General features: G+C 35.1%; 1 protein-coding gene across 4 annotated transcripts; it reads right to left on the bottom strand.

Annotated features, from left to right (window-relative positions):
- Positions 1-885: 885 nt before the first annotated feature.
- On the bottom strand, positions 886-30,284 carry FBXO30 (F-box protein 30). Of its 4 annotated transcripts, none has more exons than XM_074187774.1 (3): positions 30,182-30,284; positions 14,648-16,691; positions 886-11,463 (listed from the first exon to the last, which is right to left on the bottom strand). In XM_074187774.1, exons 2-3 carry the CDS (start codon positions 16,676-16,678, stop codon positions 11,260-11,262), a joined length of 2,235 nt encoding a protein of 744 aa, XP_074043875.1. In that variant the 5' UTR covers positions 16,679-16,691; positions 30,182-30,284; the 3' UTR covers positions 886-11,259. The 4 variants fall into 4 exon arrangements, with proteins under 4 accessions (XP_074043875.1, XP_074043877.1, XP_074043876.1 ...); XM_074187776.1 differs by lacking the exon at positions 30,182-30,284 and adding an exon at positions 29,616-29,634; XM_074187775.1 differs by lacking the exon at positions 30,182-30,284 and adding an exon at positions 28,884-29,603.
- Between the last annotated feature and the right edge of the window lie 41,805 nt (positions 30,285-72,089).

Below are 72,089 nucleotides of genomic sequence, written 5' to 3' on the forward strand. Positions count from 1 at the left end.
TCATAAGTAACCAAACTCCTTAGCACTGTCAAATAGTTCAACAGAACTAAAAAATGGTTCAATGGGAACAGGTAGATTTTTTTCAGTGGAAATGATAAAGAAGAGGCCTTAGCATTTGCTTTAATGTTATGCCCTTTCTGTCTTTCCTTCTGCCTGATTTGCAGATAAAATCTTCCAAATGTACTACCTCTTCAATTATAAACTCCTTGAGAGTATAAAATAATATTCCTATTTGTTTACTCAGCACTTAGTACAATGCTTTGCATAGTCACCTTTTAATAGATGTTTCCTTCATTCTTTCATTCTCTCTACTTTCACAGCTACCATCCTAGTTTAAGCCTTCACTCAATATTTCTCTCTTGGACTACTTTAATAGCCTCCTGATTGATTTCCCCTCATCTTTCCCCCTCTCCAATCCAAACCCCAATTTGACATTTCTAATGTAACAATCTGACCATTTTATGTCTTCCACCTTCCACATCTTCAAAGACTCTTCATTTCTTCTGATGTTTAATGCCCTCAACAATCTGGCTCCAACTAATCTTTTCTCTTATTTCAAAATATTCCCTGTAACAAATTGTGTCCCAATTGAACTGGCTTGTAGTTGTTCTCTGTACATGACATTGAGTCTCTTGCCTCCATAAATTTGCAGGGATGTTCTACCATGACTGAAACACACTCACTTCCACTTCCTGGAATTTCTAGTGTCCTTCAAGATACAATTCAGGTCCTGACTCTTATTTGTTTTCTTTCTGATATCCCCCTCACCACCCCCTGCCCCAACCCCTAGATAATGTTCTCTTTCTCTCCTGATATTATTTTATACACTGTATTTTCTTATTTGTATACCTTGAGTTAAAATGTAGGCTTTGAGAGGTAAGGGTCTGTTTTGTTTTGTCTAGTTCTTTTAGTTGTTTGTAAGTTATATTAAATAAATATAATGAAATATTGTTGTGCTGTAATAAATAAAAAATGAGGAAACATGAGAAAACTTGCATAAAGCGATGCATAGGAAGAAAACACAGAACAAAGGAGAACAAAATACACAGTGACGTTAATAGCTTAGATGAAAACAAAAACAAAGCAGCTGAATTTAGATGAACTAAAATGACCAATCTTGTTTCCAAAGAATACAGGAAAAATACATATTTCTTCTCTTGGTGGAGAGGCAAATATCTCTGTACCCACACTGTGGGGTATGATGCCAGACACAGTATGGCTTTATTTACATTTTTCTTTATTTTAATGGAGTTTGAATAAAATCACTTTTTTCAAAGTCCCAATAAAAATGACATTTTTTTAAGTGGGAGTGAGAAGTAAAGAGGTTAACAGTCTGAGGATAAAGGGAAAGATTGGTGGATAAGAGTAGAAAACCCGCTCACATTCCAAGGAAAAAGAATCAACACAAAAGGAGAAATGGAAACTACATAAAAAAGAATGACTGATGAAACTAGGTAAGCCTCTCCTTATGTCCTTAATCTATAAACCAATATTTATTAGTCATTTACAAATGTGTCTTGCTCTTTGTCTAATTTTACTGGTTTTTGTCTCCCTATTCTTTCCTGATGCCAACAAAAGCACTCAGGTCTCTTACATCCTTAAAAAAAAAATTCCTTCACTAATCATACTATCCTGAACTATATTTCACTTTCTTTACACATCCAAATTCCTCTAAGAAGTCATCTACACTAGTTGGCTATTCTGTCTTCCTACTTAGTTTCCAACTTTACCATTCAACTGAAACTTTCTCAGATTGTCAATCATCTTGATTGCTTAATTTGATGGTCTCTTAGTCATTGTTCTTGACCTCTATGCACTATCCTATACTATTAATCACTGTCTCCTCCCTACTGTCCCATGACACTACTCTGGTCCTTTTACCTGCTTGACTCTGCCTTGTCAGTCTAAATTGGCTGGAGTTAGTCCTCTTCTCTCTACATTTTCTCTTGATGATAATTGAATTCATTGGACCTGATAAGATCATCTATTTCCATACAGTCCTAATTGCTCCCTTGAGCTCTAGTGTCAAATCAAACAGACTGATGGACATTTCCAAATGGATGTCCAATCATAGACCTTTGTCTCAAACATAATTTGTTTGAAAGAGAACTCACTGATCATCTCCAGTCCTTCATCCTCATCCAATTAATTACACTTCCCTACCCCTTTCCCATATGTTAAGGACAATATCAATCTCCTAATTCCCTAGAATCATGCCTTATCATCCTAAAATCGTAAGTCTGAACCTTCCCTCTCTCTCATCCAACCATACTCAATTTCTTGATAAGTCTTACTGTTTCATTCTTTATCTTCCATGTCCATCCCCTTTTCTCCATTCATATAGTCACCAATCTAGTTCAGTCCCTCCTTCTTTCTCTTGTGCTAAACATTCTCCTAAATGGACACCTGCCTATTAATATTTCTTCTCACCTTCTTTATACAGCTATAGAAATAATCTCCCTAATGCCCTAGTCAGACAAAACACATCACTTGCCTATTCAATAGACATCAATGGCTTCTTATTGCCTCTAAGATAAAAGTATCACTCACCTTGGCTTTAAAGATTTACACAACCTGGTTCTGTATCATCTAAGAGCTAAATTAGTTTACTTTTGAATTCTCTCTAACTTTTCCCTCACAGCTTTGAACAGATGGATGTACTGCAGGAATGTAGTTGCCTCTCAACTGTCTCCACAATCCTGAGTTTCCCTCAACGTTCTGTTCATGTGTCACTTCCAATGGAAAGTTTTTCCTGATCCTCAGTTAATATTTTCTCTCTCCTCAAATGATTTTACATATATATATATATATATCTGTAAGTGCATGTATAAATGTATATTTATATATACATATATAAATATATACACATATCTGCTTATATGTTTTATCCTTCCAATGTTTCCTGAGGTTTGCTTACCACCACCCTGCATTTTGTTTGCAGTGATGTGCAAGTAACAAGAGTTTTCTAAATTTTTACTTGGAATGGCAAGGCAAAAAACCAATAGCCAAAAAAGACATGAGAATAGGGAAAAATTGATAAAAGGGGAAGAGGCTAAATTAAGGGAATGACAAGTTGAATAAAATGCTTGGGAAAAGTTGGAAAAATGGAAAGATAGGAGATAGTAAGTAGATGGAAGCAAATTTCAGACTTCAAGTTCTTGGGTGTGGTCTAAAATGTGATATCCCTGAGGGCTAGATGAAGTTGAGCAGAGGTAGAATACCATAAGAACCAAGAATAAGGATTAAATTACATAAGATACTAAAGTCTGAAGGTAAGAACATGGAATGGCATGGAGAACAAACAAGAGAAAGTACTAGGGTACTAACTAGTAGGAGGATGTCCAATAGTCAAAGACAACAGCAAGGATTCAGAGGAAAGATGACATCATGAATTTCAAAAATGAGAGGCTAAGTGATGATGACAATATACAAAAGTACCATTTGTTAATTTTGGAGGTGACATGGTGAACCAGGTTTAATTATTGCTGAAGCTGTTTAGACACCTTAACAATTTGCACTTCCAGATTGTCCTTTAGGCTGGAGAGAATGGGAACTAGTTAGCTAAGTGATTGCCTAATTATGAAATCTCAAACTGCTAATCTGGAAACTTTCTCATTCAAATTAATTTCCTCCTGGTCAATCTAGTTGTCTCCTATCAAGTCCAAATTAAGAGGATGAGGAGAAAGTAGAAAAAAAGACTGTCAAAAGACTCATGTTAAGACTTCAAGTCTCAAAATGTCTGGAGATAGTATGAGTAAAAAAATTGAAGATGAGGGGAAATGGTAGGAGGTAGGAAGAGTAGATCAAACAAACTATGTATAAATGGGTTATCTCCAGTCTCCTGGTTCAGGAATATTCCTATTCATCTAAGGAATTTCTCAGGGAAAGGTGGGTTTTGGTGGGAAAATATGTATCTTATTTCCTTTAGGAAATATATCCATTTTTCATCAATTAGTAACATTGCCAAGTAATAGAGCAAGTATATCTTTCAACCAGAATTCCTAAAAATTTTGTCTTACTCAGAGACTGAGAATCCAGAACAATTATAATCAATTCTTTTCATATCAGTAGGCAACCTTTTCCATTTTTTTCTCCATTCCCTCTCTTTCTGAAATCAGAAGAGATGAGGTTGAAGTTGATAGTTTCTGAATAAGGGATCTTATTACCTGTATGTACCTGAGTGTTCTCATGACTCTAATTTGGATTACTTTCCTAGTCACTCTACTTTGTGAAAGGCCTCATGCTTTTTTTCAGATTCTCATTTCAAAAGTGAATTGTTCAATTCAGATTAGACCCAAAGCTCCAGAATGATGATTTTTTGCTTCACTGTATGGTGACTATAATTGCCCCTTCTAATTAGAATGACAAACACTACTCTTGGGTTTTCTTTGGGTTTGTAGCTCTTAGCACCATGCCAGCCCCATAGTAAATGCTTAACAAAAATGTGATTAATATTTATTTTGTATTCATAAGGCATAATAAATGTTCCTGGAAAGTTTTTATTGTTGATGGACAAATAGTTTGCATATATGCAAGATATTCAAAAAATACAAAAGGAAAAAGGGTATACATCAAAGTCAATTTATTAAATTGTTCCTAATCAATAACACCTGATTTTGCTACTTTAAAAAGAACTCAAAAGTACAAAACTGTAAAACTCTGAAAAATTACATTTTTTTAAAAAAAGCATTTTAGAAAACCAGTTCTTTGTTTGGTTGAGAGAAGTGGCATAAGAAAAAGTTAACATGCAAAAAAACATGGAAAATGAGCACTCTTAAAAACAAGTTATTCTCAATCAACTAAATGAAATGCAGAGCTGTGAATTCTCTCATAATTAATGCTATCAGCAATATTTTTATGGAATATTAGAACTCAAAGAAAAAGTATGTATGCATAATTATACATATGTATACATAAAATCAATTTGTCAAGTTAATAAGTATCTAAATAAATTCTAAATTTTAACTTGAATACATTTTAAGCTCAATTAATTTTTTTAAATAACCAGGAATATTGCACCTTTGACTTTAGGGGAAAAGGCAAGCTATCATTTCATATCAAATGAAAAGATGAATAAATGCACTGTAATTACCTTTATTGAACTCAAACAATTCAAATACTGATTAGTTTTCTAACCATCTTGTCATATAACTTCAACAAATTTTGAATCTACAAATAAAACCATGAGTTAATTTTCAAATTCTTAACCACTTACGTATACAGCATATGTGACTATACCATTACTAACAAAACTGTGGGCACCTTGTAGAATTACATTCTTTCTTTAGCTTTCCCATTGCCTCTTCCATATCATGAAATTAATAATTATTGAGCACCTCATTTGGCAGTTCTGAATGTCAAAAGAAATCTGCTTATTCTTAGTGTCTAATCTGATTTACATAATAAACTGATGACTTTTCAACATCTGGCAAATGTTTTCTCAGATTATTCTGGTGAAGCATTGTTACAACAACTTTTCTAAGTTTACCGTAAAGTTTGTTTTTTAATGGACCTGTATGAATTCTAATTTAAGAGGATATAAAGATGACTTGAGAAAAAGTAAAACTGAATCAGTGCCAACTAACTAGGCTCTTGAGAACTCTTTGCAGAGTCTGAAATTTCTGCCCTATTATACTGCTAAAGATAGAAATTTCAGTCTGGCCAGCATTAGAAAACTAGGCCTGAGAGAGCTTTAATTGGCAAAGTTCCTTGCTACTATCATGTTAAGTCCTTGATCATATCATCAGATAGTTGAAAGGTATAAGAGATGACACAGAAAGAGGTGAAGAAATATGGAAAAGCCTATCAGATTAGTAATTAAATTGAGTGATATCAGAAAGAAATAATTGCTAAGAGTTCAAAATTCACATTTCTGTAAATTATAAATTCCTATATGACCCAAATTATTTGCTCGAGATGGTAAGCGCATTCTAAATCCAAATCCTCTGAGATCTGAAGATCAGAAGTTCCATAAATGACTTGTTTTTAAGGACTTCTAGAAAAAGATTTCAGAGACTTATTTAAGCATACGATAAAACCTCATATTATGCTGTCTCCGGTGGGGCTGGCTCAGTTCAACATTGCAAAACATTTGAGTTATGGAACTCAAGTCATAAAATGATATTTTTCTCTAATTACAAACAGAACTACAACCCTGTTTTAGATCATTTTTGGTATAATAAACATGGAAGAATAATTTTCAACTATCACATTCATTGTTTATAAGTACATACTACTACTAAAGCAGATTCTACATTTTTCCTCCTTTACATCCTTAGTAATTTTTATAGAAAACATTTTCTCCCTAATTAGTGCAAAAACAAAATGCCTCCATCTAGTATGTAGAAAATATATTCCAATTTCATGAGGTTTTACTGTCCACATAAAATAAATATATACTAGCTCCCCCTAGTAACCTATTTCTTGGTTCTTTACTACTTAATGAAACATCATCTTCCATAGCAAGGACATATAAAACAACACAAATGCTTATTCACTTTGAAACATCTCAGTATCTAATGATGTAGAATTTTCCTTAAACTTTTTTTATATTAAAAGGGTAAAAGGGTTAGGTAAAGAGGGACAAAAAACATAATCTTACAATTTGTTTTACATACTTAGAAGGGTAAGTGAACATGGAAACAAAGGAAGAAATCTGTAACAGGAATAAACAAATTAAGTTTGCATGTTCCAGTCTTGACCCACACAATATGAAGTCATACATCTAAAGTTTACAAAGTTTTTCACAATTACATTTAGAATATATAAAAGTGACTAAAAAGAAAACTGCCAAATGCCCAATAGCTTATAAGAAGTACATAAGAAGTTCAGCAAACACTACATTACACTTACCATAAACCATCTTTTCTTCTTTCTGACAATAAGAAAATGTTTTCTTAATTTTCTTCCCTACTACTGGTGATGAAACTAAATTGAAAGCAAAACATTCCCAGCAATTTTCTCACACTTGTAGTAACTGGTTATCCCCAAGGTCTACCTATACCATAAAACAGAATTGAGTCACAAATGAGGTTGAATGTTACTTTCAAATCTGTTCAACACTCATTTCCCAACAACATTTGGGCACCTATTCTCAAATCTATAATTGGAGTGTTGTGAAGTCTATAAACTATTTGGAGTTTCTAAATACCTGGTTGTCACTATAAGCAACTAACTGAATGAATGGTGACTCAAAAAAGGGAAATTATCTTTATGTATATAGCTCATTTTAAACTAATCAATTATTCTGTTTGTCTTTACGTATCAGCCTGCATTTATGTTTAAATCAAATTGTAAACATGTAAGACATTGTAAGAAGCAACTACAGTCATTAAATTGCATATGATAATTTTTCTAATATGCTATAACATATTCATATTTGAGTAATAGTTAAAAAGTAAACCTGATTAGTTAAAATTCTACTGTTTTCTAGGTTAGATAAGTGGTAAAAAGTAGAGATTATCTTCAGAGAGCAGCATCCAAGGGTAGTCACAATTATACTTGAGTTTTATACCACAGGACATTAGAATTTTCATTTAATTTTAGTCATGAATAATTCTATCATAGGGATAAAGAAATAGGTAGTTTTATTTCTCTTTGCTTCCTTATACTTTGTTTTCAATCACCAAATTCCCGTACGAAATAAAAGAAACTTGTAGGTAATTTAAGCAATTTGAAATCCTTACACAGCTAATTTTGAATTTCATAAAAAAAAAACAACTTTCCAGATTAAGGGTCAAATCTAGATGAGACTGCCTAAATAATGCAATTATTTGGTTTGCTCATTTTGATTTGTATCCTCATACCTTAATCAAATATACTTTGTGTATTACATTCATGTAAATAAAATACTTGACATTTGAAAATTAGTAACTTCTTCTGGTTTCAGTTTTAAATAGCAGATTAAAATAGAAGAAAAAGAGAATCAAGGAAAGGCCAAAGATATAGAATCTATTTTAGAAAAAGTCAAGTCTTATTGTTTATCAAAAAAAGTCCTTCTCATAAGATACTGAGAATCTTTTCCAACAGTCATTTTTACTCCTTTTTAGAGTTAATTCAATCTCTTACTATCTTTAACAGTTCTTCTTAATGCTACAATCTTGAGAGATGGAATCCCCCAAATAGCATGTAAAATTTTAGTTGTAAAGTGAATGGTGTTAACACCATTCACGTAGCATAAACAAATAAAGAAAATTATACAGCAATTTACTTTCTCCAAAAGACATTAATAAATACAGTACATACCCAAATCAAAATATCTCTTAATTTGAGTTGTGAAAATAATTTCATTTTAAATAAAGCTATTAACTACAAAAAATGCACAGGAACATAATTCATTGTCACATGGACTGAAACTGCTGAGACAATTACAAAGTGCTATTTTGCACTGTACTGTTAGTTGCTTTCTTGATTCCAATAAACCCGAACATATTAACTTGCATCTATCTATGCTAACAGAAAAAAATATTAACAGTAATATTGCAAAATTGTGGATATTCAGATCCAAATTTTTCACTGAATCTCTTAGGTCATAATAAATAGTAAAAGATAAGACAAAATGAAGCAATCTTTAAAATAATGCTGATAATGCTAAATTCTGACTTTATGCCACCCTTTTGATAAAGTTTCTTTTAAATGACCACTTTTTCTTTTTTGCAAGGCAATGGAATTAAATGGCTTGCCCAAGGCCACACAGCTAGGTAATTATTAAGTGTCTGAGGCCGGATTTGAACTCAGGTACTCCTGACTCCAGGGCCGGTGCTCTATCCACTGCGCCAACTAGCTACCCCAAATGACCACTTTTTAATCCTACTTATGCCATTCATCAAAATAAAAAGATAGGCATTCCAATAAACAACGTCTTACCAAAAGGTTTTGCATAGATTAATACTAGGTCCCTTATATCATGAGAAAAGTTTAGAAAATAATCATGCTATTACCTCTCTACCCCCCCACTTCGTACCTGTGTCTATGAACAATGAAAAGAAAACAAAAAAGGCTTTTCATAGACCAGTTTTAGGAAGTATGGGAGAGTGAAAGTGATCAGCATGCAGATGATGTACACCAGACATAAGAGTTAACAGTATTTGATGTTTAATTTTGAAACATTCCAAATTGCTTCAAATAACATAAATCCTATTGTTCAGATATTTGAAGTTATTGAGCCACATAAAGGAGAAACAAACATTTTATTAGAATTTGAACAGGCAATATACAAAACCAAATTATAACATGGAAATATGGTATATCACACAAACAAAAAAATGTTACTAAAGATATGTGACAACAGATGTAATGAGACAGAAAAATGTACCTTGGGAATCTACATCAACATAAGAGTTTTATGACCATAAATTAAGTAGTCTAAACTCGTACCATAAAAAATCAAAAGGAAATGAACACTTCTGTTATCCTGACTATACATACACACTTTCTTTTCCACATCTGCAATATTTTACATGGCAGAATTTTATTATCTATTACTTTCATTTCTAATTTCTCAAGAAAAAAATATTTGCTTCTGCAACTTGGCATCTCACATATGACAAATCAGGTATAGGCACCAAGAAATTACTGTAGTTATACCACTTAAAATGACTGGCAAAGAAAGAGCTGATTGTTCTTCGGTTGTATATTTTCAACTGCAATAAGGGCTCAATTCAGCAAAAAAACAATTCTTACTGTTGCAGAACTCCTTTCCAGTGGCCAAGGAATGCTTCTGCCTAGCCTGATTGCCATATATGGAAATAAAGAACTTAGTAATAATATAGCATACTCAAGATTTGACATGGGAAAGGAGATGAAAAAAGACACACTAGCATTTCACAATTTATATGTATAAAGATGGCAAATCACTGCTCCTGCAAGGTACAAAGTGCCAGAAATTATTTGTGTCTCCCCCACCCCCCACAATTTAGAATGTCACCACCTTTCCAGTTTAATATTCTCAATGCTGATACATTCATTCTCATTCTAAATAGTGGCATTAGTCATCAACCATATCAGGTCAATAGCAGTCTACAGAAAGCTGAAAACTATAAGGAAATACTCCAAGTGTGAAGTTTCCATCCAAAAATTTTATACTCATTTCCTATTATGGAAGACAATATGGAAACTATTTGATAGTGTTTTCAAAGGTGGGTGAGAATGGCTTAAAATGCATTTATGAAGTTAATGGGCTCTCATCTTATGTAGACAATATCCTATTTAACTGATATTTTAAGATGCCCCTTAGAACATACAGTAGCATTTTTCTGAACAAAGTAAAAAAACAGAATGCTATAGTAAGGCCTATGAAATATGTATTGAGTTAAGCCCTTTGAATATTTAAAATTTGTGCATCTGATATTCCTAATTCACAAACATAAAATGAGGTATATGTTCCCCACCTCTCTTCACTTGATCTTAACCCAAACAGGCTAAGAAGCAATATACTCACCTCTCTTAAAACCCTATTAAACATCTAGCAAAATAATTTATATCATGAACAGATCTGAGTTAAAGTAAATGCATATGCAAAGATTTTAAAGCATTTATCTTTTATGATTTTACTTTAACTTGTAACTTTAACATACTTCCATAAAGTTTGGTGTTAGCTACAACAAAAATAGGTAGAAATAGCTTTGCTTTCTGTGCAACATACAAATACACAAAAGTAATTAGTCTTTGTGTATTTTAAAGAAACAATAAATGTTTCAACCACACTGCTTAACATCTTTCCAAATTATACATTCTAGGTCACCTAAGTGTCAACAATTGTAAAAGGAAAGTACTAAGAACAAGAATGCCGCAGTTTTTATGGCAGTACTAAAATAGTTTAGTTATTTTAAAATCTAAACTATATATTGCAAACTTAATTTGCAGTTTTTGTTTGCAAAGGGTCATACCTTGCAGAAAACCAGTACAAAATCATTTGGTCAGGATCTTATTAGAATATTAAACTCAAAAAAATTTGTGATCTGAAATGTGCACACATTAAAAATACTAATTCTAAATATCTATTCAACAGAATATGACCAACATAAGTTAGAAAAAAAACTATCCTGTCCAGCAAGTTCCAAAAGTTTCAAACATTAAGGCAAATTGTTTCTTCCAACTAAATTGTACTTATTTTATAAAAAATAAATGTCACTTCAAAACATTATATACATAGTGACAGAAGATTTTGCTAGACATTATCTTTAGTACATTAATAAAGTGTCACATATTACATAGAGGTGATAGTAAGTGTGATTGTATGTGCGCAAAAGTAGCTATCATTTAAAGAACAGGTTTCAAGACTGAGCGTAGTGATCGTCCTTCTTTAGTGAGTTCCCGTGTCACACACATACATGGTAATGGAATAGCTTCTTCCCTTCTCTCTACAATATTGTAACTGCATTTCTTCAAGTGGTCGGCCATGCTAAGGATGTCAGCAAATTTCCACTCATTCACAGAACAAAATGCAGTACTGAATCGCCATACCTGAAAGAAAACTGGACTTCAGATTCATTTTGATTATAAGACATAATAAATTTACTACCCTAACTACACACATTTCTACTTTGATGGAGAAATCATTAAAGACCTTGACATCAACGTACTCCCTAAAACAAAAACAAAACAGGTTTGTCTTTTGAATTTTATTCACTCTTACTACTAATTTACAATTACTGCTATAACTCTACTAGAATGCAAACTTCAGTGGTTGTCTTACATAAACTTTTTATATCCCCAAGCAACTGAAAGCACATTAACACTAATAAAACTAAGCAGAAACTAGCTGCTTGATAAGTATTTATGGTATTAGATAACTTAGTATGCTGTATCATTTCTTGCCTAGAAATAAAGACCAGATAACTCAAAAGCTGAACCATGCCAATATAATTTCTCAGTAGGGAGAAAACTGAGTTTGAATCCCATCTCTGACACAGTAACTATGTAATGCTGGGTATGGCACTTAACAACTTTTAAGTCTGTAAAATGGAAATACTATCTATAAATATTTACCTCCTAACATGTTATAATGATCAAATGTGTGTGTATACACATACATATATGTAAAAAAGGCTTTGTAAATCTTAAAAAAAATTGCTATATGATGTCAGCAAGGTGGTTTTTTTCCTTTTTAGTTATTTATTATACTACTATTTTCTTTCCAATTAATAATACCTCTTTAAATATGCTAGTTTGTTTTTTCCCCCAGGTTTCCTCCTAACCCCCCCCCTTCCTTAAGCAGCATAAATTCACTCATCCTATAGTGATATCTCATCATAAAACCCGAGCTCTCACACTCTATCAGCAAAGCTCTGGTATGTTCAAAACTAGAAAATCTTCCAAGTATGATTCCACAAAGACTTCTACATCTATTGACTAAGAAATTAAGGTAAAAGGAGCTCATCATTAAAAAAAAAAAAAACAACTTATTGCCAAATGATGACATGAAGATAAAAGAAATTCATCACTAAACAATTACTGTCAAGTGATGAAATGATTTGGTCACTGCAACTTATGTTAAATTATTTCATAATTATTTTAATTCATTAAATTATTTCATAAAAGATTATATTCTAAATGGGCAGAGTTCTCAAATGATGGAAATCGAGCTCTTTCAAAAATAAAGCATGTGATACTCATATCATACTTAAAAATGTTAACCTATGGAAGATATTTTTCCTACATATAGTTTAAAACAAGAGGAAATAATAAAAATTTACTATTCAATGTATCTCCAGATGCACAAGTAGCTATTTACGTAAGTGTTGTGTTCCTAGAAACTTTCAGGACAAAGGGTTGCTTTATTAAAATTAATTCCACATCAACCCCACCCTCACTTTCCATTATAAAACTAGATATATTTTTATACAAGAAACACTCATTTGATATCACTGTCCATTTGTTTCCCAAGTGGATACACAACATGAACAGTATCAAAGTGTTGCTTCTCGAGCACCACCATCTACCCCAACTCCTATCTTAACTCAAATATTCTTGCCAAGTCAGAAAGTCTAAATATTACACTCTTCTGACTGTTAAGAAATGACCATATCTTCTTTTCCATGACTCAAAACCATGCTTCTTTGGAGATGTGAAATTGAGGCATAATTGGAGGCACAGAGAAGTATCTATAACCAAGAGTTTGACATTTGAGTTTACCAAGTGTGGAATTAGGGCTGAGGTTGAACTATAGCCAATTATCTAATAGCTAACAGTGTATGCTCAATAAACTATTATCAAGTAATGGCAGCTCTGATGGTAGTACCCAAATTTACTACTATCTATCAAAAGTAGACTGGGGAAAAATAATGATATCTGTTATTGTTCTAGAGAAGTCTAGGGTCCCATTACTTTCTCTTGGAAAAGCAGACATTCTTTGTTGCTATGGATAGTAATTCTTTCTCTGCTTAAATAAAACTAGGTATAGAAAATCCTCTGGGATGTAACTATATTGCTATACATGGTACCACTTCCCAGTAAAGCTTTAGGAATATTTTAGGGCCTTTAGATTATTTCTATCCTCCCAAAATGAGCAAAAGGTATACTATATTATCAATAACAACTTCTTTGATATATATTCATCAACTAACTGCATAGGATTCTGTACAGTAATCTCCTTTGGTAAATCCAATTTAGCTGGGTTAAATCATGAAAAAATAAAATATTTTTGATTGCTACTAAGCAATGACAGAACTAGGAAGACCCACATAGAGGTTAGAGCGGGAAGAAGGAAATAGAGCTGGGGAAGCTATCAAAACTGGAACCATAAGCAAGAGACCTTCTGAAGTCGTTTGAAAAGAAGTTTTCCTTCTACTGTGATTTCTTATTTATGAAAATTGAGTAAAAGCAGACATACTTCTTGTATGTTCATTTATTTTTTTACAAGTAATCAGGCAATTCCTATACTGATATGAAATTTTAAAAATGGTAAATTGCACTTTGACTTTCTATGAAAAGTAGAAAATGATTTCTTTTATTTACATATAGTTAAGAGTAAGAGAATATTAAAATTCCAAATGAAATTCCACTAATATTTCAAGGCACAATATTATCCCACTCTTACTTTAATCTTTTACACCAAACCTAAGTTTTAGTTGCCATGTACTTACAAGGCAACAATCTAAAAGAGTCTTACGTACCTTTCTTTCACTCCAAGTCCAAACCTACATTTTTATGATAATTTAATTAGAAGGAATACCTAGATTACTGTGAAAAGCAATATTTCTGTATATCTTCCTTCTCCTATCCAGGCTACATCTTAATTAACCAAGGTTAACATATGGAAGCCTATTTTTTTAAGTGGAAGAAATTTTTCATCTAGTCTCCTAAAAATACCAAATCATGGCTACATTGATTTAAATGAAACTAAAACTAAAGAAAGTGATATGGTCATGATCATACAAGGTTATGACAAAGTAATGAAGAGGTATGGAAGTGTTCACAGAGATTGTAAACTGTTTTAAGAAATCTGATATAAATCTGTGATTGCAGAAAATAACCACTTCCATAAATTCATCTTTTCTAATTGTCATATTTGTTATTTCAAAGAAATTCTATTGTGCTTTTACCATTAATAGGTATGAATGAATAGTCATCCTGGATGAAAACATTAACCTTATTGAAGGAAAAGGATGGGAAGAAAAGTCAAATTTAAGTAATGAATATAACTAACCTTTTCTCGTATCTGCCATGATGAACGTCCATCAGAATATTTCCTTTTTTCCCACAGAAGTATGACCATTCCACGGGACTGAAGCAGACTGCCACACACATCCCTCATCAGCCGTGATACACATGAAAACTGACATAAACTAAAACCATCTAAAAACCCAGCAATATGTTGTAGGACCTCAAAAGGAAGGCTACTCAGATGGTCACTATGTAAGCTGAGTAAGCAGTTTCTAGTGGGCTCTACTAATACTGTAGATACACATGGCTGAACCCCAAATGACCTCAAATGGCGATCATGTATAATCTTTGCCCCTTGTGTTGAAGGGCAAAACCTACGCTGAGAATATGTACACCCATAATAAGCTAAAGGACACCTCTGTTCCATCCAGCCATTGAGTCCAGCATGAATGTCACCATGAACATTCTTAAAATGAGAAGAAAATTCTTTTCTTCTAAATAATTGTCCACAAACAAATGTAAACATTGAACGTTGCTTGAGTTGGTATCTTGCCACACATTCCAATACTAAATCCAGTCCAAGTGTCTGAAAAGGACTTGGATTTGAAAGTTGTGGGTTGGCATGATCACAAGCTGAAGCAGAAGCTATTTCCCCAACCATTGTATTTGTGGCTAAAATTGCAGAAGGAAGTGAAAAAGTTTGAGTCCCAAAGTCAACATGACAGACATCAACAAAACGACTATCAGATATACCTCTTCCACCAGGAGAATCTCCTAGACAAAACAGCAAAGCAGCTGTGATTAGATCTATTCCCTGAAGACCCATGGGGTCCTCAGTAACTTCCAAGTCTGCAGTATCTACTGCTTTATCTTCCTTTGCTTTGTACCAACAAGAATTAGAAAAGAATTTAAATGACTGGGGTCGAATTAAACAGAAGACATCCAAATTCCTCAATTCTTCTTGTTCAGTTTTATTTTCTAATATTTCCCTTCCATTGGAGTCATCTGGTAAGAGAACATGCTGAACTGTTCCATTCGGTAAAGTACTAGATTGTATTCCTTCTCCAAGTTGTGCTGCTGTAGGCAAAGCTTCATCAGAAGGTACACATTCACCATTTGTTAAATTACATAGATCTGATTCACTACTAAAATCCTCATTATGGTCCATCACTTCTGTATGCATATTATCCAAATGAAAGCCATTACAGAAAGCAGAAGTACTATCAAAACTATCATTCAAGTCACAGCAGAGATCATTTGAGCCATTTTGTTCTGACTGAGGATTCTGACCAGAGACATTCTGGTTAAATCCACCAACTGCTCCTATCTCATCTTCATTTGGATAGTCACAGTCTTTTGAGTTCTTCATCTTTAAGCTTTCTGTAGAATTTTGTTCTTCATCCATTTCACTTGAAGAAGCACACAATCTTGTATTTAACATACTAATGTCTCGTGTAGCAGTGTTCAGGATATCTAATGCAGCAGCCAAACTTCTAGTTGTTTCTACAGTAGCTTGATAGAGTGCACCATAAGATTCTCCATCAACTGATACCAAACCATTAGGATGTGGTACATCAGGGACACTTGATTTAACTGGAATTTGTTCTTTGGATTCTGATATTTTATCAGTTGCTTTTGACATCATAGTGGCAACTTTGAGAGATTCCAAAAGCATCCTTTGGTCCTGAAGGGCCAATGCCATGTCTAGTTGTTCAACTTCATCAACGTCTCTGCTTAGATTTTCATAAGATTTTCGGTCTGCATAACTAACTGGCCATCTATTCCATTCCATAGTACAGCACACCACACTTGCAGGACAAATTTCTAGATGCTCAGCAATTTTACTTCGAGTGATTGTAAAAGGACACCCAAAGCCACTATTTAAACAAGGCACTCGTTCAAGTGGACACAGCACTCGATGTTCATCAGCTTTGCATGAGTGGAAAACTGCTCCACAAACCAATGGACAGCCAATCAAATCACAGGAAATCCCAGTTTCTGGTCTAGCCATGCATCGTCTACTGACACAATTCACACAGTGTGAATGTTGCTTTTGCTGCTCCTCTTCCATCATGGCAAGTCAGGCTCTATTTGTAAAAATGAATCAAGAAGATAAAAAATAAAGTCACTGGTTAGTTTATGAATATTTTAAAAGCTTTATGAAACTGTTTGTTATCCAAATTATAAACTTTTTGCAGATGAAATATATTAGCATGTATGAAAATAAAACATTATAAGGAAACATATGACAGAAACAAATAATCAACACATCCAGGCCCTAATTACAGCAATAATGAATAGTATGAATAATAAATCCCTGAAATGGTTGTATTATTTAAATTTGGATTGTATATTTCCATTGAACTGGAATCATTAATATATTTTACAAAATTATAATATCAAATAACACAAATTCAAACCACTTTAGGGATTGCATCTCGAATCAGGATCTAGACACATTTTTTAAAAGCATTTGGGATTCTGAGTCATAGTCTCAAAGAATATTAGAGATGGCAGTGACCTTAAGAATCATTTATAGTTCAAAAGTAATTAGTGCTCTCATGCTGCCCTAATTGGATTGCTAAGTTACCATAATCAATTTAACATTTCTTTCCCTTCTCACTCATCATAGTTAGAACTATTACCTTGAATACTGACAATAGTTAAGATTTTTCAGCTAAAATAATTTATTATGAGGAATGAATGAACTGCCAATAATATACTTTCATTTTAAAGTTGGGTAACCCAAATTTCAAGATATTTTAAAGAAAGTGGACTTCATAGCTTCCATTTTCCTCCTAGAGTGGTTTCAATTCTCTTTACTTAGTCTGAAAGGAAGTAAAATGCATGCTCTGCATTAGTTTCAACTAAAAAAGCTGGGGTTCTTAATTTGAAGTCCATAAACTTAAAAAAAAAGTCTTGATGACTCTATTTTAATTTGGTACATTTGTTATCATATGTATTTTAACTACATTTAGAAACACTACAACAGTATATTTTGAAGTGGGTCTCCAGACTTCATCATACTGTCACAAAAAAGGTTAAAACCCTTGCCCTATAGATTAATTTCTCTCTGATCCTTCTACCCAACCTCAGAAACCAAGAATTCTGAATCCCCAAATGAAGTTTGCTTTCCTCTAAATATAAAACTAAATCCAATCTACAGTAGAAAACATGGAATGATTAAATATGCAACATTAAAAAATGATTTCTGAAACAGCACTCTGAATGAAATCTAAATGCAATTTTATTTACCAAAGTAAGCCATACCACTCTATACAATCTAATGCATGCAATTTATGCAATCCAATACCTGCACCTATATAAACACTTTTTGTTTACTGTTCTTCAAAATCTATCTATAATCATTCCACCATAATAAAATAAAATAAAGTTTAGTCAAAAATAAAAGCAATGACAATTCTAGACTATGGCCTTCAATGAAGTCATAAGATAATTGAAGACATGTAAAGACCACATTGTATCCAACAGACACTTAAGAGATTTGCCAGTGCATCACTTGCCAGCTGGACTAACATTCTATCCTTTAAAGACCATTTATACAAAATAACTAGGATTGTCTAAGCCAGGTGACAGCACACTATGCACAAAACTTTATTTAAAAAATGTAAAAACCATTCTTTAGCTCTTAGGTCTAAAAAAATTAGATTGGCCCATAGTCTGTGTTTGCCAATCCTTTGGTCTAAATTTACTACAACTCTCAATTGAGGAAATTTGCCCTCAGCATCCATGTTCATGATAAAAAATATTTTATATGTGCTGAATATGAAATCCAGTGAAGATTATACCCTCCCTCCATGTACCTTTATCATCTATGTGCCTATAATGAAAGAATTTCTAATAAAATGATAAATCTTTCTTAGGTTATTTGAAAATGAATGAACACTCAGATACAACGAATATTCATTCATTTATCAACACTCTACTTGGATACTAAACAGATCAAGAATTAAAAAATAAACAAGTTCTATATCATTAATAAATGACTGAAGATAAAGTTAAAAGAATCAACATTTCAATCAAGATAGCCTATCTCAACCAGTCCTAATAGAGTGGACAGAAGACTGAAATGAGAATTAGGTGACTTGGGTTCTAATTTCATTTCTAACTAGCAAGCTATATAAACTATAATAAACTAGCAAGCTATATAAACTAAATTATTTTTTCTCTAGTTTTGAGTTTATCCATCAAATTAGATGATAATAGCATTTAATCCTGAGATAAACCTGTAAAGCTCAACTAATTCAAACCCTTAATTTTACAAATGAAGAAACTTAGGTCAAGTGAATTGCCTTGACAAAGTACAAAACAAAGTCAAATTTGAGGCTTAGGTCTCTCATTTCAGATTCAGTGCCCTTTTTAGTATATCAATCTGCTTCTCTAGATCACATCTAAGTTCTTTCCAGCTGCAAATGCTAAGTAAATAAAATTGTAAAGAAAAATATGTGGTTAGTAACTTAAGCTATTTAACAGTTAGTGAAGTGATCAGCCAGCTAATAATTATATGTTATTCAATATCCGGAGAGGAAATGAGACTATATCATCAGTGTTCAATCATTTTAGTCAAATTCAACTCTTTGTGACCTTACATGGGATTTTCTTGGCAAAGATACTAGATTGGTTTTTCCAACACATTTTACAAAAGAGGAAACTGAGACAAACAGGTTCAAGTGACTTGCCCAGGGTCACACAGCTGGAAAGGGTCTGAGGGCCAGATTTGAACTCAGGAAGATGAGTCTTCCTGACTCCAAGCCAAGAACTCTATCCACTACACAAAAGTGCTTTACAAACCTTCACAATACACAATACACAAACATAAGTTATTAATGCTTTTATTCTGTGCTTCTTGAGGCCTGGGATCACAAGTGTATTGTTTTTCAGAATCCTGTACATCAGCAGTATATGATTTTTTCCTAAGTAGTAGTAGTAGTAGTAGTAGTAGTAGTAGTAGTAGTAGTAGTAAATTATAATAAATCACAATTAAACAATAAATTATACTGTAGGGGCAGCTAAGTGGTACAGTGGATAGAGCACCAAACCTGGAGTCAGGAGGATCTGAGATCAAATCCAGCCTCAGACACTTAATAATTACCTAGCTGTGTGACTTTGGGCAAGTCACTTAACCCTATTGCCTTGCCAAAAAAAACCCAAAACAAATAAATGATACTGTAGCAGTAAATGCAATAACTCTCAAGCTTCCGGACAAAGTTATTTCTCCCTTTTAGGTGGTTCAATGGATAGAGCCCTGAGACTGGAAGATCTGGCACACAGAAGGCACTTAATACTGGTTCCCTTCTGCTTGCTTCTCCCCTCCCTTTTTAGACCTGGTGTACATAAAACATTCAATTCTCCCACACCTCTGTTATCAAAGATCTTTTCAGGTCTGAGTAGCAGGCTAAAACTACTCAGATCAATGCATTTTTGTCTTATGATTGTTTATAATATACTTTATCACCTTTGAGCCCAACAACAACCATTCTGTGACATAAGTACAAGTATTAGAATTTCCTTTTACTTCTGAGAAAAGTAAGGCTCAGAAAATAAAAGGGGGTCACGCTCCTAGTGAATATCAGAACAGGATTTGAACTCAGGTAATGGCTGAAAATATTATTTCCTTATATTACCTTTAAATTGTTATTTGATGCCTAATTATTAGTAAATATTAGATTTTTCTCATGCAAAAATTTTCATCTAAAATATAACTGGCACAGCTTTGCTTGGTTCAGTAGTACAGTTCTCAGATGATATTTATGGTATTTAATGGTGCCAGGGAAATGACAGAGCTTAAATTGAACATTAAACTAATATTAAAGAACTTGAATAAGTAAATTGTAGTAGGAAGACTATGTAAATGCAATTTGATTAATTAAGCTCAGTAAGCTAGGAAAAAAAGTAGTTTTATATAAATTATAACTAAAGATGTTTTGAAAACTTCAAAGATAATAAACATGTATATGTATGAGAATGCTGAATTAAAGATTATAAAAAAGCTAACAATAATCAAACATCTTCGGCTTTAAGATAACTTAAATAAAAACTTCAGTTTAAAAAAAAAAGAAAAAACTACATGAGGACACCAGGAAAAACAGCTGTAAGTGTTCTTGTTTTAAAATGTCAACAAGGCTGAGTTCATTTGACATGCTGAAGTTTTATAAGCTTACTGTTACTAAGAGAGAAACCTAAAAATACATTCAGTTCCATTGCTCCTAGAATTTGGAGGGACATTTGATGTTATTGTACACACACTTGTCAGCTAACCAAGCTAGCCAGAACACAACATAAAGATTAAACAAAATTCTAAAGGTTCAAAATTAGTATCTATTCCAAACAATCTTGTGCCTTACAGTGAATAGGTCTCAAACTTCCACAAATCAAAAATTGCAATATTTAATTTTCCCCTTTGAAAAATACTAAAGATATTAAGAAGCAATAATTACTGTTACAATACATAGTAAAAAAATTGACAGTATTAATTATTTCTTTACTTTAGCACAAAAGTTTACCTATAAATGACTTTACAAAGTTAAGAAGTCATGAGTTAACTAATTATCCAATTTTTAAGATTGCTAGGAAATTTCTGTAATCTGTTCCAATGTTTAATCACCTCTACAGTAAAAAATATTCATTTGGATATGTACTGGCTGGAACTTGAAAGATCTTAATTCACATGCAGTCTCAGACACTTATTAGCCCAGTGTGACCCTGGGGTAAGTCACTTAACCTCGGTCTCCTCATTTGTGAAATGAGATAATAAATAATAACCATCCATCTCTTCCCCAAGGTTGCTGGAAAATTAAAAAAAAACAATTGTAAAGTACAAATCTTAAAGCAGATGTTATTAATCAAACAAATAATACTGTAAAACAATTTATGTTCATTTATAATCTTTCCTAAGAATCTAAAAGATTTAAGAAATTGACATTTCCTAATTTTCAGAAAAGTTAAACACAATAGATACTAAGTTTTAACTGCATTTGATAATTGAAAATACTAAGGAAGAAGGAGGCAAAAAAAATGACAGAAAATACCTGCTTAGAAACAGCCTCCCAAATTCCATCCCTGAATCATTCTCCCTTTGGGCAAGGCTGATGTTATCAAATTAACATATATTTCTAATAAAAATAAACTGTACAACCACTTGCAAGTCATGTAAAACAAGATTAAAGGCTAATTACTGATTTAATATATAGTGAGTACACAAACTAAAACAGAAGTTCCTTTCAACTTAACAAAAATTCATCAGTATCAATCTTAAAATTCCAAGTTTCTTCTTGGGCTAGTATATTATGCAAAGTTGAGCTATGAAAATGTTTTAGAGCAAAACACACCTATAAAGACTTTAAAACTTTTATAAATTTCAATCTACTCTAGCAAAAAACTCTGCTCTTTAATACTGAGACTGAAAAGCACTGTAAAAAACAGTTCTAAGTTAAGACATCCTGAGACTCCTATGCATTTCTAATTTTCATCCTTTTAACACTGGCACTATTATATCAACTCCAAACTTAACAAGCTATCAATAACATATCAAATTATTTTAAAAGTATGTGAAAAGAGAAAAATCTGTCATTAGTGACATCAACCATAAAAATCTGCCCTATTATGTAACATGTCCAAGTCATTTCAGCCATGACTGATTTCAGTGAAGCCATCTTTACTATTTGCCTTGTAAAGGACCAGTGTAATTATGAAATGCATATTCAAATAATGATCATTTCTTATCTAGGTCCCCTAATCAGCCTAGTACTACACAAAATTTTTAAATTTAAACAATCTTAAATGATTACTTAAAGATAAATTAGCAATCTAAACAAGGTTCAAGGATGTCTGCCTTCGCACAGGCTGTGGGTTGAATGGAATGCATTCCTCCCTCTCCTTCATTGCTTAGGATCCTTGTTTCCTTTAAAGAACACAACCCAAGTACCACTTTATAAGTGAGGTCTTTGCTGACAGTATTTTGGGGTTTTTGAGTGGTTTTTTTTGGTTTTTTTGCAAGGCAATGGGGTTAAAGTGACTTACCCTTACTACAACTAGGCAATTATTAAGAGTCTGAGATTGGATTTGAACTTTGGTCCTCCTGACTCTAGGGCCAGTGCTCTAATCACTGTGCCACCTAGTTGCCCCCTAATTTGGGAGTTTTCTTGGCAAAGACACTAGAGTGATTTGTCATCTCTTTCTCCAGCTCATTTTACAGTGAGGAAACTGAGACAAACAGGATTTAAGTGCCCAGGGTCACACAGCTAAAAAGTGCCTAAAGTCACACTAGAATTCAGGAAGATCAGTTTCCCTGACTCCAGGCATCTCTATCCACTGTGCCACCTAGCTGCCCCCAAAATTTTCCCTACATGCTACCAACAATTACTTTTAAGTATTTAAAGAGGAAAAAGGTTTTGCAAAAAGATGGAAATTATATGTTACCAAATTTGTAATCAGGCACCATTTTTCTGTTCCAGTGCATCTTTGAATTTATTCTTCATACTAGCTTTAATAAACCTGATTGAATGAACAAAAATACGAGACTGGCTACTTGAATCAAAAGTGAACCTAAAAAAGTGGAAAAAAAAACATTTTCAACTTTTCATTGTTGCCAAATCACTCACATACAGATTATAAAAACAAAGTATAAATGTACAATTATACTTATCATACTAATGCTAACTTAAAATTCCAGATGGTCAACCACCACTTTGAAATCCAGATGCAAATTCTGTTAAAGATTCAGCATCATCATTAGTACAAAACATTTCTATCTAAAGAAACATCAAGGGAAATCTGTCATACATTCTTTATTCTTGCTATTCTTTCAAAGAGAATCCAAATCTATTCTAACTCTATCACCATTAGGAACTATTACATATAACAAATTTGCCTAAGCTGTTCAACCACAGAAATGACATTCTAAGCACTGTCACTGAAATCAAGTAAACTAATAGTGAAATTTCAGTGAAGCCATCTTTATTGTTTGCCTTGTAAAGGAACAGTGTAATTATGAAATGCATATTCAAATAATGATCATTTCTTATCTAGGTCCCGTAGTCAGCTCAGTACTACACAAAATTTTAAAATTTAAACAATCTTAAATGATTACTTAATAAATTAGCAATCTAAACAAGGTTCAAAGATGTCTGCCTTTGCATAGGCTGTGGGTTGACTGGAATGCATTCCTCCCTCTCCTTCATTGCTTAGGATCCTTGTTTCCTTTAAAGAACACAACCTAAGTACCACTTTATAAGTGAGGTCTTTGCTGATCTCCTTCCCTAATTGTTTGTAGTGCTTTCACTCCTTGAAATTATTTTGTTTTAAAATCATCTTCCTTTTATTTCTTTGGTATGTTACCATATACCAATAACCATCAACAGACACCCATAAAGTCAGGCATCTGACTTACAAAGGCAAAAATGAAAGTCTGCCCTTAAGGAACTTATAGTCTATTCTGCAATGGAGGAGTTTCTTAAACTACATGGGAGTACATGGACTCTGGGAAGGGTTGGGGGAGTTTAGCTATGACTTCAGAATTTATTATTTTTGACAACTTTTGCTGTATGATTGGTTTCCTTTAAAATCCTTTATATTTTATTTTATGAATTTAAAAATATTCTCAAAAAGAGTTTAGTCTTTATCAGTCTGCTAAAAGGGAAATGGTGTTCATCACATGAAAAAGGTTAAAACTTTTTAAAAATTTAAGTTGAAAGTAAAAAATTAAATATTACTAATTTAACATGTATAAACCAGTTCATTAGATTAAGTAATTTTATTAAAGAGATTAAGTGAATGTCATATACAACTTCATTCTAAAACTCAGTATTATTTGTGCCCAGTTTTTTAAAAGTAAAACATTGAAGTCTTTAGAGAAACTTATGGTAGGTTATTTTTTGTGGTAAAATGACCAGTTTAGCAAGATAGAAGGAATACAAGAAAGTGCAGTTTTAGTCATAACTGAATGTGAGAAAATCTTGGAGCCAACTGCGTGAGCTCTAATAAGCAGTTGGTGATAAAGGACTGAATCTTAGGAGAACAACTAAGGTTGGATATATAGATATTTTGGTTATCTACAGAGATAATTAAATTCACAGGAATTGATGAGGGCAGCATGAAAGAGTGTTCTGGACCACCCACAGTTATAAAGTTAAATGTGAATGATGTAAAGTTTTTTTAATAATAATAACAATAATGATTCTAATAATAATGTTGATGTGTCAGGCTGTGTGCTTAGTACTTTATAATTATTACATCATTTGATGTAATAACCTTGAGTAGCAGGTACTATTATCATTCCCATTTTGCAGATGAGGAAACTGAGGTAAATAAAAGTTAAATGACTTGTCCAGCATCACACAGCTTATCAAGTGCCTGGGATGAGATTTAAACTTAGGTCTTCCTGACTGCACTTCTAGCACTCTATCTACTACTCCACCTAGCTGCCCAAAGGACATACAGTTCAAAATGATGTAGGAATAGATCTCAGGAAAGGAGTTATTTAGATATGAAAGAATATGTAATCTATAGAAAGAAATAGAAATGTCATCCCAGAAAGAGTTTAAGGTACCACCCAATGAGAGAATGGGATATGGGTAAACAAAGAATTGTCCAAAAAAAATACCACTTCCACACAGTCTAACCTTTTATAGTCTGACTTACATCCTACTCTGTTCCATTGAATTTGCTCCAGATTCTAGTCCTAGTTTCATGAATATTTAGCCATTACTTTGTTCTTAATCTCTTCAAGTTTCAGTTTCCTTATCTGTAAAATAAAGGGATTAACTTGGATGGTCCTGAATATAAAGTTCCTTTTACTTCTAACAGTTCTATAATTTTATTGGACAGAGTAGGGTAATGAAGGGGATACCTGAGTCTAAGAAGAAACACATACTAATAATCTAGGGCTGCAAGGAATTAAGAAGTTTCAATGTTGTCTGGAATAGAGTGTCTCTTTCTGTAAGGTATCAAGTTCCTCATGTGGCCTAAGAATTAGGAGCTAGGAAAAGCAAGGTGAAGTGTCAGATTCAAGACAAAAAGGTATATATAAGTTTAGGGAAAAGGGAGACCATAGGAAGAGGAAAAAATGATTAACAGTGGGATAATCACTTCACTAGAAAGACATCAATTTATAAGGGCCAACTTAAGTCTTAAAATGTGGGGGGGGGAACTTTATCTTTGCCACAGACACCCTATTATACTACATCAGGTAATTACATCCATTTTCAACTTAGATAAAAATTTCATTATAAAAATTATAAAGGAATTAATGATAAAAAGATAATGTGAATCCATCATAATAAATGTCTAACTAAAATTTTGTGAATCTGCTACAATGGTAAAGTTACTGTTAAGCTGCTCTACAATCCACATTGTCTTAATTATTATATTACTAATAAAAGTGGAATTCTAGATTGTAAACTCCTTGAGGATCAGGGGAGGAGGCTGTAGGAGAAATACTTAATAAATGTTCATAGAATCACAGATTTAGAAGCTAAAATTGCATTCAACAGATAAAATAACTAAAGAAAAAATTATTGCTACAATGATAGGTTGATTATAAGATTATAAATTTGCAGATTTGTCTGACTTCAAGTTTGCAATTTCAAACCCTATAATGAACAGTTGTTTGTAAACTCCCAAAGGTCAAAGACATTTAGGCTGTATATAATTCTTTTAACACTGGATTATAATAGTTGTTGAAGAAATAGTTAATGAACGTATTTCTAAGAACCCATTCTGCTCCCTAATCCTTCATTAGATATCTTGAAAATGTGTGATTTTGGTCACAAATGGGACTGGATTTTTTATAAGAAATTTTAAAATAACATCAAAAGTCTGAAAGCAATTATCAATAGCAAAGGTTAAGATGCAGCATATCATGGTTTTATGAATTGCAACAGATTAACTCAATTATACAAAAGAAATTTAAAAGGTTCTTCTCCACTATATATTCTCTACTATATATTCCTTACATGTAACTTTCCATAATCAATTACGGTAATCAGATAGTTTATTTTATATCTTCAAAAACAATTAAAGATATGACTACTTGTAATTTTCTCCACTAGGGAATAAAATATATTATTGTAGATTCATTATAATCTTATCAGAGTTGGAATAAATCTTAGAGACCATCAAAAGTTCAATCCCCTTATTTGACAGTTGAAGAAACTGAGGCCCCCAAATTAAGCAACCTGTACAATGACACAGATATAAGTTGCAAAAAAAAAAAGTCAGGATTTAAACCCAGGCCCTCCAACTTCAAATCTAACACTATCATTTCCTGTGAGAAGCATTAAAAAGTAGTGGCTGTGATAAAAAAAAAAGATGTGGAACTAGCAAATGTATGATTGCTGTAAACCTCCTTTGTATCTGAATGGAAAAATAAAATTAGAACAAGAAAAAAGTAGCACATGTAAATGAAGCTTCAGGGTTATGAAATGGCTTCAAACTCAGCTTGAACACTTACTGGAAAAGTCACTTAATCTCTTAATGCTTCTGTCAATTTTCAAACTGTAAACTACTAATAGGTCAGCTTTTAAAATTGATAGAAAGCATTCCTTAATGGGAGTTCCCTACACCAACTAAATCACAAAACTGGACCCTAAACAATTTCCAGTAAGAAATAGGAGAAAATATAACCTGATGTTAAAATAGAGATAGCTTAGTGACAAAAGTTTAGGTCATTAAAAATATCAGGAGATATAATTCAAAGGAAAAAAATGAGTGAGAGCTGATGTCTTCTATTCACACCATAAAGTTTTCTAAAGAGAAGTACAATAAGTTACATAAATTTAATTATAAAACTAGGAAGGAAACCTGCTACTTAAAGAAATTTTATTATAAAGCAAATATATTTTTATATCAGGTTATTTAAAATGAAATAAAGGCAGGGCAGTAGAAACTGCTGGATATGGAGCAGGAGTAAAAAATGAGTTTTAATTCAGATTCTGTTTCTTACTGCCTCAAGTCTTTGGGTGAATTCAATCCATTCTAGACCTGAGTTTTTCATCCATAAAGATGAAATTTGACAGAATGAGAATCAATGATGCTATGCTATGCACTCAGTGGGTATGTTATTATGATAACAATCTAGTTCATAATATAACTTAACAACTTCATCTACTTTTTCAAATTCATTTCAAAATTACATAATACTTTATGCATAGTATACTTAATACAAAAAATTGTTTTCAAGGCAACTGATATAAAATGGTGATATAGTGTTAGACTGATAGAGAAATCCAAAATTCTGACACATAACCTAAGAAAGGCACCTTTTTGTATCCTACTCTCCCAAAGCCATTCCATATTACCCTAAGGTAGCTCTTAACTTCATGTTGCCTTCAGGCAACTCAACCTTGAAGAGCTTTTCAGACAACACTTTATTAGACCATAAATTGCAGAGGAGTTGTCAGACAGCATTTGGTAAAAGGGAGTTTTCTCTCTAGGAGTTCCTAAAGTCAATGAAAATGCAGATCTGATTTTAAAAAATGTACCATCACAGTAGGGGTTGAGAGGATCAACACTTCGAAACCCTGCAAATTTTTAAATTTTATTGATATACAAATAATCACTGTACTCTAGGAGATTAATGTCACTCAGGTGAACTAAGAGTCAATACAAAACTGAGACAAAATAAATACACAGTAAATTGGAGGGTCTAGAAAATTCCTGATCCACAACAATAGGAAATCAGTTAACATTTTCTCTAATAAGAGACAACACAGTTGAATTTTGAAGCTATAGAATTATAGAAGTTTGCAGATAAGGACAAGAAGACAAATTACAGATACGAAGCTTAAGAGGAAAGTTTTTAAAAAAAAGCACTCCAAATCTTGGAAAAGGTAGAATCACAGAGCTATATTTATATAAGTAATTTAAGAAAATTTTGTAGTGAACAAAGTATTGCTAAATCCTGTAAATTGCAAATATTCAAACATGTCAAAGATTTACCAAACACTATGAACTGGGAAAAAAATAAATGACACAATGAATAGTACTGCTTCAAGTATCAATACCTTGTAAGGAGAAAAAAAACTAACAAAATATCTAGTAGTCACTAAGTAAATTCCTGTTCCTAACTTTAAGAAACACTGACTAGGCTTAAAGTGACTCAGCTAAAATAATGCTGAAAACTCACCACCCTTCTTCTACACATCCAAATATTTACAACTTAACCACCAACTTGTTGATTTTCATTTTTACAGTATCATTAACCGTGCAGAGTCATTCATTAATACCTCAGAAAATTACAAGCGAGAAAAAAAGATCCTTACTCATTTCAAGAGAGGTCCCTAACTTCCGTCTCTGAAAGTTGCATCTTTAAACCGGGAGAAAAAACTAAAGTTGAAAAAAGTTTTAGTTCTAATTGATGCCATTTATAAAGATACGAGAGTATTCGGGGATAATCTCAATATAAATGCTTACAAACTTCAGTTTTCAACATCTCGAACTGTATTGACATAAGAAAGAGATCAATTCTCTCCCCAGTGTCAACTTTTGGAGTTTTTAAAATAGTACATTCTATATCCATAAAAAGTTTCAACACAAACAAAAAACACATAGGACTGGAACCAAACTATTCTAGCTGGTAGTTCCATGTGGATATGTATATATTCACACAAATGTGGATGGATGCTTTTAACTCCATTCATGTAGACAGCTCTCAAAGTAATAATGTGAATATGAAAACCAGTGCAAGAAGCAACTTGGAAAAAAAAAGAAAAGGGGGGGGAAGAAAAGAGGGAAAAAAGAAAAGGTTGTAAAAAGAGAGAGGGGGGGAAAAAAGACATGCCCTTCAGTCTAAATAGAGAGATTCTCCTGACCCAGAGTCTTCACTACCATCCGCCGGGCCAGAGGGCGGAGGAGCGGGTTCAGTGATGCCCCCCAGCCTGGACTCTCTCCACCCAAGTTTCTTCAAAGGAGCCACGAGCCTTCCCTTAAAGAGCTTGTTAGGGGGTACGCGACCTCCACCCACCCCCCAAAAAAAGTCCGTGCGGGGAAGTCACCGGCCAGCCGGGGGGGCCAGTCTCCCGGGGTTCGGGTCGCCATTTGGTGCCTGAGTCAGCGCCACAACAGCTGGGGCGGCGTCAACGCCGCCGGGGACAGCTCGGCCCGGGGAGGGCCCGGAGGCGGGACCCCAGCGGGGCGACCCGCGGGGGCGCGCCCAGGCCGAGGCAGCGCCGGGCCGGGCCGGGCCGGGGCCGCGCCCGGGAGGCGGCACTCACGCTCACCCGCGCCCGCCTAGCAGCCCGGGCGGTGACACCCGCGCCCGCGCCCGCAGGGCCCGGACCCCCAGCCCGGGCGGCGGGCAGGCGCGGCTCCCGGCCGGCCCCGGCGGCGCGGACCTCCGCGGCGGCGCGGACCCCCCCGGGCCCGGCCCACCTCCGCGGCGGCGCGGACCCCCCGGGCCCGGCCCACCTCCGCGGCGGCGCGGACCCCCCGGGCCCGGCCCACCTCCGCGGCGGCGCGGACCCCCCGGGCCCGGCCCACCTCCGCCGGCGCGGACCCCCCGGGCGGCCCACCTCCCCGGCGGCACGGACCTCCCCGGGCCCGCCCAGCCCGGGTCACTCACCGCCCGGCGCTGCCTCGGCTGCGGGCCGCGCGCCCCTGCCCGCCTGCCCCAGGCCGCGGTGCCCCGGCTCGGCCGGCGTCGGCACACACACCCTCCTCCTCCACGTCCTCCTCCTCCTCCTCCTCCTCCTCTTCCTCCCCTCTCCGTCCCTCAGAAGCCGCCGCGGCCGCCACCGCCTCCACCTCCTTTTCCCCGCCCCCTCCCCGCCCCTCAAGCTCTCCTCCAACTGGCGGCCGGAGAGGCGGCGGCGGCGGCCGCGGCCGGAGCCGCGCACGTTCGCGCGCCCGCCCTCTGACTCCATCGCGTAAAGGGGCGGGGGGAAGGCGCCGTGGAGGGGCGGGGCCTCGGAGCCGCCCAATCACGTTGACTTTCTCAGCGCGCGCGCCCGCCACGCACCGGCCGCGGCAGCCTGACCTCCGGAGGCCGCGGCCCCGGCTTCTGCGCCCCTGGGGAGGCCGGGGAGGCGGGGCCGCGGGCCGCGTGCACTAGGTGAGACTCGTCTCCGGAGCCGAGGGTGATTCCCGGGGCTCCGGGCGCCAGCTCCCTCCCCCTTCCCGGGAGACCGTGGGCGCTGGAGGAGGCCCGGCATCTCCTCCGCCCCTCCCGCCCGCGCCTCTTCCATCAAAGCTGAAGCCTTTCCTCGCCGGCTCCCGCCCGGACACTCATCCGTTCTCCCTCGGCTTGAAGACTGAAGGAAGTGGTGCCGCCGGGGTCGCCGTCCTGCCCCTCGGGCCCGGCTGCGCGCTCCTGGAGGCCGGGGCTGCCCGAGCGCAGCGTCGCGCGTTCCAATGGGCCCGGACCCTGGTTACTTTGTATCCGCGTGCCCCCCCTTGCCTCTCCTCCTGGGCCAGCTCTGAACCGTCCCGGCCCCGGGGGCCCTGCTTCGCTAAGCCCACTCGCGTGGCCCGGCTCCACCTCCCTGAAAACGCGGGCTTCCTGTGGAAGGAAGGGCAAGCCGCGTCTTAGTACGCGCTTTTTAGTGTCTGTGGGATTGGATGCTGCTGCGGTTTGTTAGGGGAGAAGGGTGTCAAGGGAATTCCGATGAAATTACGAATGAGTCAATGCCTTTTCTTCCGACAAAGTCATATACTACCTTCAGTGTCTGGCTCAGAGCCCTCTTATTCCTGCTTTGTTTCATAATAATAATGCTTTCCTTCATTTTTTTTTTGCAAGGCAATGGGGTTAAGTGACTTACCCAAGGTCACACAGCTGAGGCTGTATTTGAACTCGGGTCCTCCTGATGCCAAGGCCATTACTCTTATCCACTGTACCACTTAGCAGCTCCTTGGCCTTTTTCTTTTTTTTAGGTTTTGTTTTGTTTTTTTTAGTTTTTGCAAGGCAACTAGTTAAGTGGTTTGCCTAAGGCCACACAGCTAGGTAATTAGTAAGTGTTTGAGGCACATGCTCTATCCACTGCCACTTCATTTTCTTTTATTTAAAAAAAATGTTTTTTTTGAAACGCCCAAGGCCACACAGCTAGGTAACTATTAAGTGTCTGAGGCCAGATTTGAATTCAGGTCCTCCTGACCCCAGGGCGGGTGCTCTATCCACTGTACCACCTAGCTGCCCCTTGGCCTTCATTTTCAAAGAAGACCAGGACATTAGGGAGGCAATGCCATGACAAGCTCCTGAATTGGATTAAAGTGAGGAGGGTACTACGCTGAGTCACCAGTCACTTTTTCCTTCAGAGCCCTCTGGGTCCAGTGGCCAGATATGAAAATCAGGACAACTGGAGATGGTCCTGGATACCAGACAGTCAGAGTTCAGTGACTTGCCCAAGGCCACACAGCTAGTAAGTGACAAGAGTCTGAGGCTGTTCCCATCCTCCTGAATCCAAGGCCTTTGTCTATCCACCATATCACCCAACTGTCATTCCTAACAATATTCTTCTAGTCAGTCAAGTCAGCTTTCTTGCTGTCCCTTAAATATATCCTGCTTGGTCCCAAATTCATTCCTTTGCTCATGATCCTGTGCTCCTATATATTCTCCCTCCCAATTAAAATCTTTATCCATTCTTCAAAACTTAGTTCAAATTCAATCTCCTCTTTGAGGTTTTTCTAGACCACTACTACTGCTCAGCCACAAGATTATAAATGGAAAGATCATTGGCCTTGGGCCACAAATTTAGAGCTGGAAGAAAATTTAGAGATCTAGTCCAAGACTCTTTTTTCAAAAATGGAGGCTAAAGAGTTCTCAGACATCAAGTTGGCACAGTGGATCTACTGGGTCTGTAGTCAGAAAGACCTGAGTTCAAAATTGACTTCAGGCCCTTACTATCTATGTGACCCCTGGCAAGTCCTGTTTGCCTCAGTTTCCTCACCTGTAAAATGAATTGGAGAAATCCAACTTCAAATGTTAATAGCTTCCTATCAAAGTTAAACATTTTGACTCAGCCATTTGGCAGGGTTTTTTTTTTAATAGCAAAAAGATATCTTCATTTTGAGTTCAAAAGGCTAGTTAAGTCCCAGTTTTGATATTTATTACCTCTATAAGCTTGAGCAAATCATGTTGATTTACAACTGATTTCACTCTTAGTGGTCATTAAGTTCTTAATTCAACTCAATTAACAAAAGTCTATTAACCCCTAAGATCACATAAATATATATTCATAGTCTACTACCTCAGTTTCCTCCCAAATAAAAGAAAGGGCTGAATAAAATTATCTGTAAAGCTCTGTCCAACTACAAATACAGTCACTTTTTTTTGTATTTTCTTTTCTGCCTTCTTGTGGAAACACTTTACATGTAAAGTGCTCTGCAAACTTTAAAAAGCTATATAAATGCCTGTTATGATGATGCTGATGGTTTGTGTTCCAATATTTGCTAAATGGATATTCTCATCCTGACTTTTCTCCTTTTTCTCTTTGATCCACCCTTTGAAACTCAACTTTCAGAGTGTCCCATTCTCTCAGGGCCCCTGTTCTCAACTTTGAAGAGCATGGAGAAGAATAATCCAAACGAAGCTCAGGCTCAAGATTCTTCTCTCACCTGTCAAACAATCCCAATATTGAATACAATTTATCAATAAAGCAAAGAGACAGTAGTATCCCTCGAGATTAGAAACCTAATATTGGTAATGGTCATTTTTAAAAGCCTAATGTTACACATCAAAGCAACAGTTTAAATATAAATAGCTTTGAGTTCAGCTACTGGAAAGAGCAAATTCAGAAAAGTCCTAGGACCCTATACATGTAGGTAGGTGTAGTCTCCTAACTTTAATAAATCAATATTGAGTCTCCTTGTACAAATAAGCTGTTTTCCAAAACAGACTGACCCATTGGGCCTGCTGCAATAAATGGGTCAGAACCAAGATTTCTGAGATATGCTGATTAAGAAGGTAGGAAGTACTATTGACTGACTAGAAACAAAAGGTGACTGGGTAAAAGCTAATTTATAGCTATGAGTTCCAGGACAGAGAATTAGCCATTTGGGACTGCAGTATTAAGGAATGGTAAGATAAGAGAGAGAAAAACATGAATTAAATAACTGGCAGAGTTTAAGGTTCTGTGGTTCTAAATTTTCTATAAGCATTGCAACTACCTAATGAAAGAATCAAAAAAGACCAAAATGCAATAAATCAACAACAAAAAAAATTGGAGGTTAACTTGAGAATGGATAATGATCACAAGGTCAAGCCAACTTTGCGTCTGCATACAAAAAAATTAAAAGTTTCCCCCATGGGAGCCCCCTGGCAATAGTGGGAAGAGGACCAGGCCAGGGATTCACCTTTCAGTCCCATTCTACCAGCATGTTAAATTGATGTTTGTGCTTCAGTTTCCTCAGCTGTTACATAGAGCTTCTAATAAGGTTTGGGGTTGCAAGGCAGCTTGATGCAGTGGAAAGAAGGCTGGATCAGGAAAACTGAGACCAGTCTTTTAGTTCTATCTTTGTCATTAACAAGGAACTTGACCCTTTATCTCTCTGGACCGCAGTTTCCTGACCCATAGAACCAGAGGGTTGAACTCAATTACCTCTCAGGTGCATTGCCATTCAAATTTAAATACATACATATATATATATATATATATATATATGAATTCATCAGTCAGGCAATAAACATTTATTAATAAAATCTATTATGTTCCAGTCACTGTTTTGCCATATAGATAATTGGTTATACCTCTTTTTGTCACAAATGGCTAAGCCATTTTTTCTTTGAAATGTGTTACAACTTGCCTCTCAATGGTCCTTTAGGTGATTCTCAATTTCAGTTCCCTGGGGACATCTTTTCTATGACATGCAATAATTCACCATATACAGAAGAATATTGTTATTAAAAAAATAGCCCTTTGTATCAAGGAAAACTATGGAGTTCAAAAAACAAAGCACTTTTATAATTTGCCCAAGGCAATTCACTTTACTTTCCTCCCCTCATTCAATTCTTAGTGCTCCTAATTTTCTATTTGCTGTCTTTCAAAAATGGGGGGGGGGGGGGCAAGCTAGGTGGCACAGTGGATAGAGCACTGGCCCTGGAGTCAGGAGTATCTGAGTTTAAATCCAGCCTCAGACACTTAATAAGTACCTAGCTGTGTGGCCTTGGGCAAGCCACTTAACCCCATTTGCCTTGCAAAAAATCTAAAAAAATAAAATGAGGGGAGGGGAATATTTTATATAAACCCTATTTATGTGCATTTATATATAAATTTTTTTAGATAAGTATGCTTTTTAGTATTTACCCAGATAGACTCTATAGGTAGTCCAACCAAGCAGATATCATATCTAGGGTCACAGTGACTTAAAAAAAAACCCACAAATTAATATTATCCATATTTTATTGTGTGAGGGGGCAGCTAGGCAGTGAAGTGGATAGATTCTGGGCCTGTAGTCAGATTAATTTTCCCAAGTTCAAATCAGCTCAGATGCTTACTAGCTGTGTGATTCTGGGTAAGTTTGATTCCTATTTGTCTCAGTTTCCTCTTCTGAAAAAAGAGCAGGAGAAGGAAATGGCCAATTACTCCAGTATCTTTGCCAGGAAGCCCCAAATAGGGGGTCATAAAGGAGAGATAATGAAAAGTAATATTTTATTATATTTTTAATTTATTTTGTTAAAAAATTTCTAATTTTATATACATATATATGTATATATATTTGTGGGGAGGAAAAGCAATTGAGCAAATTTGAACTCACATCCTTCTGACTCCAGATTCTGTGTTCTCTCCACTACTCCACCCAGCTCCCCCTCCCAATTATATTTCAATTTAGTTCTCCAATCTTAAGAGTTTGGCAGCTCACTGGCAACTATGTTTGACGCCTCTGGATCACTGATACAAGCTCAAATAGAAAAGAAATACATGCTGGCTTTGACATATTTAATTGTAATTTTATTAATTTTGATAACTATTTCTTAGCCTGGTTGACATCTCTGGTTGAGATGAAAGGCATTCTTCATCCATTTATTTTTTCCTTAAAAAAAAACAACTTTTCAAATCGTTTTTAAACAAATAAAAGAATTTGTTTTCTGTTCCTGCTACCCCTCACTCCAAAGGAAAAACAAAATCCTTACAACAAATATGCACAGTCAAGCAAAACAAATTCTTCACTGGTAGTACCCAAAACATATGTCTTCTTTCTACACTCTTAAATACCTCTCCCCTCTGTCAGAAGGTGAATAGCATGTTTCATCATTGGTACTCTGGAATCAAGGATGATCATGGTATTGATCAGAGTTCTTGTAAGTTTCAAACTTACCTTTCCAGTGTGGAGTTGTATACATTATTCTGGTTCTCCTCATTTCAGTTTTTATTTCTCCATATAAACTTCTCCGTATCTCTTGGAAATCATCACATTTTGACCTCTTTTTCTGATAGCTGAGCAATTTTCTGTTCTTTGACACTCAAATTTTTTCTTGGTCATAGATTTCAAGAATTTATATGCTAGCTTAAATTTTTTTCCCCTCTATTTGCTCAGTCTTTTGACTTTAATTTTTTTGTTTGTTTGTTTCTTGGAGTTACTAACTTCTTTTTTGTTCTATTCTATTTTTAGGTTGTTTGTAACTAGGGTAAGGTTACTAGGGTAAAGTTAAACTATTAGATTTAGAGTTGTTATTGTTTCTGTTTTCTGAGTCTTTCCTTAATAGAAAGCACTTATTTATTTTATGTTATATTTTCCCTCTTTGAATTATTGAATCATTTCGTTTAGAAATTCTAATTATTCTTATAAGCAAGTTTTTTTTTCCCCTTTCACATTTTGATTATAGGTGTTTTTGAATGTTTCTCTTCCTTTGAGTTGGTACTTGTCTTGGTTTTTCCTACGTGATTAGTTAGGTAAAACTTATGTAAATGTTTATCTCATTTGGAAAATTCTGCTCCTGGGTTTGATTCAAAGAGCATAGCATTATCTACAAACTAGCATTTGTAATACCTTTGTACATGGAATTTTTCTTGAACTTGTATACTGTGCATAATATATATCTTCTGCTTAAATCTATTGGGAGTACTATGATTTTCTATCATACTATCAGGTTTTCTATATTTATGGCTACACAGACTTCATGGAGCAGTAGCATGATACAACAGATACAATGCTGGACCTGGAGACATGAAGATCTGGGTCTGAATCCTCTTTTAGGCTTATTATGAGATTTGTAAATCACTTAACATCAATCACGTAACCTCAATTGTGAAATGGAAATAATTATAGCATACATTTCACAGGTAGGAGATGAGATTCAAATGAAGATAATATTTATAAAGCAATTATCACAGGGCCTGGGACATAGTAGGTGTTTTATAGATACCTATGCAAGCTAAGACTCAGTTCCCTAATCTGTAAAAGGAGATGATGATAATAATAGCACCTACCTCACAGATTTATTCTAAGACTCAAACAAGAAAATATCTGAAAAAATGATTTGCAAAATCTAAATTGTATATATGTTTCTTTAACATGTTTGGTTAATGTAATTTCGGGGCACCTAGAGGGTGATGCAGTAGAAACAGTGCGGGAAGAATTCAGGAAGAATTATCTTTGCGAGTTCAAATCTGATCTCAGACACTTAAGTTACTTAAGCTTATTTGCCTCAATTCCTCATAGTAAAATGAACTGGATAAGGAAATAACACTCCAGTACCTTTGCCAATTTCTTGATTTTCATGACTCAATTGAAGTCATGGAGAGTTAGACAAAACTGAACATTAACACCAACGATAATGTTTCATATTTGTATATTGCCCTGGAAGCACTTTCTTTGGACTACCCTGTGAAAAAAAGGTGATTAATAGAATTGTTTAATATATGAGGTTACTGAGATTAAGAGGGTCTAAATAACCTTTTCAAGGTCTCACAATATCTTGTTAATGGCAAAAAGTGGGTTCAAATCCTCCTTCCTACATCTATATCTCAGAATCCCTAGATTCCTTCAAGTCTTGGTTCAGGTACCACCTACTATGAGAAGCCTTACCTACAGTGATTAATATTTTCTCTTTTCTCAAAGTATCTTATACTTAATCTGTGTACATGAATATCTGTAGTCTGACTTTTCCATGTTTAACACCTTTTACAGACTTTTTCTGGACTGTGCTTCTTCCAGGAGAGAGCAGGAAAAAAAAACCCCAAATTTTTGAACTTTTAAATCCAACTCCTGCCTAAATATATCCACATTTTCAGTGATTAAAAAGGGCAACTAAAAGTCAATTAAGAGTGAAACTGTCACCGTGAATTTGACCTCACTGATAGTGAATACAACCCAATAACAATTTAATAATCTACAAATGTAAGTGTGTATATAGTATTTCTAGGAACAATTAAGGTTAGGGTTAAATCTAGTAGGAAGAGATATAAAGAGAAATTCCATTTAAGACAATTGCAAACAGTATAAATTCTTAGGAATCTACCTGCCAAGACACAGACAGGAACTATATGAACATAATTACAAAATATTTTACACAAAGACTTTTTATAATTGAAGAAATTTTAATTGCTGATGAGTAGGCTTAGCTAATAAAAATTACAATACTGTCTAAATGAATTTACTTATTCAATGCTAAACCAATCAAACTACCAAAAAATTCTTTTATAGAGTGTTAGAAAAAAGTAATAAAATTCATCTAAGGAATAAAAGGTAAAAGAGTAACAAGGGAATTAATGAAAAAAACTGGGAAGAGGGCCTAGCAATACAAATCTCATATTATCAAGCAGTAATCAGTAAAACAATTTGCTAGTGGGGCGGCTAGGTGGCACAGTGGATAGAGCACCAGCCCTGGAGTCAGGAGTACCTGAATTCAAATCCAGCCTCAGACACTTAATAATTACCTAGCTGTGTGGCCTTGGGCAAGCCATTTAAACCCATTTGCCTTGCAAGGAAAAAAAACAAGCTAAAAATAAAGAAATAGAGAGCTTTAATAGTGGAACAGATATAAATATACATTTTATATATTATATATATATACTGATAAATATACTAAAATACATTATATATGAAACATGTGATATATTTATATGTATATTCACATGTACTGAAGCAAATAAACACAATAGCCAAGTATTTGATGAACCCAAGCTCCTAGCAATTGGAACAAGACTTTTCTGTCTGACAAAATCCTTTCAAAAAACTGAAAAGAAGTCAGGGAAAAACTAGGTATAAACCAGTATCTCACATCATATACCAAGACAAGCTTCAAGGGGAATTTAGAATTAAAAGATGGAATCTTAAGCAAACTACATAAGCATGGAAGAAGTTAGCTATCAGAACAATGGATAGGAGAATTCATGACCAAATTTAAAAGAGAAGTTCACAGGAGATAAAATAGAAAATTTTGATTATGTACAATTAAAAAATTTGTATACAAGTAAAAACAATTTAGTTAATGCTAGAAAATTGGGAAAAACTTTCATAAAGATTTCATTTCTAATATATATATATGAAATTAAAGGCAAATTTATAAGAATAAAAACCATTCTACAACTGATAAATGATAAAGGGCTATTAAAAAACATTTTCAGAGGGAGAAATCTAAACTATAACCAACATGAAAAAAGTGGGTCTAATTCACTAACAATTAGAGATTCATATTATAAAACCTTTAAAGTTACACTTGACATTCATCAGATTGGCAAAGAAGACCAAATAAAGGAAAGTGACAAATAATGGAGGGCCTATAGGAAAGCAGATACATTAATGCACAATTGATGGAACTTGAATCAGTCTAACCTCTCTGGAAAGCAATTTGGAACTATGCCCCAAAAGCTATTAAACTATGTAATTCTTTTGTCCCAACAATACAACTATTAGATCTTTACTCCTAAAGAGATAAAAGAAACAAGAAAAAGACCCACATGTACAAAAATATTTAGAGCAGTTCCTTTTTTTGTGTGGCCTTAGGCAAGCCATTTAACATTTTGAGGTGACAAAGAATTGAAAAATGGGGGCATGTCCATCAATTAGGGACTAGTTGAACAAGTTATGTGATGGAGTACTATTGTTCTGTAAGATATGATGAAGTCAATGGTTTCAGAGAAGCCTGGGAATACTTGAATGATCTGATCAAATGAAGTGCACAGAACCAGGAGAAAAATTTATATAATAATAATATAAAGGTAACTGAAAGACTTAGGAACACTGATACAGTGACCAACCACAATTAAAGAGGCCTCATGATAAAACATACTGTCTACTTCTAAATGAAAAGGTAATGTGGACTTGAAAAATAAGTAACAGTCTTAGTACATAGTATAAGATTATATAATGTTTCCTAATGCCTTAGCTATGTGACCCTTAATGACCCAAGTCACATAATTCTGAATCTTGAGAGAGAGAGAGAGAGAGAGAGAGAGAGAGAGAGAGAGAGAGAGGATGTGCCTGAAGTCACTCAGGTAGCAGGGATGCCAGAGATAGTATGTAAACTGGCATCCTCTGACTTATGCTTCCTTTGGAATAAAAGCTTAGATTTATTTTATTTCCATATGGAATTGAGACAGTGCTTTTTTTGTAACTTTTTAATAATTATATATGGTAGTTACTTTTCTAATTAAACATTAGTAGGCAAGACATCTGTGTACCCCTATACATTAGTTGAATTTTCTAAGGACTGGTGGAAACCAGAACAATCCTGAAGTGTCTTCCCTATTAAAGGAACAGGAGTCTAGCCCATTATAGTAAATTACAATTACACTGGGTATGCTTCTTCAGCACTGTGGAACAAAATGAAACATATGTGTGCTATTAATATATGTCATTTGATTCATATTTTCTGGCATGTGATCATGTATGCCCACAAACTATATTAAACTGTTATGCTATCAAATAGTATTATGCCATGTTATATTATATTATGTTATTGAAATATTTTTGCAGTCAGTAAGGCAGCATATAGCAGTTAGAGGGCAGATCTTGGAGTATACAAGACCCAAGTTCAAATCCTACTTCTGACAATTATTATCTATGTGACCATGAACAAGTCACAGCCTCCCATTGACAAGACAGTATTTTTTAGTTTATTTTTTTTATTTTTTCCAATTAACAAGCAGTTAAAAATTAATTTATCCCTCCTACTACCTCTGCCCTCACCCTCAAAAAAAAAAAGTCCCCAGTATATAGCTACATAGTCTGGAAAAACAAATTGTCACATTAACCATGTCTCAAAATGTCAGTCTCTCTGCATTTTAAATTTATTAACTCTGTCAAAAGTTGAGTTGTTATTTCATCTTTATTCTTTTAGATTTATTATCATTTTGTTAATCAGAGATTTAAAATTTTTCATAGTTGTATTTGTGTTATAGTATAAATAATTCTCTTTTTACTTTATTCTCCATCATTATATAAAAGTCTTCTGTTTCCTGTGAAATTGACATTTCATCATTTTTTGTGGTGCAAAAATATTCTATTATATTCATATATCATAATTTAAAAGAATGGTTTCCTCCCATGATTTTCAATTTTTTGTCTATTACCAAAAAAATCAGCTATAAATATTTTTAATATAAAGATCACTTTCTCTTTGATTTTATTGGGATGTAGGCCTAGCATTGATATAGCTGGGACAAGGTATATGTATAGTATGGAAATTTTCTGAGCATAGTCCAAATTGCTTTCCAGAAGGTCTGGATCTATTTAAATTTCCACCAAAAGAGCACAGCCCTTCCAAATATTGTCATTTTCCTCTTTTTTGTCATCTTGACTAATCTCATTGGTATGAGATTGAGCCTAAAATTCACTTTAATTTGAATTTATTAAAGGCTTAGAGCATTTTTCATATGATTGTTAATGGCTTATATTTCTTTCTTTGAAAACTGCTGTCATGCACTTTGGTCATTTATCTACTAGAGAATGACTCTCCCAAACAATTCTTTAAGATTATAAATTGCCAAGAAATTGCTAATCTCCATCAATGTAGGAATTTACACATCAGGTATTCTCCACAATGATATAATATATGGCAATTGTCATATTAACTTTATATCAGTAATATTATTGTTGATACTAATAATTTATATAAGTATATATATATATATAATTAAGTAGACTGGACAATAGGTACTCTTTATCTACCTTGGGTTCTTTTATGTCTGATAAACTGCTCTTCACTAATTATAAATCTCATTTAGAAGCCTGTAGACTCCAAAGAATTCAAGACTCCTAGGCAGTGAGTTGGTTAACAAGCATTTATTGTTTATGGTATTCTAGGCATTGTGCTAAGCTCTGGGGATATAAAGAAAGATAAAAGCATGGTCTCTTCCCTGCCCTGCCCTTGAGTAACTCACATACAATTGGGGAAGACAAGAGAGAAAATTGTACATAAAAGAGGAAAAGGGAGAGGGAAAGGTCTTTTGTAGGAAATGGGATTCCTGATAAGTCTTGAAGGAAGCCAGGGAAGCCAGGAGATTGAGGTAAGTGGGGAGAATATTTCAGGCATGGTAGACAGCCAATGCAAAGGTATGTGAAAGGAAGTAGTGCTTTCTCACCCTTCTCCTAAATTCACCTATCACTACTGTGTTTCAGGTGCACCTTTATCTGATAGTTCTCAGAATAAATAATAATTTGATTGAAGCCTTGAAAGAGGGCACTTTGTTTGAAGGTGAATTTCATTTTAATCAAATAATATAAGAGAAATAGCTCAATATAATAGAACATGTATTGGATCTGGCATCTGAGCACCTGGACTTTGAATCTTAACTCTATTTCTAACTATCTGTGTGAGTCCAAGAAGTTACTAAGACTTCCAAGGCTGGAGTTTTCTCAACAGTAAAATGATAATTGGACTAAATGATCTAAAAAAGTCTCATTTAACTCTTAGACCTCTGAAATACAGTATTATGGAAGGTACAAGCAATCAGAATAATAAAATATATGCTCCCGATAAGCTGAGATCAAAGGAATGTGTAGATTTAACCACCTGATGGTGCTGCTAACCCCTCTCCTGCTTCTACTCAGTTATTAGGCTTTGGCCCATTGAGCAATGCATGGTTGTCCTGGGCAGAAGTCCTGAGGGGATGGTTTTCAGAGGGTAGTTCCACCTTTCTGTTTGGGGTAGTGCTTATTCATTATGGTATGTATGTGGGGGTGGGGGGGTTATTATTGTTGTTGTTTAGTGTGGTCTGACTCTCCATGTCCCAATATGGGGTTTTCTTGCCAAAGAAAGAAGAATGGTTTGTCATTTCCTTCTCCAGGGAATTAAGGCAAACACAGAAGTTAAGTATAGTAAGCATTTGAGGTCATATTTGGACTCGGGTCTTCCTGACTCCAGGCCCAGCGCTCTCTTCACTGAGCCACCTTGGCTACCTCTGGATTATTGTAGATTTAATTAGAAGTCAATGCCTAAGCCCACCTTTGGCAAAGCCCACCTCTTCCCCGAATTTGTTCTCTTTTAGTCATGACTAGCACAATGGAGTTTACATGACAGAAATCATGACAGAAAAATCAATAAACAAATAAACTTACATAGCACCATTAAAACAATGATAATATCATGGATTTAGATCATGGATTTAGAACTGAATCTTTAAAAATCCATTGAATCCAAACCTATAATTTTACAGGAGAGAAAACTGAAGGATAAGTGACTTAGGCTTATGGAGCTAGTAAGTATTTGTCAACACAGTTTTGGTTCACTTCAGTTCAGTAATTTTCTATTGTTTATAACTCTTTGTGATATTATTTAGGGTTGGTAAAAATATTAGTAGTTAGCCATTTTCTTCTCCAGCTAGTTTACAGATGAGGAAACTGAGGCAAACAGGATTGAGTGACTTGCCCAGCATCACATAGCTAGTAAGTGTCTGAACATAAGTCTTTCTGATTACAGATGCAAGCTCTATACTGCACCACCTAACTATCCTTTATCTGCTAAGTGACTGCATCTCCTAGGAACTAGCAGTTTCCAGAGAGTATAGAAGCTACTCCAAACCCTAAACTTGCAAAGAAATGTGAACTTGCCTAATCCATTAGAACAGTTTTTATTATTAGAAAACTATGGGGAGGAGAAATTATGAGAAAATCTGGTGATTGCACAGGATTTCAAGAGGACACCACTTGTATTTTTAAGTCATTGTTCTGCTAAGGCGCATGTGTTGTGTAATAATATAAAATAAAGGTTAAATAATAAAGTAAACAAGTCATTTTACATTAAAGTCTGTATCTATGTACTTATCTCTCACACATATGTATATCTAAAGTGTGCTCAGGCTGCACATTTCTGTAACTTGCCTAGTACAATATATCAATACATGATTAATTCCTATATTTTGAGCTGTCATCAGTGTTGTTGAATGAAAGCCAGAGCTATAGAATTAACAGCCATTAAAATGCCACAAAAGGAAGTATGACTGAGATGCCCTAGAAAACCAGAGACTTCTAAAGTAATCTTTTTTAAATTAAGATTGTACTTGTTTATAATAGAACCTTGTAAAGAGTAAATAAAGTATCAGACATTCATTCATGAGATTTCATATATATCTGGTTACTATCCCCTTTATGTTTTCAAGATTTGAGAAGGAAGATTATTTGGAGTAAAATGATGTAACTGGTACAACCTTACTTCAAAGAAGAAAACAAGGCCTTTTACTAGAAAGTAATAAGCCAGATCCAATGTTAGAAGGCAGTACAAATAATAGAAGGAAATGAACCACATCCTCATTCTCAGACCCATAACCTTAGTTGGAAGAAATTGGTCATTTAGGTTCATATATGTAGGTGTAATTTCAATTAATCTACTATTAGTTCATTTCACTAGTAATGAATGACTTGATGCAGTACATCATAAGAACTCATTGTCAGAAATAATACCTAATGACTTTTATATATAGCCCTGGGAGGGTGGCAAAAGGTATTTATATGGAACATTGCATTGGATCCTGCTAATAACCCTGAGAGGTAGGTGCTACAAGTATTTGTAGCCTACCTAGAATGGGTTCTGGCCCTTCCCCCAAAACTTTGGAACAGGGAGTAAAAATGGAAAAAAAAGCTGAAAGTTGGGTTAGTTAAAAGAACCAGAAGTGAACTTAGAGACTAAAAGTAGTGGCACCTCACTAAGAATGACAGCCAGTACAGGCTTCTTTTCTGGTTACTTCAGCAGTACTATTTATGCCCTTTCAGGGGCATGTTGGAGCTAACTCATACCAGCTTCCCAGGGGACTGTTAAATTTTTAGTATGTCTATTCACACCTAGGAAATTAGCTTGATTTATTGTTTAGTTGATTGTCTATGTGGAAAGGGCTGTCCCCGACATATAGCATGGGGGTGTTGCTGTCTGGCTTGAATAGTGTATAGTAGATATATCTAACCTCTTTTCTTCTCTCCCTTCTCCAAAGTACAGATTTTGAATATAAAAAAGTTGGGTCTGGAGGTCATTCTGTTGTCCTAGAGGGAGGGGAGATGGAGCTAGAATTATATCTATCTGCTCAATTAATTTTATTAATTCATTTTATTGTTAGTCTAGGGAATATGATCAGGTTCAAGCCAATTTCTGGTTGCTGTATCATAATTGGTAGGGAAGCAAAACCCCAAGCTTTATATTCAAAATCTGATTCCTTTCACCCTAAATACCAGTTCCACCATGAATACATATAACAAATAGCCAGGAAATTTGATTAATTAAAATTCAGAGACAGAGAGACAGACAGACACCTAGATCTCACTGAAGAGGAAACTCTTTGAAGTCTCTAGTGTAGTAAATTGGGGATAGAGAAAAACTAAAGGCTAGACTTCTCTCACTCTTCCCAACTCCAGCTTTCCCCTCAGTCAGGACAGGATATTTATTTCTACTGAAGAAGAGAATTGAGCCTTAAAGTGATCAAGAAAATGTTAATAATAAAAATTAAACTTGAAAGTATTTTGACTTTAGGGGAAATTTCCTCCTTCTGCCAGACTTGCTGGTATAAAAGGAAACAAAGGTACAACTAAATGGGTGAACTGAGAAAGAATCAGGGATTAGGAATAAAGGCAGGTTGCCTGGAGGAAGGACCAGATCCTTTTGCAGAAGGCCATAGAGGCCAGGGGGAGGTCAATAAGAGCTCTCAGTTCCTGAGTCATCTCCATGGAGGGGACACTGACCTTCTAGATTAGGAGGAAGTATTAATATCTTGAGTTTGAGCCTTACTTGCTGAAAGGAGTTCATGAATGGGATCAATATTTATTTACATTCATTGATAATATGATTAAAGAGATGTATGGGGGCAGCTAGATGGTGTTATGGATAGAGTACTGGCCCTGGAGTCAGGAGGATCTGAGTTCAAATGTGGCCTCAGACACATAATAATTGCCTAGCTATGTGACCTTGGGCAAGTCACTTAACCCCATTGCCCTAAATAACTTTTTAAAAATGAAAAAAAAAAAGAGATATATGAAGTTATGTCTTTGTTAATGACTTCAATTGAAACTTAATTGGATCTGGGCAAAGTTTACTGGATTAGGAGGAGGGATAGAATTAATGATAGAGAGGCAGCCAACCCTTTGAAAGTCAGAGAGAACTAGATAGTTTTCCAGAACATTTAGCATTAGTTGGTATCCTTAATTATTAGGAATGAAAATTGAATTGATATTACTTGGTCTCAGATCAGTTAACTGATTACATCTCCAGTATCAAAACAGCCCCAGAAGAGACACAAATATGCTATGTTAAATATATGAAAATGCTGCCTTTGAAACTAACAGCAAACATCTTTATTCTTAGTGATCACTCATTGATATTACCCCAGTGGCAGAAATAACTCATTTTAATTTTCAGTTTCTCTGCTTTTCTTTAGCTTCCCTGAAAGAATCTCACACTTTTTTACTTTTAATTAACAGAGATTTTTGTAATGTGTTACTTAGTAAGATAATTAGATAAGATGAATAGATTAAAACTTCATTTTGTCAGTGGTTTATGTCAAACAGAACTATCTATAATTGAATATCAAACCTGTTTTGTAATTATCCTAGAACTTTCTCTAATATTATTACTTCATAAATCTTTGTCTTAATGTTCCTTTCTACTCCCTTGATGTTAATATTCTGTGAATATCTTCTCAATATTAGATCAATGTCTCCTCAGTTTGAATTAACCAATGAACATCAATTTAGTCTACAAAGGGATAATTACTAAGAAAATATAACAAGGACTTAATTACAAAAAACATGCTTCCAAACTAAAACATAGACTCTGTTCCAAGTAGCCTATGAAAAAGTGGGGTATGGAGGAAATGGATTATTTCAGTGGGTTTTCTGGATTATTTTGCTTCTAAGACTTGAGCTCTATCTTACATATATAAAGTGAGAGGATTGGAATAGGTATCTTCTGAACTCTTTTCTGGCTTTGAGATATGAAATAGTATGGTAAGGAACCCTTGATTCCCACAGTCATTAGAGTGTTCATGAAAAGTCTAGTTTTCAACTGGGGAAAATTTGGCATGAGTGATTAAAACCATCTCCCTCCCATTACCCCCTAAAAGTGGAAATGTTTGTATTAAACGTGCATACTTGTTTATCTCACATGACAGTGGGAGTCAATAAGGATAACTATGAAGGAAAAGATGGAGAAGAATCAAAAAGTTTTCAAGCTTTAAGATTCAGTGTCTATAATTTGTATTTTTATTACTTTTTGCCTAATGCAATTAAACTGTTTACTAAGATAAAGTGTTTTGTTTTCTTTTTCTGAGGGATTGTGGCTAGCCTAGAGAATTGGCCTTTGAATTACGAAGGCCTGGGGTTAAAAAGTCTCACCAATGCCACAGTTATGATTGGGTGACAGCTCCCCTCCCATCTGTCCCAAATACTTCTCTAAGATCACAAATTATAGAGGTGCCTATCTGTCTGTATTGGTAGAAAAAGCTCAACAGAAGCCCTCTGTTAGAATGAAATCAAAGCTCCAATTTAAAAAAAATTAAGATAATGAATTTTTGGGGCTTCATTGATCTAGTCTACTGGGAGGGAAGAAAGTATCATGGGATCAAGCTAAATATATGAATAAAAGATAAAAAATTCATACTTAAAGAGTTGATCAGTGGATAGCTGAAGACCTGGGTAACAACTATATGCCTAGGATTCTGACTCCTGATAAAGGACCAGACATAGGTTACAGTGTCCCTTAGTTGTTACACAAGAAAATCAGTTTGGTAACTATGAATAATAAATGTATTGGACAGGAGGGGACTAGAAGTAAGGAGACTATAAACTGTTGTAATAGTCTAGTGAAAAATAATGAATACCTAAATTAGAATGATATTTTTATGAGAGTAGATAAGAAATGGATGGGAGATGTGTAGTGAGCTCTCTGTTGTTTGAAAATTTACATAATAAGTAAAATAGCTTATCAAAAACATTGAGGAGAAAATGAATTCAGAAAAGAATTAAAAGAAGTGGCACTAGGATACTATTTCTCAGAATTTCCATATGCTTTCCTAAGTTTTAAGAAGCATCTGAAATTTCATAGAAAATTAAATTTTTCCATTTTCTGACTTTTTTTGTTAATTATCTAGAAAAGTTTTGATTTAGCAAAGTGCAGCATTTATAAGCTTAAAGTCTCTTCCAACAAATTCTGTCATGCACATATTAAGATCAAATAAGATTTCTTAATAAATAATAGCTATGGTGAAAAATCTCTCAACTTCGAGACATAAAGATGTTCATCATGGTCATAGAATATGTCTTATGCAAGATCCAAAAGGAAGAAACATTTCCTACAGGTGGTGGGGTCCTCCAGATATACCTCTTTATGAATGATATTGTACTGATTGTACCAGAACAAAACTGTGATTCTCTCCTCCCTTTGTGTCTCCTCCCCTCCCTCCTTTTCTTATCTCCTTTCTTTTTCTCCTTTTTCTTCTTTTCCCATCCAAGTTCAAAGACCCTGTGAAATCTCTGCAGGTCCTCAGGCTGAGAATACTTTTAGTAGATAGAGGTTGGTGGTGGAAGGATGCCAGTGAAAGAAACTTGTAGCAGGCCAGTTATCTGAAAGGTGGAGTGTAAGAGATAGGACAGGAGAAAAAGGCCATTAAGTGCCTAAAGGAGCAATGAATGATAAATGTTTAATAATCAGCTCCCTGGAAGAAAAAAATTATGCATATACATCACACATATAAGTTGAATCTGCATTTTAGTGTTTTATCTATCTCTTTTTAAAATTTAAACCATCAGCAAAACAAATTCCTAATTTGTAGCATCTCATGATTTCAAATGTCCATACTGAAACTTTAACAGTCAAGTCTCCTGAGTTTGTTCAACCTGAATCCAGTACAACTTTGGGAAGAAGCACCTCCAGAAAAGTACTGTCATTGCTCTCTAAATCTATTACTGTAGACAAATCCCTAAAGTTCTCACCACTCTAGAATTATCTTTCAATAAATAGTTGTTTAATGGAATTGAGGCTTTGCCTATCAAGAAAAATAAGTCAGTTGAAAAACTGACAGAAAAATATCAATAAGACAAGAACATGAATAAAACCATTCTTCATATAACAAGGAAGGGATTCTTTTAGTTTAGCTTGATAATATTTCAGTCTTATGAGTAAATATAGCATCTAATCAACCATGCTGCAATATTTAAAACTATGGCTTTTGGCAGCAAATTATTCTGCCATGACTAACACTGAGGGTAATGCAACATTCTTTAACAATAAAGTTTGCAGAGTTTTATAAATTTTTTTTATTTGATCCTTACAAGTGAGGTAGGTGCAATTCTATCTCTGTTTTACAGTCAAGAAAACAGACTGAGAAAAGTTGAGATTTGCCCAAGGTCACTTCTAAGACAGAACCGAAATATAGGTCTTCCTGGTCTCAAGTCCAATGCTCAAGTACAAGTTCAATTTACCATGCCATCAGACTTCTGTATTGTAAAAAATAAAAGTTAGATATATTTGTAAAAAAAAGGTTTGCTTGAGAAAGGTCATCATAATTCAAATATATTTGATGTTAATTAATGAAAGAGTTTATGAGCATATGATAATCATAAAGTCACTTCAAGAACTTTGGAAAGTGAATTGTCAGTTCTGCTGGTTGGTTGATTGGTTGGTGTCCTCCCTTCTCAAAGAGGACCAAAATGACATTACTATGAAGTTACAGTGTGTCTGACTGTGGCTGATTAGACCAATACTGCCACAGATCAGGCACAATGGTCCATAAACATTTGGGGTGGATTCTCTACATCTGCATATCTCATGTTTCTTTTGATTTACTTCCACTGTTTTCCTGGTAAAGCACAGCTGCTTTTCTTAAGAGGCACATCATCTTGAGTGGTCCTGTTCCAGTGTCACCTATGTCATAAAATCAATTCCAATTGAACTGATAAAGCCATGTGGGCTCCACTAGATGATCACTGAAGATTTCCAAAACCCCTGGATGCCAGACCTGGAGTCAGGAAGAACTCAGTAGAATTCTGCCTCAGACATTTGCCAGGTTCTTTTGTGAAACTGGGCAAGTCATTAAATTTCTCTTATAGGGTTAACATCTCTCTGTTGAAAATAATAATAATACTTACCCCACAAGCAAGCGGTTGTTGTGAGGATGAAATGGTGAACATATCGTTGAGCATATAAACTTTACAGAAAACCTTTGAAGTTCAGTAGCTATCAGCTGTCATCATCATCATCATATTCATATTCAAATTCACAGGAGGTAAAGACAAATGTGGATTCCGACTCATAGTATGGCAAGTCCATATACTATTTATCTAATGTCAAATCTCTAGCAATCTTAGTTATTGAGGGCATGGTCCTCTCTCTCAACTCTGAGTTCATCCAGATTTCAATGTAGAATATTTTGGAAGATGTGTACCATATTTGACTTTGGGCCTTTTTGCACCTCAGCTGGGAGATTCTAAGATATCTTTTTGTTTTGACTAAGGAAATGCGATTTAGAAAAAATTATTTAAATGATTAAAAGTTTTCCTGACATGATTAAAAGAGGTTATTTCTTGATATAAGGGAGAAAGCTTTAGTTATCTGAAAAAGAATTACTGATGTGGAATTCCTCTTTCCTGACAATGTCAGATGAGTAAGGCATTACTGTATTCCATATAAGTAAGAATATTCCTTTCATTTGGGACTCTAAGTCCATTAAGTTCATTCTGCCTCTGTACTCTTAAATTATTCAGGTGTTGAAAAAACATATTCACCACTACTCGTTAAACATCTTGTCAGGTTTTTTAAGGAATAGTTTAAGGAAAAAAAAGTTTCAGATCTTCAAGTTCAGTGGTTACTAAGCCTCAACATTATTCTGCATTAAATAAAATGTTTCTCACCCTATAAGGGTTAGGTTTAAAGCAATACAGGTCCACAGAGGAAAATGTGTCTTCATTTCTTATTGATTTACATTTGAGTGCCCATTAAAATACTAAGCACTCTAGTTAAACTAGATAAATGGTTATGGCATTTTCCTCCTCAAGGTAAGGGCATAAGAATTCTCTGAAGTTGAATGAGGAAAACATAGAGAAATACCAGATCATAATTTGAATGACTGAATAGATAGCACAAGTTTCAAAATTTTATTGGCACAAAGCTGGGTAGAATACCTCAAAATTAACATGCTAGATAACAGAGTCATGAATTGAAAGGATGTCGACAGGCGAGAAGTTTAGGCTTATTCTAATAGAATGAAATTTAAGAAGAGGCCTATATTTAGGTTCATAATTTCAGTGGGACAAGGGCAGGGTAAGGAGGCATGGCTAGTTCATGGGAAAAATATCTGGGGTTTTTTCACACATTGCAAGTATCATATGAGTCAGAATAATGATGTGGTGGCTAAAAACTAACACAATATTACGTATCATTAAGAGAGACACAAGACATAGAGAACAAGGGAGGTGAAAGTCCTGCTATATTAAACATGATCAGAGGACCAAAATGACATCACTATAAAGTTACAGTGTGTTTGACTGTGGCTGATTAGACCAATACAGCCACAGATCAGGCACAAATAGATAGTCCATGTGAACATTTGGGGTAGATTCACTACATCTGCATATCTCATGTTTCTTTTGAGCTACTTCCATTGTTTTCCTGGTAAAGCAGGCATGTTATCCTTGAATTTGAACGCTACATTTCAGGAAAGATGTAGACCACCTGGAATGTAATCAGAGGAAAGGAGATCAAAATGATTAGGAGACCAGAGACCATGTCATAGAAGAATCAGTTGAAACAGCTGAAAATATTTAAGTTGAAGAAGAGAAATTTTAGGAGGGGATATATTACCCTCCAAATAATTTAAGAAAATTTTCAGCTTGAAGAAGGATGAATTTTGTTTCCACTTGACCTGAGGAGGCAAATCTAGGAACAATAGTTGGAAATTGCAGTGGATAGTATATACTTCCCTTCTCCCAGGACTATTCCCAATTCCTGCATTCCTATAGACCTTATTTCTGCCCTCCCTGTCCATTATGCCCTCTGGAACCTGATTTTTTATTTAAAAAAACAAATTCTCCTTCATATTAGATCTCATCCTTACATATTCTTTCCAAATCTTTGTATTCATGGAAACCTGACTTCCTTAGAATATACTACAAATCAGGGAGGCTAGGTGGCATAGTGGATAAAGCACCAGCCTTGGAGTCAGGAGTACCTGGGTTCAAATCTGGTCTCAGATACTTAATAATTACCCAGCTATGTGGCCTTGGGCAAGCCACTTAACCCCATTTGCCTTGCAAAAACCTAAAAAAAAGAATATACTACAAATCTGATGGACAACTTCATGCTTTATCATGAATTCTCTATAGCTATGGTTTTGTCACTACATTGATCAGTTTTAAAATATTTCAAATTTTTTTGTCTTTACCATATTCCTGTTATACAAACTGAGATAGCTGGTAGCTGAGTAGGTAAGAGTTCTCATTCCTAGAATCAGGTGAGGTATTAGTTCAAACCTAGCCTCAAACACTTATTACCTATGTGACTCTGAATAAGTCACTTAACTTTTACTTCAGTTTCCTCATTGATATCAGCACCTACCTTCCAGGTGTTTATGAGGATTATACAAAATATTTATAAAAAAGAATTATACAATACTTTATATTTAATAGCTATATTGTGTTCTATATAAATCCATATTTCCTTTCCCTTCCTCTATTTGTGATTTCTAGATATTCCCTTTCTCACTGGACCAGGAGAAGTAGAGCTATTCCTTCCTTCCTACTGCTATTTTTGACTGTCTCACTTTTGTCATTATTCAGCAATAACAGTTTCCTCATTTGTAAAATAAAGGAACTAGGTTTTTTGGCCCCTGAGAATCCTTCTGACTCTTAGCTATATGATCTGGAATGTTCTTTAAGGTTTTGTGACCTGTGGTCAGTTTTGGTGAAGATACCATGTAATGCCAAGAAAAAGGTATATTCTTTCTAGTAGTCCAATGATTCAAAGACTATCCCTCCTAGATCTGTTTTCCAGGTCATTTGTTTTCCCTAGATGGTAATTTACATTTTCTCCAATTTTTTTCAGCATTTTTATTTTGTTTGATGGAATCTTGTAGTCTTGTAGATTCATTAGTTTCTAACTGTTCAACTCTATTTTTTAGGATTTTTTTCTTCAGTTACCTTTTATGTTTACTTTTTAAAGGTGTTGAATTCTCTGGTGAATTTTTCACAATTTTCCTGCATGACTTTCATTTTTTTTTTTCATTTTTCTTCTTCCTCTCTTCTTTGGTTTTTAAATTCTTTTTTAATCTCTTCAATGAGCTTTTGTATTTGAGTCCAATTTATAGACTGTTTTGAGACTTCTGTGAATAATTTTTCACTGCTTTCTTCTTCAGACATGACATTGCTATCATCTTTATCTGTGAAGTAGTTTTCTATAGTGAGTGCTCTTTTAGCTTTTTTGCTCATCTTTGTTGTTGTGGTTCTGCTCCTGGAGTATATGGAGTATAGATCTAAGCTTTTATTTTTCTGGAGCTGGGGTCTGATCCCTGACTCATAGTTGGCCAAGATGCTGCCTATACAGTCCAGGCCTTGCCTTTGCAGAAGTTTGTTTCCTCATTTATGTCCAGGTTCTGACTTAACAGAGAACTGTTCCCGACCTAGTTCTGTCTTTTACCCCTGTGCTCTCAGAGTTCAGACTTTGTTTGGGGGCAGGATCCTCCCTGCTGACTTGCTATCTATCTTCTGGGACCTCTGCTGTTGTTCAGCTGTTGGGACCTGGGTTGTACTGTGTGGCTGGCTTTCCTGCTTTGCTGCCTCCTGGACTTTACTTTCCCTTTTTCCCCAAAGAGACGGGCCTTCACTGAAGATCCTCTATGATGTCTACAATTGAAAACTTCTTTGAATCTTCTCTTTTTCTTGTTGAGATCTGTAGTGTGAATGTCAGAGTATATGCTTCATTTATCTTTGGTAGGGAAAGGCTCCAGACTTCTTGCCACCATCTTGGCTCTGCCCCAGAAGTTGTAGTTGTTTTTTTTAATTCTCCAACCTTTATCCTTATACTAAAGATTTCAGTGGATATTTTAATTCTTTATTTCCAGGTTCATATGTTTTTCTCATATCTCATGACTTATACCATCTTTCTACTGAGCACCACACAAGGATGTGATATCATTGTCATACCAAATGTTCTTCTGTAACCCAGAACTCAGACATTCCTCTACCTCACCATAATCTCCTGATTCCCTCACTCCTTCTAATTAAATCTCTTCTTAATTTTATGCATTTTAAATTGAATTTTATTTTTTCAATCAATAACCATCACTTCACCACCCTCCCCCTCTTCCTATCCATAAAAAGAAAAGAAATAGAGCAAAATCCCTATTATAACTATGTATAGTCAAGCAAAACATAATGCTGCAATGGCCATGTCCAAAAAATGTATCTCAGTCTGTATTCTAAATCTATCACCTCTCCATCAGGAGATGGGCAGCATATTTCATTGTGAATTTCTTAATAGTATTGCTAGTCACTGCATTGACCAAAATTTATCCATACTTCAAAGTTGTCTTTACAAAATTGTTCTTTTTGTATAAACTTATGGTTCTGCTTATCTCATGTTGCTTAGTTCATTCAGGTCTTCGCAGATTTTTCTGAAACTCTTCCCTTCACTATTATTTACTGAACAATGATATTCTATCACATTTATAATCAATTGTCAATAAACATGCATTTAACTTTAATGACTTCAAGCATTCATATGATTTTAATAGTAAACTCATTTTCCTTTTACATTGACAACTGTGCACATCCATTGCTATGAGCAGTAGAGGGAAAAAAATGGAGAGGTATGATGCACACCAGTTTGTGGAGTGGCTGATATCTACAGGTTCCACTAGTCTTGTTTTCCCTACTGCTATAAAGTAATGAGCTCCCTCACATTTGTGGCATATTTTCATTGTTTGTCTTTGAAACTGGAGTTTTGTGTTACAGTTATACATCCAATGCATAGTATAAATACTTTGGACTCTAAGTGCAAGTGTGCAAAGTCAATGATGTGAATTAATGAAAAAATAATTAAATGTTAGATAAACTTCATTCTGGAATGTCTATAGCTACTGATAGTCATGAGTTTAGTATTAATGAATCAATGTTTTATTATATTCACATAAAGGAGGCAAATATTTATGGTACTATATATTTCATTTGTTGTGAAAAGTGAATATTGTCTGAAATCAATGTTTTTCCTTTTGTTCCTATTTTTATCTATCTTGTCAAATATTCCTCAATTACATTTTTTCTCTTATTTTATTTGCATATTTCTAAACTAGTCTTGTTGTAAGAATAAATATAATCACCCCCTCGCCCCACAAAAATAGAAAAACATCACAAAAAAAAAACAAAATGAAAGAGAAAAATTATTGTACCTCAGTCTGTGTTCAGGTACTACCAGCTCTATCTCTGGAGTGGATTGCATTCTTTCTCATAACTCCATCAGCGAAGTTGCTTCCATATTTTTTCCCATAGTTGCTATTGCTGGTTGTATTTCCCCCCATCCATTCCTAGCCCACTCCCATTTATTCTATTCTTTCTCTCTCCTTTCACTTTTTCCCTCCTCAAAAGTGTATTATGGGGCAGCCAACAGACAGAGCACTGGCCCTGGGGCTAGGAGGACCAGAGCCCCAATTCCACCCAAACAACCACCCAGCCATATGGTCCCAGGCAGGCCACCCAATCCCACCACCTTGCAAAAAACAAAAATAGCGTGTTGTATTTGAAGTCATTTCCAATGAGAATGAAGGCTCATTCATTTCTCCTCACCTTCCCGCCCCCACCTCCACTCCATTGCAAAAGCTTTTCCTTGACTCTTTTGTGTGAAATATCTTAGCCCATTCTCCCTCTCCTTTCCCTTTCTCCCAGTACATTCCTTGTTCACCCATTGACTCCATCTTTATAATACATTATACCTTCATTCAATTCTCTCCTATGCCTTGTCTATATATGCTCCTTCTAACTGCTCTATTAATTGAGAAGTTCATATGAGTTATTAGTATCCATCTTCCTATGCATAAATACAAGCAGGTCAACATCATTAAATTCCTCATAATTTACCCTCTCTATGCTTCACCTAAGTCTTATACTTTAAGATCAAACTTTCTATTCAGCTCTGGTCATTTCAACAGGAAAGTTTGAAATTCCCCCATTTCATTGAATGTCCAACGTTTCTCTTGAAAGAGGATGTTCAGTTTTGCTGAGTAGTTGATTCTTGCTTGCGTTCCAAGATCTTTTGCCTTCCAAAATATTATATTCCTAGTCTTACAAATGCTTAATGTAGATGCTGCTAAATATATGTAATCCTAATTGCAGTGCCATATTTTAATTGTTTCGTTCTGGCTGTTTGTAATATTTTCTTCATCTTGTGAGTTCTGGAATTTGGCTATAATATTCCTGGGAGTTATATTTTTTTGGATCTCTTTCAGGAGGATATTGGTGGATTCCCTCAATTTCCATTTCACCCTCTGCTTCTAGGATATCTAGGCAATTTTACTGTAGAAATTCTTCAAAAATTAAGTCTAGGTTCTTTTCCTGATCATGACTTTCAGAGCCCAATGATTTTTAAATTATCTCTTCTGGGTCTGTTTTCCAGGTCAGTTGTTTTTCCAATAAGATTTTTTTGTTTTCTTCTAGTTTTTCATTCTTTTGGTTTTGTTTTATTGTTTCTTGATTTCTCATAAAGTCATCAGCTTCCTTTGGCTCCATTACACATTTGAAGGAGTTGTTTTCTTCAGAGAGCTTTCTTATCTCCTTTTCCATCTGGACAATTCTGCTTTGTAAGGCATTATTCTCCTCATTAACTTTATGGACTGCTTTTTCCATTTGACATAAATTGATTTTTAACATGTTGTTTTCTTCAGGATTTTTTTATATTTCCTTCACCACCTTGCTGAATTGGTTAATTGGTTTTCATGTTTTTCCTGCATTGCTCTCCTTTCTCTTCCCAATTTTTCCTCTACTTGATTTTCAAAGTCTTTTTTGACCTCTCCCATAACCTGATACCAAGTCCTACTTTTTTTGGAGGTTTTTGGATACAGAAGCTTGGACTTTGTTATCTTCTGAGTGTGTGTTTTATTCTCCATAGGATCAAAGTAATTATCTATGGTCAGGTTCTTTTTTTCTGTTTACTTATTTCCCAACCTGTACCTTGGTTTTGAAGTGCTTCCCAAGCATTTTGAGTGTTATTGGGGGTACCCTAATAACCCAGCAAGGGCCTCAGTTCCTTCAAGATCCTAGGAGAGGTTCTTAATGCTCTCCTGACCTGTGCTCTGGCCTGTGGATGACCACAAGCACTCCCCTCTGCCCTGGAGCTGTGAGGAGGCTCCCTGCTCTATGGCAGTGGGGGGGGCCCATATTGCAACCAGGGTCTGAATATGATCAAAGCACAAGAGTCCTGTCCTAGGGATAGCAGAGAGACCTAGACAGTATTCTCCTCCACCTCCTTACCTTTTGTGGGTCAAGTGCTCTGGGAGCAGTTGCCTGGTGGCTCCTGCTGACTGGCTCAGCAGTCCTGCCTCTCTTTCCTGGGGCCAAGGCTGTGCCGGGGTCCATGGCTGAGCCTGGGCTCTGTGCTCACTTTGGCAGAGTTTTCCCTGCTGAGCTTCCAAGTTGTGCTTAGTAAGCCTGAGTTAGGAGGTCTGGAAATTTCTTCTGCTGCCATGAGTTAGTGTCCCCAGGAACCCAGTGAGCTGTTCCTGGAAGGTTAGAACTTGTTCACTCTTGCACAGCATGACCCTAGCTACACTGCCATGCCTTCTGATCCCAGTGGAACAGAGCCTTTCCATGGATCTTTCAAGTTACCTTGGGCTGGAGAATTGTTTCACTGAATCTTTCTGTGGGTGTTTTCTCTCTCTCTCTCTCTCTCTCTCTCTCTCTCTCTCTCTCTCTCTCTCTCAAATTTAGTTAGTCATAATTTAAAGGGTTTTTTGAGTATTTTAGAAGAGAGCTCCTAGGAAATCCTGCCCTCATGCCACCACCTTGACTCTGCCCCTTCAATCAATGTTTTTTTTTAAAATTGAAATGTTAGCACAAAGGCATAGAATACCAAAGAATTGCTAGCAAGGAAAAGGTGTTAGAAAAAGTATATATTAAAATTATTTTGTTATAGGGAATTATATGCAGAAAACTATATTTTTAGCAATCTCTAGTGCAAGATTTTTGTTGATTGTGAGAACTTAACCTCCCATTTTTCCATAGGCTCAATATATCAATATTCATGTTTTTGACTCTCATACTATTTTCAAAGAAGGTTACTCCCTCAAATGTTGAGGAATGACTGACTCTATACAATAAATTATTTAATCATCTTCCAGTCCTCCTCCCCCCCAATTTCCAGTTGTTTACCTATAGATAAAGATCAGCTATGAATCTTTTTTGTATATTCTTAACAAGAGTTTCTTTTTCTTGGAACCAATATGTCCTTAGTTATCTCCCTCTTATTCCCCACCTTCCTTTCTTTGCCTCTTTTTCATCTTTTACTCTCTTTGGATGAAATATATTTCTGTATCCAGAAGTGTGTGTGTGTGTGTGTGTGTGTGTGTGTGTGTGTGTGTGTGTGTCTGCATGTGTGCATATGTGGACTCATGCACACTCACAGACATGTGTTTTCCTTTCTTTTGACTGTTTCAGATGAGAGAAGTTCAAGTGTCACCAATTCTCCCCTAAGTATAGACATCTAACTTATACATCCTAATTATGGGATATAATTTTACCCATTCTTTTTTTGTCTTCTCTTCCCCTCCCCATTTTTCCTTTTCTTTTCTCTTTCTTCTTTTAAGATCATCAAAACATAACAGAAACATTTCTAGGTCCTCTCTTTAATTAAATTCCTTCTATGCCTCCTTATAGAGTCCTGAGGGGAAAAATGAATCATAACCCATATTAGAATATAATTTTTTCTTTTTTACTCATGTTTACTTTTTTTTATTTTTCTCTTGACCCCCTCTGTTTGAACTTCAAAGTTCCTATTCTCTATTTTCATTCATTATCCTGTATTTCATCATTCTGTATCCTTCTTCATATATATATATATATATATATATATATTTAGAAGCCTTCTATTTCATTAAAGATTCATTTTTCCCAGTAAGATTATATTCAGTTTTACTGGATTACTTTTTTTTGGTTGCAAGTCTATGTTCTTTGCCTGTTGAAATATTGTCTTATTGTCTTCCAAGTCATTTGCTTTTTTATAACAGTAGCTGCTAAATCTTGTGGGGCCTTTAATTATTTCTGGCTACTTATACTATTTTTAATTTGAGCTGGTACCTCTGGATTGTGGCTTTAATGTTCCTGAGATTTTTCATTTTAGGGATTTCATTCAGTGAATTCTTTCTTTTTCCACTGCCCTCTGCTTATAAAGGATTTGGGCAATTTTATTTTGTAATTTCTTAAAATACGATGTCAAAGTTGTTTGTTTTTCAATATGACTTTCAGCATTTCAATGATTTTGAAATTATCTCTTTTCAATTTGTTTTCCAGAATTGAGGGGATATCCATAATGGTTGAACAAGATGGTATATGAATGTAAAGGAATACTATTATTCTTTAAGAAACGATAAGCAGGCAGATTTCAGAAAAACTTTGAAAGAATTACATGAATTGATGCTGAGTGATGTAAGCAGAACCAGAAGAACATTATATATAGTAATAATAATACTATGTGATGATCAACTATTATAGACTTGACTCTTCTTGGCCTTAGTGGTCGAAAACAATTCTAAAAAACTTGAAATTGAAAATGCCATCCACATTCAGAGAAATAATTATGGACTCTGAACGCAGATTGAAGCATAATTTTTCACTTTTTTTCTTTCTCATGATTTCCCCCTTTTGTTCTAATTCTTCTTTTACAGCATAACTAATAGGGAGATGTGTTTGACATGATTGCACATATATATAAATCATATCAGATTACTTTCTGTCTTGGGGAGGTTTGGGAAAGGAAGGGAAGGTGGGAAAAATTTAGAACTCAATCTTATAAAAATGGATATTGAAAATTATTTTTACATGGAATTGGGAAAAAATAATATTAAGACAAAAAATATTTGTTTTCCAGATCAGTTGTGTTTGCAGTGAGATACCTTACAGTATCTTCTGCTTTTTCAATCATTTAACTTTGTTTTAATATGTCTTATTGTCTCATGGAGTCATTATCTTCTGTTTTATTCGTACAAATTTTCAGAGGATTTGTTCCTTTAGTAATGTTTTGTAACTCTTGTGTCAAGTTGTTAATTTTCTTTCCAATTCTTTCTTCCACAGTTCTTATTTCTTTTCCATTTTTCCCTCCCTTTTCATCATCACTAAACTCCAGTCACTCCACCCATTCCTGCTTTGGATTCCAAGGTTATGCACCCCTGTTTTGTAACCACTTTCTTTACATTTCATCTTTAACTTAGGGCTAGTCAGTCAAGTGTTTTCAACCTTTGTGTCCATGTCATGGATTCCCTTGACAATCTGATGAAACCAGTGGATACCTTTCAAGAATATTTTTGAATGCATAAAATAAGAAATATGGGATTGCAAAAGGAAACTAATTATGTTGAAATACAATTATAAGATAAAAAATAAATCTCAAATTCACTAGGTCCTACCTAAAGAACTCCTATTATAAAATTATCAGGTCTTCAATCAGGAAGACTTATTTTCTTGAATACAAATTTGGCCTCAGAGGCTTATAAGCTGTGTGGACCCTGGGCAAGTCACACAACCTTGTTTGCTTCAGTTTCCTCCTATGTAAAATTAGCTGGAGAAGAAAATGGCAAATCTCTCCAGTAGCTCTGCCAAGAAAAGTCCAAATAGGGTGATGAAGAATCAGACATGGCTGAAAAAAATGACTGAACAACAACTTATGTTTACACTGTTGAATCACTTGAATCAATTGCCCCATTGTCCTATCTCTGTTAATCACTTTCTATGAATACTCCCACCATCATTCTGCTGTTTCTCTCTGTTAGCTGCTAAACATTCCTGGAAGAAGTCACACAATCATGCTTACTAAATTTATTTCAAGTTTATTCTGTTGAATTTTAACTAAGCCCTCACTGTTCCACAGCAATCCTTTTACTCCTCTCTGATCAAACTAATACTCTTCCAATGTCACTTTTCCAAACTTCTATCCTCTAGCTACCAAATTATCCCTTCTCCCCTTTCTCTAAATAAAAGACCTTGCCTCTTACTTGATGGAGAAATTTTGATACCTAAGAATATTCCTCTTCTTTCCAACTCTCAAATCATACCTATGCAATCCTCTACTATCTCTTATATGATCCTTTTTTCTTATGAAGGCCAATCTCTTTACCTGTGTCCTTGTTCCTATCATCTCTGGTCTCTCCTCCCCTTAAAAAAACTTTACTTGGTTCTTTGGTTCAGGAAAATTGGATTTCTCTATACCTCTTGAATATTCTATTCATTTTTCTGCCTTTGTAAATTTGCCTATTTAGTTCCCTATACCTATGCTCTCCTCTTTAACTATGGAATTCTTTTGCAGTCTTTGAAGATCAATTCAAGTTACCTCCTACCCTACTCCTCCCCTACATCACTGCATTACAAGATACAGACTTCCTTTCTACCCCATATCTCACATTTTGTTTCATACCATTCTATTCCCCTTATCATAAATTTTAACTGTATCGGTGTCTACAAACTAGTGTCAGCTCCATCAATGCAAGGTGTATTGTCTTATCTTTATTTATCCCCTAGTACTGTGGATTGTCCATCTTACATACCTAATAAAGGTTTATTTCATCGAATCGAATTAAAGAGAGACATATGATGATTTCCTTCATTTCAATATTTATGTATGAATGTTATTTTGCATAAATTCTTGTTTTTGACACTAATTTAAGGTGTGATTAATTTTGAAACTCCTAACAGTTTCACCCTAAATAAAAAGGTGACATTTCAGATACTTCAATAGAACTATGTAGGGGATATCTTGGGGCAAGTTGAGTTTTTTATCTTTTTCATATTAATAATAGCTAGCATCTATATAGCACTTTAAGATTTACAAAGTATTTCACAAATATTACCTCATTTTTATCCTCAAAGCAATACTGGGAGGAGATCTATTATTTTTCCCATTTTACAGATGAGGAAACTGATGTTAAATGATTTCAGGCTGGATTTGAACTTGTGAAGATGAGGCTTCCTGATTCCAGACCCAGAACTGTGTCTGAGGCTGGGATTTTAACTCAAATCTTACTGTTTCTAGGCTCAGTCTTCTATCTGTGCCATCTAGGAGTAGTGGCCTCTACTCAACCCATGGAAAGAAGTGGGTATTTGAGTCCTTAGTTTCTTCTCCTTAGTGAACCTAAAATAATAATACTTATACAGACCATCACCCATTATTGGTGAAATAAATGAACAGTCAAGTGGGTTTATACAAAGCTAATAACTATAATAGAAATTGTTATAGCTTAATAGTTATTTTAATTCAGGCTTCCAGAATTTATTCTAATTAAAATTTCTGTCTTGCCACTAATATTACATCATCATATGGCTTTTGTGTGTTTTAAAATACATAACCATGTCCAAATACATTTTCATTAGAAAATATAATTTAGTAGCCACTTACATAGTTGACTGCCTCCATTGTCAATTTATGCTCAACAGGGCCACAAGGAACCTTGAGAGAGTGGAGACATATTGTCCTTTTATATCTAAGGCATTCTGCTGGAATTGGTAGGCTTCTGTTCAAATCAATGCCAGAAGGGAATTAGCCAAGCTTACATATGCAAAATATTCTCCAAAGCAGACTGAAGAATTTATACTCCATGTTTTTTTGACCCAGAAACCAATCTAATTAGAGATGCTTAGACAGAAGAAAACAACAATTAAATATAATTAGGACCATGTTACACCAGGAGGTAGGAAGTAAACGGGAAAATCTGTCTAAACTGTCCTTAGGCAACCAGCTCTCTGAGTAATTCTCATTCCTCCTTTTGTGACAGCCCAGGATGTCACCAATTATCACAAAGAATGTCATGAAATTTTCAATGTATATGAATATCTTCATTTGAATTTTAAAATGTGCCAGATTGCAGTGCTTGAAGGAGGAGTAGGATACATCCTATAAAATCAGATAAAAAAAATGATACAATGATACTATTTCAAAAAGTCTGGAAATCATCACTTCAGTTCATAGTCAATGAGATGACACCATTTTTCTTCTTCAGATTTAACTTGTTAGAAATCTGTCCCTAAATGGCAGTTTATATCCTGGCTTCATCAGTACTGAGTCTCCTCTACTCCTATGCCATTTTATCCCCAAGTAGATACCAGCTTAGTTCTCACCTTTATAACCACTCACTTAGATTACTGCAATGGCCTTCTCATTGGTCTTTCCTGACTCCAGTTCACCTTTCAAGTTGTTGTCCAAGTGGTTTTTCTTAAGAATTGCTTGACCATGTCACTCCCCTATTTGATAAACTACATTGGTTTCTTATTACCTCTAGAAAATATGAACTCAGTTTAGTTTTTAAAGATAGATAAATAAAGTAAAAAATATCAGGGGGTTGTGTGGGGGTTGTGGGGAGGGAAGCAAGAGTAGGAGGAAAATTATAAAATTCAAAAATAAACTGGGAAAAAAGATAGATAAAGAATTTATTAAGCACTTTTAGTTTGGAGTTTAATATTCTTATGTTGTTGATGTTTGGTTGTCACAGTTGGATCCGACTCTATGATCCCATTTGAGGTTTTCATGACTGATACTGGAGTGGTTTGCAATTTCTTCTGCAGTCCATTTTGTGGATGAGGAAACTGAGGCCAACACAGTTAAGGATTTCACACAGAAAAACAAAACCTAAAATGGAGCCATAATGAAAGAGGGAAACATTCTGGAGAAAGTTATCTAGGAGTGAAGTTAGCATGATTAGGGGTGGTGGTGGTGGTGGACTTCATGAGATAACAATTTCAACCAGGATTCATCAAGCAGGAGATCAGACATTGGAGGAGAGTCATCCTGAGAGGGACAACCCCTCAACAACAATCTTCCCTCAACTTATTTAGCCTCCTTCTACATCATCACCCTCCTACCCTCTTGTGAGCCATCTGGTATAGCCTTCATCCATTTGCACATCCAGAAACTTTGTATTGGCTGTTCCTAACGCTTGAAGATCATTCTCTCACCTCTGCTTCAGAGAATCCCTTCACTTCTTTTTGTTTGTTTGTTTGTTTATTTGTTTTTTGCAAGGCAATGGGGTTAACTGACTTGCCCAAGGTCACACAGCTAGGTAATAATTAAGTGTCTGAAGCTAAAATTGAACTCAGGTCTTCCTGACTCCAGGGCTGTTACTGTATTCTCTGCACCACCTAGCTGCCCTAAATTCCTTGATTTCTTAAAAATGCAGCTCAAGTACCACTTTCTTTCTGACTGAAGACTTCACTGTTTTTCTTGGTTGTGATTGACTTCCCTCTCAAAAGGGGGACACACTCATTTTCTCCCCAGTTAGATTATAAACTCTTTGTGAACAGGGACTGCTTCATTTTTGGATTTGTATCTCTAACACATAGTATAGTTCTAGGTACATAGTAGGCCTTTAATAAATGTTCACTAATTAATTGATTCAACCACCTTCTAGTTCTTTTCCTTCCCATTCTACTTTAATTGTAGCAATAATGATGTTGTTGTTAATGATGATGATGATGATGATGATGATGATGATGATGATAACTGGCTGGCCATTTCACTCATGTCTGATTCTTCATGAGCCCATTTGGGGTTTTCTTGGCAAAGATAACAAAATGATTTGTCATTTCCTTATCCAGATCATTTTGACAGTTAAAGAAACTGAGGTGGGCAGAGTAAAGTGACTTGGCCAGGGTCAAACAACTAATAAGTGTCTGAGGCCAGATTTGAACTCACAAAGATGAGTTTTCCTGACTAATATAATTGGGACTATTTTACCCTAGGAGGTAGGAAGTAAATGGGGGAGATCTCTGTCTAAGTTGTTCTAGCACTCTATCCTCTGTGTCACCAAGCTGATGATGATAGTTAACATTTAAATAGGGTTTATTATGTGCAAGGAGCAAATATTATCTCATTTGATCCTTACAATAAATAAATAAATACTTGTATTATCTACATTTTACAGATGAAGAAACCAAGGTAACTGAGGTTAAATGACTTGCACAGGGTCACAAAGCTATTAAATGTCTGATACTGGTTTTGAACTCAGGACTTCCTGACTCTGAATTATATATTTGGAGGAAAGATCTGTTTATTTAATGATAATGTTTTCTTTGGACCTTGTAGACAAGGATAAGTTTTGCCATTATTTTACCAAGGCTATCTTATATAACAAAAGCTTAAAATGATCTAGGCTGTTAAAAAATAATAATACACTGGCCATTTCTGTCAAAGTATCATATTGTATACTTTTCAGAGACATTGTCTTTAATACAGTAATATATAAAATGTCATCCTATCTCTTGATTTTGTTGTTTTGCTTGCCTGATGTTTCTGTCTAGTTAATTTTATATAGAAAAATAGAAGTGTAAAACCTTTTGTAATACAGACAAGATGTTAATTCATATTAATTTGAATTTAAAATTGCTAAAACCGAGCATGAAACTCTATCCTAATATCTCAACTGTGTTAGTAATATGTGATAGCTTTAGTATTTGAAAATGCTCTTTTTTCTCCAGTATAAGAAGTTCTTTTCCTAGAATTATAATATATATGAATAGTACTGAGGAAAATAATTTCAGGAAGAAAATATATATTTCTGCCAATAAAATAATTTCCTCTATTTCATTTGCTCATCATTCTTTAGCCAGAATATGCTGTCCCACATAATAGTTTCTTTATGGTTGAGTATTTTTTCTTTATTCCTTACCATTAAATATCAAATGAACACACTGATAAGATAATTAAAACTCAATTCTCTCACAGTAAACCTTCACTGAAAGAGCTAGTAATTTTGTTTTTGTCCAGTCATTTCATCTGTGTCTGACTCTTTATGGAGTTTTCTTGACAAAGATCATTTTACAGACAAGGAAATGGAGGTGACCTGCTCAGGGTTACACAACTCAGGAAGATGAAGTTTTCTGATTCCAGGCCTCACACTCCCTATTCACTGTGCCACCTAACTGTTATTCATTTACTAGCTTATAAATGGCTGGAATATTTTAATATACATTTGAATGTTATAGTGCAGTCATAAATACAAGAAATTTGATCATCTGGATACTAAATAGTGCTGTGTTGGTGATTTGTAGACATTATTGTTAGTGTTTCATCATTTCCAACTTGGGGTCAACTATGACAAATATGAAAGATATGAAATAACTGAGGTATCAAGTCTACTGTCTCTAAAAAGAGACTTACTGCCAACTTACTGACTCACCATGTCATCAGCTAAGTCTGAAGCAAGGACCAGTAGACAGATGGGCAAAGTCAAACAAGGAGGATTCTTGCATCAGTGACCAAGAGCAAATGTTGAAACCTAGTTTCACAAAAATTCTTTGATCCTTCATCATCTCAGGGCAAAAATGAATCCCTCTTAACTATTTAAACATATGGGGGAGGCACATCCATTCCTTAAGGTCACTAGACTAGACTGTCATTTAGTATATTTAGTCTCTGACTGAATAGTAGTTGATGACCATGTAACTAACACCCGGGGCAAAATTTATGTTGTTTTATTCATCCATTTGTTTTTGCCATTAAGAATTTGAATTATTTACATCTAATACTCCAATAATCCTCCAAAATAGAAACCAGAATTCCAAGACCTTAATTCAGTAGAATGAGTCACAACTTTTTTTTCTTTCCACCAAGGGTGTCTTAGGAATTTGTCCACAGTTTAAATTCTTCTTGAAATTTTCCAGGATTTTTTAAAAACAAGAATGATGTGGAAGGGTGTGGAAATCTGTGGTTTGAGAGAAAATACCGCAGGAGAACAGAAGACAAATGAGTGTATGCCAAACCCATGCTTATCTGAGACATTTAAAGTTATTGGCTCTAAAGGACCTTCTCTTAAGTAAAAAAATAAGATTCATTCCTTAAAGAATGGCCAGAACTTCAGAAATTGTTTGACAATTTCAAATTGGCCATTTAAAAAAATGCTTACCTTTACCCTTGCTTTCCACATTTGTAATGTAGAAACTTCTGTGTCTTTTCTATGCGGAGATGGGAACAGTTAACTTTGAGGGCAGTTGGACATTTACCCAGTGACCTATAGGGGGATAATTTGTACCTTTTAAACTATTAGAATATATATAAAGGGAATACCATTGACCTACCACTTCAGAAAACTTCTGGTGGTCTAGAATCAATGAGAATTTGCTTGACTTGCTTGGGAGATAATTCAATTTCGTCTTATCAAAGCAATGGCAGACAGGAGATTAAGTAGAGAAAACCTCTCATCTTTGGGATTTGTAAGAGGACTAAAGAGACACTACACAGATCATAAAGGAAAAGCGGGCAAATGGGGAAACTTCTGTGTTTTTTTTTGTTGTTATTTTTCATAAAAGTCCTTTAATAGAATTGAATCTTTGGGAAATAATTTGCTAAAGTGACCATTCACCAGAATCTAGTTCTTCACCAGGATCATCAGGATCTGGCTCTTCAAATATTCACATACTATCCATGAAGTTGTCAATATTAAATCACACAATCCCAACAAAAGGAACGGAACCTCTTTCAGGAAAACAAATTGGGGGTCAATAAGCAATTTCTCACTTTGCTATGGATTGATATGAAGCAAACAACTATAATCTCATTGAGATAGATCTTGTTTAGGGAGAACTGAAGGTTTACAAATTTAATTATGTGTTGCATCATCTGATTCCCCTGTGAGATAAGTGCTATTCTGATTTCTATATTATGCCAAAGGAAACAGAGTAAGATATTTGTTCAGGGTCTCATGGCTAATTTTAGAGGAAAAAGTCTGAATTCAAATCTTCTGGCTCCAAATAGAGCACTTTGCTTAATAGAGACACTCCCACTTAGAGTAAACTTCAAATACAGAAGTACTGCATAGGCAAGGATGCAGAAGAAAATAGTTTAAAATGTCATACACTTATTTCTCATTAGATCAAGGAACCCAGTATATGAAAACAAAAGGCCAGAAACAATCTCTTTAACAAAGTTTTCCAAAATGAGAGGACAGTAGCATTTACTAGCATTTCTTTTTTTTTAAGGGTTTTTTTTTTTTGCAAGGCAAGTAGGGTTAAGTGGCTTGCCCAAGGCCACACAGCTAGGTAATTATTAAGTGTCTGAGACTGGATTTGAACCCAGCTACTCCTGACTCCAGGGCTGGTGCTTTATCCACTGTGCCACCTAGCTGTCCCTTTACTGGCATTTCTTAACAGAGATGGTGGCATGGTGTTTGGAAATGATACAGAATAAATAATATATATCATTGTATTGGAAATTGCCTATAAACACAGTTGGCCCTTCTCTAGCATCTCCTCTTTGAGTTATGACTGATCTCATCACCAGCTTCTTTATGCAAATTCATTGACAAATGGAATGATTTTTTTTCTATTTCTTTGCAAGAAACATTATGATTCTGAAAGGTTTATGGGAAGACTTTGTGAGGAAGTCATCATTGGGTCTGCACCATCAGAGCAAGCCAAGCCAAAAAAAGACTGTTGACACTATTTGACATTTTAACTTTAAAGATAATAATTAAAAAACAATGGAAGAGGCAGAGTAATAGAGTGGATCTATACAATCTGGCCTAAGTCAGGAAGATTTGAGTTCAAGTGCTGTCTCTGACACCATACTTTTTCTTTGGCTCTAGATCATACCCTTAAGCTCTTGGGAACCCAAATGACACATGGAAGACGTATATTAAATCGCAGTGCACCTGCTTTGTTGGAGGAAGTTTCCTTTCTGAGATTTCCTCACCCCAATGAAATCTCCAGGGTCATCTCCAATCATCCTGATTCATATCTGGCCCATGGCCCTGGATGACTCTGGAGGAGAAAGTGAGGCTTGTGACTTAGCACAGCACCCCCTCACTCAAATCTAAATCATGTGCTTGCCATGGCATCACATTCAGATGTCATAGTCTTCTTTGAGGACAAAGGACAAATAACAATAATATATGTATTTTTCAAATAATATCATCAATAATATCAACTTCAATATCAATGATTTCAAATAATATCATCAGTCAGGTTCAAAACTTATTTCTGAATCTTAGAAACTATATGATCCAGGGAATTGCCCTAGATTTATTTACTAAGTTATTGATGAGGTGCAATCTGCATTAGGAGATTCCTAAATCCTTAATTGTATCTGTGATCTAAATGATGTTAGTATTTCTTTCAGAGATAAAAATTGCCACCTATCCATCCCTGCCCATCCTGGATGTGATTCATGTCCTTGTTCTCTCATAACTTCACTTTAGGAGATTGGTCTGTCCAACATACTTGGGACCTTCTTTTAGTTTTCTAATATCATGATTGTAATTGGTACATGGGTACCAATTAGTTGCCTCTTTTATATGAGCAGTTCATCTTCCCTTTTTACTAATATTTCCTTTATACCAGTTTTCCCTTTTTAAATTTATATGTTGTATGTTGAGTTGATTATACCACCATATATTATTTTGTTATGATGTGATGTGATGTTGTTATATTCTCATTGCTCTTTGGATAAATACTCACTTTCACTTCTTCGGAGATTGTCTGTCCTCATTCAAAGGCTTACACCAATAGCAGAACATTGGTATTTAAAAAGATGGGCCTTGTTTCCTGAAGACAATCCAATCTGTTTTCTTCCTCTTATTCATCTCTCTAGACTCAATTAATTGTCCATGTGTTGGGTTGGTTCAAGGAAAAACTCTATTAATTTTCCATTCAACTGCATGTCAGTTTGAGCAGGAGACTTTCTTAATCTACTTAATTTTTTCCTGTCTGAATATGTAAAACAAATTCTTCAGGGAAAATATGGATCTCATTAATAAAGGCTCTGACATGTTCTCAAATTTATTACAAACTCAAACAAACAGGAGCATCTGATAAATATTATCCTAGTTTATAGGGAATCACACTGTCTCTTGGACACTATGTTAGCTCTCAATAACAGTGGTGAAATCTTTTGTAAACTTAAACATCTCTCTATTTTGTACCTTGCTTGAGGGTTGTTGAACAAGTCTATCTCTGTTATATTCTTCAAAAAATTTTGTATAATATTTATATATGCATGGGCTTCCCCTTGTTGGAAGAGATCCTTTGAGGTAGTAACTTGTTCTACTGATACAAATGCTTTTTAAAAATAGGGTAAAAAAAGGGGTCTTATTTGTTGTGTATGTCTTTAAATCAATTGTCCTCTGTGAAATTTCAATTGCAGAAAGCTTTTCTCTTACCTTCTAATATCATCATCAAAAATGCCTTGAATAAATGTGCAGATAATACTCTCATAAGTTTTATATAGATGGGCAAGTAGACATAGGAATTCATAGTTAGTAGGCAGTATAAAGTGGAAGAGAAAGACCTGTACTTGGAGACAGGAAAATGTAAGCTCAAATCCTACCTCAGACACTTATTGTTTATACCACCATATATTAAGCCACTTAACTTCTGGATAACTTAATTTCCTCATTTTTAAGATGACCTTGGATTTGATGGACTCTAAGGTCCCTTACAGATCTGAATGGATGGTTCTATGAATTAAATTGGTATTATTTAGGTCACCTTTTAAATTTATTTTTTCACTTTTTTGTCTGTTATTTCTTAAATTTTAAATTGTTTACTTTTATTCATGTTACTTTTCAGAAATGAAGAAATACTTGATAGGACATAGAGTCCAAAGAAGGATGACCAGATATTAAGGTGGCCAGAAACCATGCCTCTTGAGGATTGGTTGGAAGAACTGAGAATATTTTGTTATAAGTATCAAGGTGGAGCAATATCAAAAAGACTTTATGGTTTGTTCTATGGGCATGGGTGGAGGCAATACATTCTCATGACCCAGTAATATTAATTACTTCAAATTCTTGGATGCTTACTGGCTGTGTGGAAAAATCACTTAAATTCTTTCTTCTTTGTAAATGTAGAATCTGTAAAATGGGAATAATAGCACTTGCTCCCTTGGGTTGCTGTGAAGAAAAAATATTTGTAAAGTACTTAGCATAGTGTCCAACACATAGTGGATAATGTTATTATTATTATTATTATTATTATTATTATTATTATTATTATTATTATCATTATTATTATTATTATTACTTAGAGTTGTCCAATAAAAGCCAGAATGAGTAGTGCCCATCCTACAATGGATCTATCTATTAGGATACATCTTGTATCAAAGAAGCAACTCATCCTTTGGCTATGCTACCCTTGGAAATAAACTTTGTATAAGAATGTAACTAACATTTATATTACAATATGCTCCTTCTGGGTGTAATGGGGAATATCATCCAGTCCGAGGAATTTCTTGTACTTTTGGTCATGCAGTATGTTTTCAGTTGACATCTTTTATAAATCGATATGAATAATTTAGGTTATATTGAGAATCAAAGTGATTTTGGTGAGAATACATTGAAATAGTTGCTCAAGACTAAATCATTAGAAAGACACCTTTCCCCCCCATTATTCCCTTTGAATAACCTCTAGATCTGAGAGGGAGATGGAGCCAGCTGAGCTTTGGAGACCTGACCTGATAATGAGCATGTGGGTTGGAAAAACAAGTTAAGAGTCTATATGTAGATATATACACATGTATGTGATTTCAGGGGAAGGTAAACTCTTTCCATAACACATATAGGCAATTTGTCTATAATTTTCAGTGTTACCATGTTACCTGAGGAAACTGGAAAGTTAAGTAACTTGCTCATAATCAAATAGGTAGTTTGTGGCAAAATTAGGATTTGAATTTCATGAATCCAAGGCTAACATTCTATACATAATGTTATATTATTTTGCATTATATTATATTATTAAACCATATACTGTCATATAATATTATATTATCATCTCATATTATCCTGTTTTATCATGTCATATCATTATGACTAGATTGGCTATATTATACTATGTAATACAATATTATATTATAGAATATTATTCCATGTTATATTGCTATGTAATACCATCTAATATCACATTGAATATTTTTTATCATATCATACTATCATACTATGCTCTAGTGTATTAGA

Source organism: Macrotis lagotis, chromosome 5 (assembly GCF_037893015.1).
Source record: "Macrotis lagotis isolate mMagLag1 chromosome 5, bilby.v1.9.chrom.fasta, whole genome shotgun sequence".
NCBI lineage: Eukaryota > Metazoa > Chordata > Mammalia > Peramelemorphia > Peramelidae > Macrotis > Macrotis lagotis.

Bases quoted from the DNA above. Each gene is read 5' to 3' on its own strand.
- FBXO30 (XM_074187774.1), bottom strand. From the start codon at position 16,678: ATGATGGAAGAGGAGCAGCAAAAGCAACATTCACACTGTGTGAATTGT. The intron at 11,464-14,647 runs GTTAGTTATATT...GTTTTCTTTCAG, and splicing joins CATGGCAGATACGAGAAAAG to GTATGGCGATTCAGTACTGC.